This window comes from Ixodes scapularis, unplaced genomic scaffold, assembly GCF_016920785.2.
Source record: "Ixodes scapularis isolate PalLabHiFi unplaced genomic scaffold, ASM1692078v2 PGA_scaffold0__279_contigs__length_252992795, whole genome shotgun sequence".
NCBI lineage: Eukaryota > Metazoa > Arthropoda > Arachnida > Ixodida > Ixodidae > Ixodes > Ixodes scapularis.
In genome coordinates, this window is record NW_024609835.1 from 115,101,159 (window position 1) to 115,173,247 (window position 72,089).

At 44.4% G+C, this 72,089-nt stretch overlaps 1 protein-coding gene and 1 pseudogene across 1 annotated transcript; one reads left to right on the plus strand and one right to left on the minus strand.

Annotated features, from left to right (window-relative positions):
- Positions 1-3,094: 3,094 nt before the first annotated feature.
- Positions 3,095-5,401, plus strand: LOC120848091 (annotated as a pseudogene).
- A 10,009-nt stretch (positions 5,402-15,410) lies between these two features.
- On the minus strand, positions 15,411-54,333 carry LOC115310459 (neprilysin-2-like). The gene is made up of 6 exons (XM_040220017.1): positions 54,241-54,333; positions 54,032-54,083; positions 53,510-53,707; positions 51,362-51,591; positions 34,376-34,519; positions 15,411-15,740 (listed from the first exon to the last, which is right to left on the minus strand). The coding sequence occupies exons 1-6, from the start codon at positions 54,331-54,333 to the stop codon at positions 15,411-15,413; spliced, it is 1,047 nt and encodes a 348-aa protein (XP_040075951.1).
- Positions 54,334-72,089: the final 17,756 nt, after the last annotated feature.

Genomic DNA, 72,089 nt, shown 5'->3' on the forward strand with positions numbered 1-72,089 from the left:
CTTCACCTCTAACCACCAATCCTTCCAGTCAGAGCTCGGCTCTCTGGTGCCAACGCGCTTCCTGATTGACTCCTCTCCCTCCATTTCTATTCGCATTAGAACCTGGAGGTACCACCGTCAGCATTGCTAGCATGACGTGCCAATGTCTCCCGCGTCTGTCTGCTATTCTTCCTTCGATTACCACCGTCTGCAACAACCGCAAGGCGCGACAAGGAAAGCGGCGCTCTAGTGTTCCACCATGCATGAGCCACGGTCAATTGCGAGCGTTTGTCAGGTCCGTGAATGTGCACTAAAACGAGCGAAAGGAATAAAAGAAGTCAACACAATGAATATGCATTGCTTTCATCTTTTATGTTCGTGTCGTTTTTCTGCATAGCGTACAACGACCCGAGCTATGTGAGTATTGTGACGCGCAGTTAAAATTTGATCTACAAATTGTCACTTTGACAGTCCAGTTGGGTTTATCAAAACTTAAGCTGCAGGCCATTATCGAGCGAAATGACGGGAACGTACGTCGACAAACCTGGTGCGCGGCTAACACCCAATTGTTTTCAACCAAATCGCTCGCAAATTCGTACCTCTGAAAGCATCCTCTCAGTGCTGAAACCATGACCGCTGACACGACGGTTGCTTGACTCACGAAGTAGCAAGTAGATTTCACAGAAATCGACGACTTTAATTAGGACCAATAAGCGCACATAAAAAAATATCAAACCACATCAAGCAGAATAGTTTACATAGGACTTTAGGATTACACCAGTCGTGCTACAAAAAACAAACACTCACACAACACTTACGACGGCTTGTGCGCCGTAAGTGTTGTGTGAAGTAGGTAAAGATCGGATACGATCTTTAAAATGGGGCGAGCCCACCACTCATTCTTTGTGACTTGAGCGAGATAAAGCAAAGCGAAAGCCGGTTGCACTATTCATTGGCAATGAAATCGGCTAATACTGCAGCGACCATGACGGATTTGCACCGAAGCGAGTGGAAAGGGCGCCGCCATGTTTGCCGACACAACCCGGCCCCAAGCAACTGGGGGCCCCACGCTATTTCTCGAATTTTACGTTGGGGGCGCGCGCCAACCCAAAACCCCAAACGGAGTTTGGGTTCTACGCATACGCAGTGCTGAGCCCCTATTTTTTTTGGGCCTCGAAGCTTTGGGACCCCCTATTATAAAACTCTCTATAACTGTCGTGCTGCTTCAGCTACAGGATGGGCTAAAAGCAAGCTACACCTAACAGCGTCGTGCCTGTGACCGGGGAATGGCCCCGTTGAGTTCGCAGATAATTCTGTTGGCGCACATGATAGCCTGGTATTTGAGGGCGCGCACTCTCTTGTGACCAGGGAAGTAAATCTTTGATTCAGAGACGGTCGGCAGATGGGTCTTGCTATGCCGTTCCAACTGGTGTTACCCTCCCTATTACCTGAACCGCAAGCCACAATGAAGTGTCGTTTCAGCGCAAATGTTTTGCGTTTTAATAATTTTTCACTGTTACGAAGTTCGTTCGTTGTCCACAGTGGCGCTGCATGCAAAAAAGGCGAGCGTGCGGCAATGCGTCGTCAAAAACCCTATTCTATAAGCACGCTGCGTGAGGTGTCGTTACGTTGGGTACCCCAAAGCGTTGGGTTCCCCAAGCGTTGGGGCCCCCTATTCTAAAACTCTCCATTGTCTGCAAATTGCATACGTGGGTTGATGAGACTTTTAGGGGCGAAGCTCCTTAGGGGCTAGCTATGTCCGTACGTCCGTCCGCTGCTCGTGAGCGCAACAGCGAGAGAAAGAAAAAAAAATGAAAAAAAAAGTCCGGCGTGCACCTGCTCGTGAGTTCAGCAGCGAGAGCAAAAAAAAAAAAAAAAAAAAAAAAAAAAAACAAAAAAAGAAATAAAAAGAGAAGAGGAAAACAAATAGGGGGCTCTTAGATGCCATCCCATCTGTCTTAAAAAAAGAAAAAGATTAAAACCACACATTCTTCTACTGCCATGAATGAAAACGGCGCCATCAGCACTACCTATGACCAAAATCAGTACCAATAAAAAGAATAAATAAAAGATTAGGGGGTTCTAAGTTGCCTACTTATCTGTCTTCTTAAAAAAAGAAAAAGAAGAAAACCACAAATTCTTCTACTGACATGAATGAAAACGGCACCATCAGCACTATACTTTGTTTCACCTTGTGTTGTACCACAGGAAAGGCTACAAGCGCGAGCTCCTTGCTCTATGGCACACCTCGGCGGCAGAAGCTCTCGCGCACCAAGGGCAGCTGCCGACGCTACGAGCTCGCGCTTCTAGCCTTTGCTGCGGTACCACATAAGGTGAAACGGAGTATACCTATGACCAAAATCAGTATCAAGAAAAAGAAAAAAAAAAGAGTAGGGGGTTCTGAGTTGCCATCCCATCTGTCTTCTTAAAAAAAGAAAAAGAAGAAAACCACACATTCTCCTACTGACATGAATGAAAACGGCACCATCAGCACTACCTATGACCAAAATCAGTATCATTAGCACCACCCAAGCTTCGCCCCAATTAACATCATTCACCGCGTGGAGATGCGGTGAATGATGTGAGCTCGTGGTATTCTCTGTCACGTTTTCTTCTTTCTGCTGCCTTTGACGCTCCCCAAGTGAGCGTGCCTAGTGACAGTTGAGAAAGAAGTCACCCTCGTGCCCGGCCCGGACGGCACGTGCGTTCCAGTCTGGTGCCTGTCTCATGCCTGCAGTGTCAAGCCTTCAGCTAGTCAAGCCAGCCACCACTAACTCGCTCTTAGCCCTATTACCTAACGTTTGTCTTTAATGTAAATACACTTTCCTTATTCCTTTTTAAGACTCGGCCCTCATATCTTACATCTGGCGCAGTCGACCTTGAACAGTGAAAGCCTACCAGAGCCCGACCGCCAGCCTTGCCTCGATTCGCCTGGTTCCACCTACGCCCCGTCATGAACACCTGCAATCGTTCTTGACAAGAAACCCGAAAGCTCTGGAACGACGTACTCATGCCCCTCGCGTCTTCGCAAAGCGTTAAGAACGCTCTTCATTTCTGCAATTTCTGGTGAGCGGAACGTCTCGTAGACGTTTGGTAAGCTTTGCCCGATACAGCCATGCCCGGCATCGTCTGGAATGAACTGGACGCAAGAACTATGTCGTTTCTAAACGTCAAGCTTATTAAAGAAGAGCTCGCTGCACGTGAGCTAGACACTTCCGGCACAAAAGAAGACCTCATCCAGCGACTCGCCGCGGACATCGAGGCGCGCCGGGAATCTTCGCCTAGCCTGGACCAAGCGTCGGTCTCTGCCGCTGGCTCTTTGGCACTAGACCCCATCATGCTACAAAACTTTGGTGTTTTGTTGCAGCAGCTGCCTCGTCCTTCCACGACAGTTACAACACTACCAGACCTGTCCGCGACCCTCCCACATTTTGAGGGCTCGCCAAAGCAAAACGTCAAAGAATGGCTTGAGGACGTTCAACGCGTCCAGCAACTTGCCTTATGGGATGACGCCACCACCCGGCTCATCGCAGCAAGCAAGTTGAAAGGCACAGCACGAAACTGGCCCCTCGCGTTTGGAAGCCAATACGACACGTGGCCAGCTTGGAGAGACGCCCTCAAAGAGACCTTCATCATAGAATGGACCCTGATCCATTGGCAGGAACGGGTCATGGACGTGACTCAAGGGATTGGCGAATCCCTTCATCAGTACGCCTTCGCCAAATTAAGGATCATCCAACGCTGCCCGGTAACCCTGAGCGATCTGCAGAAGATCGACTACCTACTCCAAGGCATGCGGGACCAACATATCGTCGCAGCATTGGCAGCCAACAGGCCAACAACCGTCCAAGCCTTTCTTGCGACATGCACGAGCCTGGATAGGTCGGCCCAACACGCCAAGGCAAGCCCTTCGACTACTCCAGCCCAATCAAATCACCAACATCATTCGTCTAGGTCGGCTGGATCCGAACGTTTTACCCACCCTACGCAGCGCTCTGGCTTGACATCACCGTCACCCCCAGCCTCACGTCAACGCATCGTAGACCTGCCCACCGACTTGCAAGAGGCCAAATACCAAGCCATCTCGTCGCAATATGGAGCCCCAGCGTTCCGTAGTGGCCAAGACTTGTCCCAAGCGGTCTGCTACGAATGCAGACACCTCGGACACCTTGCTTTGAAGTGTACAACATACACCGATGAGTCAGCACAGGCATCGTCGTCGGCAGCTAGGGTCATGCCTGCAAAGCCATTTCCACCAGCTCTTCATAGCATGCCAGCGACCCTTGAAGACTCTCAGCTGCAGTGTTCATTCTTTTTAGCCACCATCACTGGAATTGGAAACTATGATGCTTTACCAGACTCAGGTTCCAAGTTGACTCTCATAGCAAAGTCGCTTGCCCCAAAACGCATCCTACATCTCTGGACTGGGCCTCCACTGGAAGGTGTAGGAGGTACCACGGTACTCCCGGCGGGTGCAGCTTTGCTTAAGATCACCATTGGCCCAATCACGGCAGTCGTCGAGGCCGCGGTTTTGGAACACAACATCCTCCCCTTCATTATTGGTGAAGATTGGTTTCGAGCCGCACAGGCGCGTCTGATCTTTGAGCCTCCGCAGCCCGTCCGGCTCCAGCATACGGTCACAGGTTTGTCTATCATAGCAGAACAAACACTAGGACCACTGATGTCCAATGCCGTAACTCTCACCCAATCGAGCCTCAATTACCAAGTGCAGACATTGTCACAAGACTGCTTGCAAAGAGAGTCCTTGCCGTCGCCGGAGCAGCCATCCTGGCAAGCCTTCGCCCATGAGACTCCACGTGCGCCTTTAAGTAGCCCCAGTGCCGAGCCGCCAGCCAAGATAGCCGGTACTATGGCTATAGTCATTCGCCCTGATCTTCCGCCAGCCCTCCCCGAAGATCAGTTACCTTTCAGCCAAAATATTGTCATTTCCGACATTGTGACACAACAGAATGAAGTTTTCGCCCGGCACAAAGATGACTTAGGCCATTTCACAGGCATGCAGCATCGCACTGACCTGCTACCAAACGCCTTGCCCTACAGCCATAGCCCGTACCATACTGTTTCCGAGGACAGACATTTCGTGGAAAAACAGATAAACAAACTCCTGAACCGAGGTGTTATTCTTTGAGTGTCTGGCCCATGGACGTTTCCAGTGGTCCTAGTGTCTCGCGGAGACAAGAAATGTTTGTTTGTTAACTATGCACCACTGGATGAACGCATGATCACAGTGGCGTGCCCCCTGCCCCTTCTGGGTGCAATCATCCATAACATCGCCGGATTTGCGTACTTCGCTACCACGGACTTGAAAAGTGCATGCTGGCTAGTCAGCCTCCGCCCCCAGGACTATGAAAAGACAGCTTTCATCGTTGTGCTGTTGGATCGTTGTGTTGCTGGAGTTTGATGAGTTGGGGGGGGGGGGGGGGAGGGGGGACAACGTTTGCCTTGGCCGTTCTTATTCTTGTTGTAGTAACTGTGAATTTGGCTTAGCAAAAACTAAGGGACTCGGTTTTATAGATACGGTGGGGAATGAGTGTGTTCGTCTCTTTCCTTTTTTTCATTTGCGTATTTTTGAAGCCCTTGCATTTCAGCGTCAAATCATATGCTTTTATTTGAGGTTAGCTGTGAGTGAGGGACTATGCGCATCTAAGGTTAGGCTTTGTTTTGCATTTCTATTTATTATTCTATTTATTATTATACTTTTTATGTTAGATATAGCCTTGTGCTTTTAGTGGTACACTTTTGCGTAATTTTTAATATTAGCTGATAGCCATTGCTTTGTTTTAAGCAGGTTGTTTGTTCCTTTTGCTCTAACAAAAGAGACTTGGTCTTTTAAGGTGCAACCCCACCCTTGGTTGGTGTGATTCTGAACCAATAGATGGCGGTGGGATCGCCTTCCAGACCTGTACATCAATGCGAGAAATCGTGCGTGGTGGCGCTTCGATAGAGTGGGTTATTTTTCTATGTCCTGAATTTGACATCCGTGGTCCCTGGCTTGTTCTTCACTGCACCAGCTTATTTTGGAACGCGCACAGCTGCGCCAGTTCTTGTGCAAGGGGGCCAGTTGCCTACGCTCCGAGCTCACGTCACCAGCAAATGTGGGCAGAACAAAACGCGAAAATCGTCCTGAGCCAAATGGCGAGACACACGCATAACAAAACCACCGACTTTTGGAAAAATATAAAATTGCCCGTGCGACGTTATCGGAGATTTCAGAGGCCAATTGCACATATTTTAATGTGATCACATTTATATTGTCACGAATGAAGGTGACGAGAGGACAAACAGTGAACTGAAAAATAAAGGTTTTATCGGCGATTTTGTGTTAAACAAAAAAAGTATAGAAAGAGCGTCGAGGCAGCAGAAACCAGGCGGCGATTCGGCAGCGTAATAGAGAGCGAGAGCCAGACTGACTCAGCAATGTCGCGGGCAGCTGCTTATCTACAGGGCGTTACTATCTCGAAAGTTCGGCAAAGAAGGTTCGAGTGTCACATGCTCGGGGCGAGGATGAACTGGCACTTTCGAGAACAAGAAAGCAGCGCAAAAGTTAAGTGTAATGCAGGAATGAACGCGAATCTTCTAGAAGTCCGTGACCGATCGTTGCTTTCCCGGCTCTGCGGGCGGCAATAAGACGGACCGGCCCTTTTGTGGTGCATATGTTTGGTTCTTTGTGGATTTCCAGGAAAACGTGTTGACGTGATAGACATGGGTTTCCAAAATTCTGGCTTGAGGAATTAACTACCTAAAATATCAAAACAAATGAACTATCGGTCAGGTGTCTCATTTAGGTAGCTGGGTGTTTAGTTTGACCAAAACCACGAGGCTCGAAAACACAAAAATGACACTCAGGTTTAGATGCTGAGTTTGGTAAACCTAAAGTGCGGAGTCATAATAAAAAAAATTCCGAGGTTAATAATTCATTCACAGCAATAAATTATGGGAATTAATTTTAATACGAATCCAGTGATAAATGCAGGACTGGCCAGGCAAAGATTCTGGGTCTGTGGATAGCTTTTGCATAGAGTTTAAGCAATGTACAGTGAGTCACAAAAAAGTTACAGGATTTTTTTTTTACCGCAAGAATAAATTAGGCATCGCCGGACGCTCATTTTCGCCCAAAGGTAGCGCTAGAGGTCACAACCAGATGTCAAAGTTTGAGCACGATCCGATACCTTATTCAAAAGTTATAGGTGATTTTCTGAAAAGTTCAATGGGAAAATGACGGCCGACGTAGTTTTCGAATGCATGATTCTCTATGGCACCGGAAGCCGAAAACGGGCAAAAACGGGCTCCATTTTCTCATTAAAAATTTTCAGAAAACCACTTATAACTTTTGAATAAGGTGTCCGTTCGGAATAAAACTTTGGCATCTGGTTGTGACGTAGCACTACCTTTGGGCGGAAATTGAGCGTTAGGCAATGCGTAGTTTATTTTGCGGTAAAAAAACTGTAAATGTTTTTTGTGACATCTTGCACCAGTCTTAATTTGGTGATTTATGCGCGCAAGTAGTGATGTGCATAAATGAAAAAGATGCAAACGGGTAGAGTTTGACGTTGCATAAAATGCAGTGTAAGCACGCACATGATACGCTGATTAAGACTGAAACAACGCCACATTTTACACTAGCGTTGAGCGTATCGAAAGTTAAGCGTGTTTTAAAAGCTAAAGCTTCCACGCATATACTGCTCAGGCAGTAATGTTTGAATGTTCATAGTACTTTATTACCCTAAGATTTGGTGTAAATTGTCTCCTGATTGCTTACTAAAGAAAGAAGGAAACATTCTAACTCTGGGTTGATAGAAAAACTCCACCCGCTAACAGTTACCAATCATCTCGGTGCCGATTATGAGTATTTACTGCATGCTAACGGTCGTGTGCTTAGGACGAGTTCATCCCACGTGATTTCATACAATCGCAATTGTTTTTGACAAACAGCAATGTTTACTGAGGCCAGCGGTCACATGTGAAGCTTATAGAATATTTTGTATTGATTGTGGCACATGTGTCTAGTTACATAGGATTTTCTTACAATCCGCGAAAGAGAATGCTCCTGGGTTACCTTGGTATCTAATGCATGTATCACACAAAAAAGCACGAAATGGATCTCAGTGGGAAACGAAAACAATAATGATAAACAAGCGTCCGTGTAATCACGCGGAAACTGAGGGCATTGCACATATGCAGAAGGTAGCTTTGTTTCACTAAATACATTACCAGTAGAGTATTTGATTTTATCGTGCGAGCGAAGCGTAACATACAAGTGCGAGCATACTACCCTGAACTACACTTCCAGTGAACAAGCGCGCCATCCAATGCATCGAGCTTGCTTTTATAGCCTTTGGTGCGCGCAAACCTTTGAAAACACAATTATAATCAATTCTATTATTTTAATTTTTTTTCATTAAGTACGTTTATGTGTATGTTTTTTGTTTTCTTTTTGCGTTCACGTGCCATTTTCTTAGTTATATAATATTTTCCAGAAGTCCGACAACTATAGTCTGTTTCATAAGTAAGCACCGCATAATCAAAGATGTAGAAAAAAAAAAAACGCGAACACGCGAACACACATTAAAGTGCAATGTAACAGAGCATTCAGAATTAGTTGTTAGTTTTTTAGAGAGCAGGAGTTTCGTAGGGCGACATTGTTACCCGATGAAGATTATAAAAAGTGCTGTAGAACTGCTAGCTCGGTGTCTTTAACGTACGTTACGCAGTATATGTGGTACACGATCGCACGACGGTGTACGATGCATATAGGCGACTGGACCCAGGGTCCCTGCTAAGGCCCCTTGATAAAGGTGTTTCTTTACAAGTACCGCCAACCATTGTTGCGGAAACGCGAAAGACACGTGCCACGAGTGGGTGCTCCACCGCCAATCTCTTTCAGGGGCCAGTAATTTTAGTGCTGCGCCGTCATTTGCCTCCAAGGGCTGCTCGAGAGACGGGCCTCGTGTACTGGCACATTTGAGGTTACATGAAAGGCCAGCACAAACGGCATCGAGGGGATTTAGTCTCTACAGGTTCTGTAGCGTGAGCTAATTGCCCTGAACGGAGCTCGCGCTCAAGCATTTCTCCACGTGCTCTGGTCTGCGGTGCCACAACACACTCGGTTAACGTAGGGTGCCTCAACGTCCTTCTGTTTAGGGTGATGCCACCCTTTGTAGTACTCAATGCCGACAGCACGCGCTCACGGGGAAAATACAAAGAAATCGACGAAAACAAAATGTCGCCATAGCACAGTCAGTGCTACCAACGCGTGCAGGGACACGCTCTTTCACTCGCTTCTGAACAAAAAAGAAAAATAAACGTGTGGAACAAAATGGCCAGATGTCTTCGCCCTAAGCAAAGCGCACCATGAAGGCACCCTAGGTTAACAATCCCCCACCGCACTTGGTTTAGCTAAAGCCCCTTTATGTTTCAAAAGTAGCGCAAGCTTCGTCGATGCATGAGGCACGTGCAACGTGCAGCCCTTGGGAAGATCATGGCGGCACAGCGCAGCACTGAGCTAGATTTCAGACGCCATGAATTTCCCAGAAGTGGCGCGCGGCACGTGCCTCGAGCATTTCCACAACAATGAATGGCGCGACTTTTCCCAGGATGGAGGGGCTTTAGGTTTAGCTTGTGAGGTACACCAAATGAGCTACGCTTAGAGTGTCGCACTTGTCCTCCCGATATTGCTGTGGGCGCTGCCATCTTGTTCGTTAGTAACAAATAAACGCAACTGCCGATCGTCATGATTCAAAAGTGCGACTTCCTCAGCATTCGGTGTCAGGTAGCTCACGTAATATTGCTTTGCTTTTTCTCGAACTGTTTAAACATTTGTGGAGGACGTAAAAGCGTTTCCTGTGATTTCAGATAAAGCTTCAGAAAACTGACAACCATCATTTTAAGCACCAAGATGTGTGTGAAGCGTAGCTTATTTAGTGGCTCTAATTTAGCCCGATCGCCTAGGCACAGAAAGAGAACGAACAGCTTAACCTCGCGCTCTTGGTGATGCTTCAGTGGCTTCATCATCCCGTAGCGTTGGCTGCGCTCCGAACTAAGGTAAAGCAAAGCAAATTTTCAGATCTTAGTTTCTCACAAGCCAAACCAACAAAAATCACTTAACACGCCCTAATAAAAAAATATGCTTGTTTATTTTGACTAACTGGAGATCTTTTGACGTGCGACCGAAATCTCAGATTGGCCTCCGTCGGATGGACTTCTTCCAAAACCGACGCGCCCCATCGCGGCGAAGTACCAAGCAGCGCTCTGGGAACTAGTTGGCCACTCAGTTTCGGTTTCGACTGAGCAGTTCCATCTCATGCTATCACGCCGCGACCGAACGCGCTGCTTGCGTTTTCGATTATCTGACTTTTTACGAACGTACAATACACTCATTCTCGAGCGATACAAAACGAAGACCGGGGCACTTTCCTTGGTTCCCGAAACACCGGATATTGTGCGTGCGTATGCGAACGTAGTAAGTCGTGGCTTAGTCACCTCACCCCACGAGTGCATCTTTGAGCTCAATGTCAGTAATCCCGTCTAGTACCAGTGAACTACAACTGAAATTTGTTCGTCTGGAGCCTTACACGCATTTTGTTTGCCAAACGTCCGCTTCTTGTTACTTCACTGGGCAAAAAGCAAGCCGCATCCTCACAGGGTATCAAATTTGAGGCCAGCGTTTACGCATGAACTTTTAAGGAAACGCAATAAATTCGACCTCACTACTGCACAAAAGTTACTATGATGTCTTCCTCGTGTCATCATATATCTCCCACTCAAATTTTATGCTGATAGAAGGTTAACTTTTCGCAAACGCTGAGATCGGCTAGCTACGACGGAGGCCCTAACAAGCGTCCCCTACTCCTCGCTTAGCCTTTTTGGACGAGCTTTTACTGACGCCCGAGATCTGTGCCGGGAACGGTGTCTGAAATTATCTCGGCATACTCAGTCAGAGAGAAAGCAAACACATAACAAATATCATGGCCATTACCAACCGTCAAATGCGCTTTGAATTCGTTCGAGCACTTGTTTGAAGAATGTCGCACCGTGCGCCGGACGGGCATGAACCCCAATGCGGTGCGCATAGCGGTTCATGCCCGTCTGACGTACTTCCGGCGAACGGTGCGACATTCTTCACACAAGTGCTCGACTTTTGCATTCTTAAAACGGTCTGTGTGCGCGAATGTGCCTATATGATTTCAGGATAACTTTATGCGCATACGTGATGTTGAATATTAGTGAAATGCAAGCGGGTGGGGACTTCACTTCGTGCAGTGCTGCGTGTCAGTACAGATAAGAGATAAGAAGTGTTTTAAAATTGAGCTTTTCGATGGCACCTCCGAGTTTTACCTCGCATAATCAGGCACATTAAGAAGAACAGTAATTGCAAAAAGAAATATTTCGTCTATGGACGCACGAAGCAAACAAACTTTCTGATCAACAACACTAATGTAAAGGCGCGAGCTCGATATATGCATACTTATTGTTTGCTACAGCTTTTTGATTCGTACACAAGCAAGATCCCCGAGCACCCGAGCTTCGCAGCGTCGAGACTCCCAGCACTGGCTCGTCCACATACCTCGATTGGAGCGCCAACAGGAAGGCTCAAGTGCAAAAATACAACAAGCATGTGTTAAGACAAGCTATACGTCTCGGGCTTGTGCTAAAGCTTCGAGGTCTGGCCATTTAGGCTAGTTTCGAGACCACAAATGACGCTCTCGGGACCAGAAAACATTCTCTTGTCGACGTGTCGATCGACACCGAAACCATGCCACCCTCCTCCCTGGCCAACTAGTTCCCAGAGTGCAACGCGCGCCGTGTTGCATGCGGGGCTTTATGGAAGTAGTCTATTGTGGGCACCTCAGCCGTTATTTAAATCCGACAAATATGAATTCATGGGCCAGCGCGTCGGCTCAGAGACACCGAGACGATTTAATGTTTTGTGTTTTGTTTTAATATCATTGCTACTTAAGAGCCATCAAGGTGGTTTTTGAACCAAAATATTGTCGAACCATTCCGACAAGCATAGTTTGATTGCGAAAATGATTTTTGCAAGTGATAAAAACATTAAAATGTTTTCGCATACGTGGTGGAATCTGAGATGACAGAATGCATTTCATGGCGCCCATTTCATTTGGATCGCGTCGAGCATGTGAACCGACGCACAGTAGAACGCGCGCAAAAGTAGCTGTGCTGCACCCGCAGCCTCGCGTTTGTTGTTCTGACATCTCTGGCTCGCTCACTGCTAGCATCCAGGCATCTGACACCCTGACATCTGACGCTTTTTCTGTCTTTCACGTGGCGTTCCAAGCGGCACACGACGGACAATGCACATCAAGCTCATCTTGAACACGTGTCGCCATCTGTATTTTATAATAAGAAACTACAATTTGCCGTAACCGAATGGGAAAAGTTTGAGGTCTTATAACATTATTAACGTGTAATATATCAATATCGAAGTTCTGGAAATTGTAATATCGAAGGATGCTTCATAATTTATTGTCTCGTTATTTTAATTAGTTGACGTGATTCCGTTTTTACAGCGCCACGAAATAATACCATTTTAAACTTTATTTTTTATTTTAAAATATACATTATCTGTACAGTTCTTTGCTTATTTTTTTACTTTTTTTACATCCAACCGAACGCTCACGTAAAATATCGTGGACGATGGGACGTTATAACTCGAGAAATAAAATTTTCAATATTAGAGACTGTGGTCTATTAAAAGCTAAATAAATAACTAACCACTAAAAATAATCGTAATATCGAGACATTAAAGTATTGCTAAAGAGCAGCTCTTAATTTGACAATAACTTTATAAATGTAAGACACATAGAAAGAAAGTTATAAGCCGTCAAAAAAGCATAAAAGCGTCATGCATGGTGCGGTTGCACCTTAAGGCTACGGTGGGATGTGAGCGCGTGGTATTCTCTGTCTCGTTTTCTTCTTTCTGCTGCCTTTGACGCGCCCCAAGTGAGCGTGCCTAGTGACAGTTGAGAAAGAAGCCACCCTCGTGCCCGGCCCGGACGGCACGTGTGTTCCAGTCTGGTGCCTGTCTCATGCCTGTAAAGCCTTCAGCCAGTCAAGCCAGCCACCACTAACTCACTCTTAGCCCTATTACCTAACGTTTGTCTTTAATGTAAACATTTCTTATTCCTTTTTAAGACTCGGCCCTCATATCTTACATTAGCACCACCCGAGCTTCGCCCCAATTAACATCATTCACTGCGTGGAGATGCGGTAATTTTTCTAAAAGCCCCCGTGAACGCGATACAACTCGCACTCATAAAAATAGACAAGCTGATTTAGCTATACTCTGTTTCACCTTATGATGTACCGCAAAAAAGGCTACGAGAGCGAGCTCCTTGCTCTAGGGTACATCTCGGCGGCACGAGCTTTCGTGCATTAAGAGCAACTGCCAGCGCTATGAGCTCGCGCCTCTAGCCCTCGCTGCTGTACAACATAAGGTGAAACAGAGTATACGCGATGGATAAAACTGGTCACTGCAGACGCCGACACTCATGTTTGTTATGGATTAGAAAAAAATCGGAAAAGACGATCACGTTGTACCTTTACAAATATATTGAATCTATATAAATTATTTTTATCTCAGGCATAGACAGATATGTAAAAAATGGAAGCCCACCATGCTACGAAGAAGAATTTAACAACGAATATTACAGACGTCATGTCTGCAACCAATAAAAGCCGGAAATGGGTGTCTAGCTAACTACGCTAATTTCGATAATTTCGGCAAGTCTAGTGGCGTAAATATAGTGATAAACCATTTTTGTTTTTGTGGGAATTGTTTTGTAGAATACGTCTCATTTTTAGGTTCCTTAAACAATATTTTTTTAGTATCTCTTCAATGCCTAAGTTATCCGGATAAAAATTAATATCTTCTGATCGGCACATCGTTCGCTGACAAGGTCAATTCATTCTCCGACCAAATAAGATTTCAGTAAGAACATCAACGATATAAAAACATGCATGTGACTATATCAACAGGTTTTATCACATCACGTTAATCTGCCTTTTTATGGTTGTCAAAGAAATCAAACAACTCGTGCCGTACGGTAAAATCTAACGCCATTTCCATTGACAGGAATTAGGGCGTTTTGGAATAGAGGGCCTTAACATTAGAGGCTCCTGAGGAAGAGGGGCTCACCGATACGCATGCGTGAACCCAAGTTATCACTGTGTTAGCGCTCGTCCCTAACGCAAAATTCACGAGACTACAAAGAACGAAAAAAAAAAACAAAAAAACAACAGCAACAACATGGCGGCGTCCTGCATCACTTGCTTTAGAATAAAACCGTAACGGTGGCTGCACTATAAAGTACGTTCCTTGGTAACAAATGGCGCAGCAGACTTTCGCCATGCCTTACCTCGCTTAAACCACAAGCAAGAGCAAAGTTCCTGCCTTGATTTCTAGATCGTCTTCCAATTGTGGCCCTTCTTAAGCCTGAATAAACACAATAATTTTTTGACATGCCAGCGCCTCGAGAAGGAAAAACAAGAAAGTGCATGCATAATTGAATTGAAATCAATTAGGAGCACTTCGAACTTCGATACATCTAATGATTTGCAAAAAATGGGACGATTGGCATTTACCTTACCGAATGTTTGTGACGCAAGCAACACCGAGTGCTTGTTAAGTTCAAATATATTACATTTTTTAAGTATTTTTAACTCTAACCAATTCGAGTGTTAGCCGTAACGGCGCTGCAAGCGAGAGACGCAATCGTGTCAGCCTCCTTATTAAAACACTAGTCTATAAGCCGGCAGTGCGAGTGACGCTGCGTTCTTGCCCTCTATTTCTTAGGGGTCTTCTATTATAAACCTCCTTCTTCTCTGGCAGGTCAATCAGCGCGCGCCACTCCTGGCGCATGGAGGTGCACGTGCGACTTTCAAAGTGAAGATCGGGAACTGAATCGCAGTTCTTATAGTCAGTCGATGGAAGTGGCATTATATTTTACCGTGCGACATGGGTATTACAGTTTCAACGCACTGCAAATGATCTGGTACGAAGGTAGTCCATTGAATGCTTGCATTCTTAAGGTCAGGACAAAAAATGGCACGCCGAAATTTGCCAATAAAACATGCTCCAAGCTGTTTGTGATGTCTTCATACATAGCTAGACGCCCTGTTCAACGTTTTAACGCTCGTAGAATGAGGTTTTAAAACTGCCGTTGAAATATGTCCTAAAAAACACTCCAATAAATTGCCCCATTTTCCAATCCAAAACTGATCACCACTGATTATGCTGCAATCTAACGTAGATTATAAATTTATTTCCGAGGACTACTTCCGGCACAAGTTAACTGATCCGAGTAATCTAGGTGTCAACTCGGAAGTCAGGAAACATATGCTTGATTTTTCTTCCGCTGTTTTGACGCAGTATCTATTGGGTGTCAAGCCGATCACCACATGGAACACCTCTGTTCTGGATTCATGTGGGAGGTGGCGGAGCAATTGAAGGCCTTGGCAAAGTTCGCTTCATGCATCAGGGGTATGATGCACTTGGTGCGTACCAGCCCTTGACCGTACACGCTGTCGCTCAGCTCGCACATTTTGGCGCAGTGGGCCACGAAGAAAGTCTGGTCGGGGCTGAAGCGCCGACCGGGCAGCACCACTTTCCGCCTGGCCTCAGGGAGCTTCTGGAACGCCTTGTACGCGACGCTCAGGGACGCGACGTGGGCGAAGATATCCTCGGATGATTCAGCGTGTAGCATCACTTGCTGGTACGCCGCCTGAAATAGGTAATGCCGTTCGTGATCTAGGGCGTCCTGCTGATGGCGTTCGACAGAACACGGAAAATGCAGCCAATAAATTATCATTCCGAAATTTAATTCGGCCGCTGGCTTGCCATATCAACTAAATTCAGTGATCCTTCAGGGCGCATCATGTACAGTTTTTCTGTTTTTAGGTTTACCTACTCTGGGGGACACCACTCAATATAAAAAAAAATGAGAGGTAAGTCAGGAAAACAGTACATTTTACAAAGCAACCATTAAGAAGTCCGGCACTGAGGCTGACCCCTCAAATTCAATTCGAACACATTAAATTTTGCTTTTTCCTTTTCAGCTCTGATCAAAAGAGCCCGCAATTAACCCTTTCAAGCGATAGCTTTGTAGATATGAAACCGTCCACGAACCTTTCATGTTCGCCTTGGTCTGACAGTATGCTGTCATACAGGGTAATTCTGTCAAATGACGTCCCAGTGCCACGTAACATCATGATTTGGTGCCACACTAGCACATGAGGTGGTGTCACCATTTCTGCGCTAAATTTAATGGGAAATTATCTTCGCTAAAATCTGATAGAAAGTTCGGTTCGTTAAAAAACAAAATAAAAAACAAACGAAGCAAACAAACAAAACAAAACATTCCGCACCTTAATTTTTAATAAATAAAGATATACACGAAGCGAATCCTTGTTTATAGGGAGAACCCAACGTTTTGAGACCTAATCGGTCTTTTTACGGTTGCTCCCGAACCAAAGAGACCTCCTCGAATGTTCACTTTCGAGTTTTCACGCACCTTAATTGTAATTATCGTAATTTCCGTCGGGCAATTTTTTGATTGTATTCTTCACAGACTTCTGATATGAAGCATTTTGATTCAATTACTAGAAGGAATATTTAAATAACATTGCTTTACTTCCGAATAGCGCGTCCCGCATATGCTTCCGCAGGTTGCTCAAGCAACGACAGATAATACTTTAAAGACACAGGGTGCTTCAAAAAAGAAATGAATGCTTCGAGATAACATTATCCATTGTGGCGTCCTACTGGTTGATAATGTGAAGCTGTTAGAAAGTTAGTTACCTAAATTCAACTAATTAGATTTTGAAACATTAGCCGTAAAATATGGCATACATGTTGCTAAAATTCATAAAGCTAGGTTGTGCTCCGTTCAACACTCTAGAAAACATAAACCGAGATAACTGAATCTATACTTCGTTTCACCACCTTCCACTGGAACCTTGGACACCGAAGCCAATCCAATGCCACAAGAGTGCTACGTGATTTCCAGTTTGTGCGCAGCGTTCAACGAGGTAGAGGGGCTTAGAGCGATAAACCGGGGTTCCGGTCTGCACTCGAAAGTGACCCCCATAAGGAGGCTGCCATTGTACGCAAATTTGACCACACGTCACATGACCAAACCAAATACGTGACGTCACAGGAAAGATGGCAGCGCCTATGCAGCGGCTGGCCCCAGCTGGGCCGGAGCTTGTCGGATGCTTTGTTGGTTGTCGTTCGTCTCGGCGAGTTGATTTCAGACGCGGAAGCCGTCATATGAGGCCGGTTGAAAGCGAGTTCAGAGTTCAGCGTGGTGTTTGACGTAGGTATAACGTGAAAATACGGAGAAACGGTGTGCATTTCGCTGGTGACCGACCGGGATATTGCCACGGAAGAGACAATCTGACCTACGTTGCGCGGACCTCGGATTGATTCGGATACCGCTAGGATAAAATTTAAGGCGACGTTTCTGTGCTCTCGTTGACCATCGGAATCTTCGAGGTTTGCAGTGAAGCGTGTGCAATATATTTGGACTCACAGTTTAGCGACGGAAATCGCGTGAGTCGTGCCTGGCGGTGTGCAATCGCGGTGCAGCTTCGATCAAATGACCGAGGGCTCACTTCGGTTGTGCGGCGCACCGGAAGGCTGCCTTGAAGCTGGTAGTTCCCGTGCCGTGCTGAATGATGCTGTGCTGCTTACAAATTGTTCCGGCGTAGAAGTGCACTTTCACGGAGCACAGGTGTGCGGCGCACCGAAGAGCTGCCTTCAAGCTGGTAGTTCCTGTGCCATGCTTTAGGTGATGCTGTGCTGCTTCCGAAATTGTTCCGGCGCAGACGTGCACTTTCACGGAGTACAGGTGTTGCAGTTGGTATTGATCCCGCTGGTCAGTCGCACGTTTCGTCAACACAAACGTTTCATCCACACTCGTTACGCGAATTGCAAGCTGTCCGGACATTTCACCGAGCGTACGTTACGTACCCAGCTCACGCCGCTTTGTAGCAACAGTCTGCAGTGGCTCATTACCAGAAAAGTGGTCCCAGATCCATTTCAGTTCAGTTCGTCCACGGCAGTCGCCAAACCCCGAAGGAGAGGATTTATTCGGACAGAATGCCACTAAAGCAATGCAGCTTCTTCAGTGGTCAGGATAGATTCTCTTCTGCTAGTTTTGTTATACTGTCACGGATCCTTGTTCCAGTCCTATCTTCTATCAATATTCACTATTCTGGGACACTGCAGGTCATGCTCAGCTGTAATCGTATGTTCAGGTGGAGGTGCTGGGCACTTTACCCGTAGCCCTTCACTCTGTGTGAACCCGGCGGCTCTTCAGCCGAGTTACCCGATAATGGGACACGGCTGGCGGACTATTCTGCGTCTTATACCCCTGTCGAGCCGTAGGCAAAGTCCTGACCCGAGCCTGGCAGAACAACCGCAAGACGACCGAGTACCACAAGGAGTAACCTCGGAAATACACCACGAAGCACCTGAAATCCGAGCCAGTTGCTGCTACCAGGAAAAACCACCGGAATTCGGTCTCCTGTCAGAAAATCCGAACCTGACTAAGCCAACAATGACAAACCTGTAGCAGCAAACCGTGTCCCCTCCCACCATTGTTTGCATGCCCGTCGCAAATCACACTCCGACGCTTTTTCACGCAAGCTGTATGAAGACGTCAAGGACTGGATTGAACAATATGACAGTGTCGCCCGCCACATTGGGTGGACAGACAACCAGCTCCTGCAGAACCTATACTTCTCATGGAAGCAACTGCCGGCGCTGGTCTGAGAACCATGGATCCTCCTTAACGTCATGGGAAGTTTGCAAGATCAAGCTGAAGCGCGCATCCGTCAGCCAACATCAACGAAAGAGAGCCGCATTCTTGATTCTGCCCAGGACACTGCCCCAATGAGAGCGCCACCGAACTCGTGGAGGATGTTTTGCGCTTGATCGAGCGCCCACGCCCACGCCGACCTTGATGCTACAGAAGACAAGAACCTAAGAATCCCATGCGCCTCACGTGAGGGACAACACCTTCGGCAGCCTTGTCCGCAACCCCCCAACAACAGTCGAAGTGTTCATATCACTGAGGCTTCCAACATGGAATGTGCACTGCATGCCCGAGCCTGCCACTATGAACAACTTCCCGGCGTCTCGACACTCGAGTTGTCCAGCTACTACTTCGACGCCAGCCTCCCAGGCATCCACGACATCACCCATGACGTTGTCTGGGAGGAGATCAGGAAGCTACTTCCTGCCATCAGTTGCCCGGCTTTTATTTTGATTGCCGAGATTGTTTCGGAACAAGTTTGACAGGTATTTCAACCGAGACTTCTGCGAGCGAAGCGGCATCTGACAAACCAAGGGCAACTTACGCCACAATGGCACGATGACCGCCACCGGCTGCCCCTTAGTATTCAATGCCAATTCAATAAGACACTCTAACGCCGAAGCATTCCCGACATCGTGTGTAGGACTGCGCTCAACAAAGTACACCGAGGAAAACGTAGGTAATGCGAATGTGCGACCGAAAACCACTTTGCTACCACTGCATGACGCCGACCATATCTACCAAAGCAGCCCATACCAATGAATTCGTCGGCGAGGGTTCCTGCCAAACAATCTTCGATTACGTCTCGAGGAGCGACCACGGGAGATTAAGGATTACCTTCGGCGACCTTTGTCCCTGATGCCGAAGGTGCTGAATCGAAGATTCTGAATCCCTGATTACCCCAAAGCTCCTCATGACCATCACATCAACAAGAGGTAAGCACGACAAAGCAGGTGAGCGGCGATGCAGTGACAGTGGATTTGGTGTCGGTTGTCGTCCAAGGACAATACCTAAAAATTTGCTGACACCAATTTTCTGTGTCCACTCTACACAGCACACAATTTCCAACTTTGAGGGAGAATGCCCCTGAGTGACTTGAAGGAATAGAACGGTTGGTTGCTCTCAAAAGTGAACTGCAAGCATCACCAGACTTGGATAGCAAACAAAAATTGTTGCCAGCTTTCAAGTCAACGGTGCAGCAAAAAGCACAGTCACGTAAGCAATACATGCCCGAGCTTGCTACATTGATGCCGAAAACTACCAGGAAAATTTTCGGATTAGAAGCAAGCCCTGCAGCTTCAGTGCACATGACGTATGATTACAAGACAGCATCAGTCGGTCAAAGTTGCCACTCGACCAAACTGAACACCGACGTGCCAGGAGCGTCATCCGACAACAGGGTCCACAGGTACCACGACTGAACGCCTGACACGAGACTGCCGCAGAAAGAACTCGTTATGGAACTATTTACTAAGAATCAATAATTATGTAATCAAGTGGAAATAAACATATTTGATACACTAACCAGATAAACATATTTCCGCTTGCCTTCATGCCTTGAGTCTACACACCGAGAATTGTGTCCATTGCACGCTCTGGACCCTTCAATATTAATTAAGGGGTCATACCAGACTGGCAGACTTTTTGCAAGGGGCTGCACTCGTTCAACTTTTCCTGAACATGTGGTGCATCCGAAAACCAACTCCAGTGATGTGAAAATGTTATTTATTAATTTATTCCTTCCAGGGGCCTTCGTAGGCATTGCAGAGAGGATACTTAAAGCTACACACATGATAATAGCATTAAAGCACACTGCTGTAACTTGTTAATTGGAAAAACAAACACACCTCTGAGCATATAGTTTAGTAGTATGTGTTGATGCATTGTTATATAGCATGACACTTCCTATATGTATGACACAATAGACCCTTTGCAGAACCTTATCAAGCAACACAACCGTCACCATTTTTTTCGGCGCTAAGCACACGAATGGGCCCCAGTTCACGTCGAACGCCAATGCAGCATTCGAGTCCAATAGGTGCTGAGCCGAATTCAGAGGGATGGCGGACATAACATTCTTGTCGAACAAATACCCAAAGTATGAAAGCCTGGGGTAATTACAGTAGTAGCTACTGTAATTTGTTTCATCAGAATTTGGCAGACGGCAAAGGCTACGGTCTCGGTGAGTCAATACACACATTGGAGAGAGGCACATGACAGCATATCACCAGAGTGCTCGTCTGCACAGATTTGTCACACACCTTCGCTCCGTCTCTCTGATTGGCTCGAGGGGGCTGTGGTGGTTGGCCTTTTCCAAGTTACGGTGATGCGAAGTATAGACAGCCCACACTTTTAAAAAGAGTCTTTTGAAGAGACCGAAAGGAATGGTAGTCAACATTTTTCAACAAGGCAAGGGATGAACACAAATATGAATCATCTTATTCAGGTAATTAGAACAATTAAATAATTGACCGACTAATACAACGCACTCTTGATGGAAAAGAGTATAGCTGCAATAAATCCTACAAAACAGAAAAAATGCGCAGTTAACCTATGCATGCACCAAAACAGTTGTTCTTATAGCAAGTCGAATAGCTTTGAAGCAGGTGCCTGCAACGATTTATTCTTCCCCATACTCAATAAAACGCCAACCACGTAGCTGAAAATAAGGGTGCACTTCGCACTCACACACACACACACACAAAAAAAAGGAAGAAAAGCGATCGAATGTAGAATCGTGGATTAGCGCAAAAGGTTAAAATCGCAGGAGCTTCCTCGCTAAAAGTTGCTATGGTTGTTAGGTGACGGAGGGCTGAAACAACTTCCCTTAGGCCCTAACGCGACGTATACATTTCGCGTAGATTCTCAGATATTTCAACGTTCAAACAAAGCTAAGAGAATGCGAAAAATTCATGTTAAAAGCACTCAAAGTTCTATCGATCCTCGGACACATCCCGGAATCCAAGCACCGGTACGGCGATGCAGAGCTGATGCTGTCTCACAGGCGTTAATATCCAGATGATCCAGAGCGATCTTGCGCAAAAACGGGATAAAGTCTCATTCCTTCATATTTTCACATTATACCTGCGTCAGCGAGCACGAAGAAGCCCGAAGTCGTCGGAAAGCAGCTGCACATCACGGCTACCGCGCACCGAACAAACTCGCATCCGCCAGCTCTGGGCGCTGCCATCTTACCCGTGACGTCACAGTTCTTGGGAGGTCACGTGACGAGTGGTCACATTTGCGTAAAATATGGCGGCAACCGGGGGGGTGCCACTTCCGAACTTCCGGTTTATCACTCTAAGCCCCTCTACCTCGTTGGCAGCGTTGCACGCTTCGCATAGTCACGTGATATATTCATAGCACTCGATTCGCTGGAATAGCTCGTGGCATCCGCTGCGGTCTTTTTTAAGATAAAGCAGAGTACAGACGCATAAGAGCGACGGAAGCCCCATCGTCAAGGGACGTCGACCTCCGGCAGCGGGTGCGGGTGGCTAGTTATGGAGAGCCGGTCTGAATTTAGTTTTACAACCTGTTACAACTGCTATAGCACGATGGAACGACCAACAACAAACCATTATTTAAAGAAACGACGAATAAATATTTAATATATATAAAAACAATCCCGTCAAGTTTAGTTTCGTAGAGTCCTAGTTACAACTTTTCCCTCGTACCCCTACGTCCGCCAGCGTCGACCAATTAACCTCGTAATCCGTATTGCGTTATTTCAAGCGCTTTAAAATATATAATTTTAGCGGTTGGTAAAAAGGCCAGCATAATTGTTTTAGTTTTGGGCGTCGAGGGAAGACTTCAGCGGAGGAAGGTCCCTTCTGTACAATATGCAGCTCTTAACCCATGGAATGCGTTCTTCTCCACAAGGATCATGGAGAATTGCGGGAACGCTGCAGAATGGGGGAGCACGGAGAGATTCGTCGCCTGGCTTCCGAGCTATCAAGACGTATCGCGATGAGCTCCGTCGGAGCGGTAACGGCCGCTGATAGCCGTGGCATTTCTGCTGAGTTAGGCTCCCAAGGATACAGGACCGTACTGCCTCTGTTGCCCAAGGGCGTTCACGCCCAGAATTCTGTCTTTCTGCACGCCGACATTACGGCGCGGCCTTATCGCATAGAAGATTTTAAAGCTGGACTCAAGAAAGCGGGAGTACTCGGCGAAATCGCCGCATGTGGTTCATTTCAGATGAACCACGTGTGCATGGTGACTGAAAACACCTCTGGCCAAGAAGAAGCTGGTGGACGCCGCGTCCTTCGAGGCTAAAGGGAGACGCTGCATCGTCGTCGACCCGGAGAAGGCCGAGGTGAGGCTGATACTTCATTGGATTTCTTTTCACCTTCCGGACGAAACCGTGAAGAAGGCCCTGGAGCCGTATGGCAAGGTTGAGGACGTCGCCCTAAACACCTGGCGTGTCGGAGGCTTCGAAGGTGTGCAGTCGACCACTCGAGTCGTGAGGCTGACCCTAAGGGAAGGCGCAACGTTCGAGAACCTGCCGCACCAACTACGGCTCCCAGGCTGCACGGCCTTGGTGCTGGCCCCGGGTAGAGCTCCGCACTGCCCTAGGTGCCGTCGAACCGGCCACATTCGTAGGGAGTGCCGAGTGTTGCGCTGCGAGAGCTGCTGGCGCTTCGGACACCTACACGACGACTGCAAGAAAACTTATGCAGACGTGGCTAACGGCGCCCCTGAGGACGACGCCTCGGAGCTCCTCATGGACCAGGATGAAGCTGAGGACGCGGCAGGCGGAAACTCGGAGGGCAGCCAACCTCGGGGGCGGGCCGAGACCACCGTGGTCGTCCCACCACCCGAGACGTCCACCACGGCCGAGCTCCCCGCAGATAACACGGACATCCCGAAACCGGTGGGCGACGACGTCGCACGCGTTTCGACCCTCCAGGGGGACGAGCGCGGGCACAACTACGCCCGCCGGGAGTCGACCCTGGCTGCCGTTGAAAGGGAGAACGACCAGAAGGACGGCGAGATGGACGCTGTCAGCGGCTCTGCCAAGCGTTCCCTGGAACCGACACCCTTCCAGGAGCCCCGTCAACCGCAGAACTTGCAGAAGAGGGTGCTCCAGAGGTGGCAGACGGTGGCTTCCAAGAGGGGCTGACGCCACGCCCTCCCTCAAAGACCACCGGAGGGCCACGTGCCGAAGGCTCCATAGTGAAGGAACTGTACTGCGGCTGAGTAATATTGCTTAGGCGGCCTAGTACAAGTAAGAGTGTTGTATTTTTCGTATGTGTTTATCTGTTTGACTTAAACGGCTTTTTGTATCGGAGCCTAGCCTTTCGATTTTAGCACTGTGATAGTAATATGTCTCTTAGTTTCGCCACTTTAAACGTCCGTGGGTTGTCCTCGTCGAGGAAACAGTACCAACTGCAGCGTCTGGTAGAGGACGAGCAGCCGGACTTTTTGCCGTGCAAGGAACTAAATTGCAGACAGAAGAGAACATTGAGAGAACGCTGAGGCCTCATCTCCGGCGATATGAAGTTGCCGCTAGTCATGCTGCGGGTCGGTCGGGGGGCTGTTTTCTTTTTTTAAGGAAGTCCGTGAACTATGAAAACTTGCAAGTTGTTATCGATGAGTGCGGGCGGTTCATTTCTTGTGATTTCACGCTGTCAGATGTCCAGTGGCGAGTGATATGTATTTACGCTCCCAATAACGCGAAGGATAGAAAAGTCTTTTTTCAGTTTCAGCGTAATTATCTGGAGTGTGACAAAGTGGTCGTGTGCATGGGTGATTTTAATTGTGTCTGTGACGAGCGGGATAGTAATGGAGCGACCATAAGTGGTGACAGTAGTTCGAGCCTTTTGAAAGAAATTGTAAACGTGTTTGGGCTCGAGGACGTCGGTGCCCTATGCTTCATAAGAAGTGGCGTAAGATACACGCATTTTCAAAACACGTCACGCGCTCGTTTAGATCGTATTTATGTTACCGTAGACGTACTGCGCACTGTGCACGGCTACCGTGTCTAGCCCATCTCTTTTTACTGACACTGCCTCGTAAGCGTAAAAATTGGCAGGAGAGAAAGCAGAGCGTCTCGTTTTAACTGGCAGCTTTGGAAATTAAACCGATCACTTTTGAATGATAAACTTTTCGCAACCACTGTCACTCAGCTGTTGCGGGGTGTGGCCGAAGAAGAGACGTGTATCAGGGAGGCCTGGGAAGGACTCGAAGAAGACGTTAAGTTGGCCGCGGTAGAAAGGACCAGTAACATCCCTTTCCAAGCTCGAGCTCGCGAAAGACAGTTGAAGCAAGACCTTAACGCATTGTGTCGAGTGGAGTGTGAGCGCCCTGGAGCTTGCGGCGACGACATTCGGCACATCAAGATGGGGAGGCTGGCGTCGTCGACTGGGGCGAACGCAGATTGAATGTTGACAGAAGAAAACAAAATCAACATCCCGTCTGCGTTTGCCGCGTTGTTGACGTCACTTCCTTCTTCCGGGTCTCCTGGGGGTCCGAGGGGCGCAGCATGGCACCCCTGGTGAGCTGGGAGATAGGGCGCACACGCCCTTTCTTGACAGCGTCTTTTTGTGAAGGGACAAGCTTCCTACCACAGGGTGGGGAGCCCTAATGTCGGACCTTGTGGTGCTGTGTGTGGGAGGGTGGGGGAGGGGGGGGGGGGGGGGGCGGGGCGGGGGGTTTTATCATCGTCTTTGGAGAGTGTTCTGCAAATCCGGCACTAAGATTGCTTAAATTTTCTTTTGAAATTTTGATTGTTTTTTTTTTGGTTGCTTGATTGTTGTTTCTCAAGTTGCTTGTTTTCTGTTTTTATTGTTTGTTTCCTGGGGGGTTGGCCCGCAGACGCTCTCGCGTACGGGCTTTCGCCTATCTGCTCTCGCCTCGCACGCCCCCCAGGACACAGTCTGCTCTTTGTGCTAATAAAGATTATTATTATTATTATTATTATTATTAAATATACAATGAAAAGTATAAAGGGGCAGTCGTGCGGGCACGCTCGGAGAAATTTTCGTTGGGAGAACAGCCAACTAAGCGAGCTCTGGCCGAGGAAAAGAAGTATGCCCTAACTCGAGAAATAAGAGAAATAGAATATAAAGAGAAAATTGGCAGCAAGAAAGATGTTATAGAAGAAGCCTTTGTTGAATACTTTGAGAAACTTTTGGGGAAAAAACCGACCCCCGTAGGATTTCGTAAATTCAAAATTTTTTTGTCACTCATGCCCAAGTCGGATGAGGAGGCTACAACGTGGCTGGAGGGAGAAATCACGCTAGGAGAGGTTGAACGAGCAATAGATTCGCTAGCGAGACAGAAAACCCCGTGGCCTGATGGGCTTTGTGCAGAATTTTACCAAACCTTTAAAGATGCCCTTAATCCCGAACTGTTGGCCGTATTTAATGAGTCATTCGAAAACTACTGTCTACCGCGTTCCTTTGTGGAGGCCCACACCATACTGATACCGAAGTCGGAGGACTTGTCTAAAAGGCTCAGCGTGACGGGATATAGGCCGATTACACTATGTAACATAGACTACAAGATTTTGACTAAGATCATTACGCATAGGCTCCAGTGTGTCATTCGGGACCTCATCGGGGATCATCAGACATGTGGCATTAAAGGGAGGTCCATTCAAACTAATATCCATATAGCGAGAAGCATTTTTGAGACTGTTGGGTGGGATAAAGTGGCAATGACACAATTAGACTTGGAGAAAGCGTTTGATAGAGTTAGGCATGATGTTCTAAAGAGTATTTTATTGCATGTTAATGTAGGCAAAGTTGTCCTAATGGTCGTGGATATGGCGTACAAAGGTTGTACCACCAGGCTGGTGTTAAATAATAATGTATCTAAGAAAATTGCAGTGCTTTCGTCAGTCAGGCAGGGATGCCCCCTTCCACCTTTACTATTTGCTCTGTACCTTGAACCTTTCTGTGTAAGCGTGATAGCTAGCAAGAATATCCGGGGGTTTCTTTTCAACAGTGTTGAACTTAAAGTGTCCGCATACGCTGACGATGTGACTATTTTTTGTAAAGACGAAGAAAGCGTCATGGAAACTGTCGTCCTCACGAAAGAATATTGTAACGCCACAGGAGCGGCAGTGAACTGGGGGAAATGTTGTGGGGTGTGGCACGGGAGGTGGGCTTTGAAACCGCATTACTTTGCAGGCTTTAATTGGGAAGCGACGCCATGTACGTATCTTGGGGTGCCCTTGGAACATTACAAAGTTAACACGCCGTACTGGACGGAGCTCGCAAAAGATTTGAAGACGAAGGCGGACACTTGGGTCAGTCGGAACTTGTCAATTTTTGCGCGCGCCACTGTGTGTAAGATTTTTTTGATTGCAAAGATATGGTACATTATGCAAGTTTTGGCATGTACACGAATGAGTATCCAAAAGTTCCATAGGGTGTTCGCCACTCTCATCTGGAAGTCCGGGTGGGAAAGGATGAGAAGAGATAACCTTTTCCGGAGCGTCAAGTCGGGAGGCCTTGGCCTCTCGCATCTTTTCGTCCGCAAGATTGTTTCGCGCTTCTTTTTTCTACGTGACCAGAATCATCCTTTCCTACGTGCAATTATCCAGGTGAGACTGGCGAACTCTTTGCCGGAAGTGTTGGTGACTAGTGAATGTACTGAACCCCGTTGTTTTTCTGGTTATTTAAAAGAAGTGAAAGAGGCTGTATTGTTTTTGCGAGCGCGTTTTTCGATGGACTACCTGGGTATTGTCACTAAAAAGAAACTCAGTCATGATCTGATTGAGATCCTTTTCCCCTCGCCACTGTATCGATCGTTGTACAGCCAATGTCCGGGTCAAGATGTGCCCCGGCGTGTGAAAAGGATGTGTGTTCCACCAGGGGTAAAGTCCTTTTTCTTTAAATTGCACAGCGAGACATTGCCAGTAAAGCCATGGCTAAGAGATAAGGGAATCTTTGTTCCTTGGTCGGTGGATTGTCTCCTGTGTAAGACACCAGAAACCATCGAACACGTTTTTATTTATTGTTGGGATGCTGTGTTTTTTTGGGACATTCTTCAAAGGACCCTGAAAAAAGATTTTATGTTGTCTCCGGAGACCATTAGGTATTTACCTGTTGAAAAAAGTGACACTGTGCCCCAGGGCCGTAACCAGGGGGGGGGGGGGGGGGGATAGGGGGTTCTGACCCCCCCGAAATTTTTTTCTGGGTACGGCCTTGGTCGGTGCACTGGCAACCAGCCGATTTTAATCTCCACCTCTGCGCACGCGCAGTGGCGCCGGTCGGCTACCGGGTACCAAACCGGGACCGGTTCTCCGGTTTGCTGTAACTCTCCATTATATGCCACCGATGCACATGATTCATAGGCGCAAATAAGACAATAGACACTTTCAAAATGGCCGCCGTTGTCCCCGAAACCCCCCCCCCCCCCCCCCCCGAAATTTTTTTCTGGGTACGGCCCTGCTGTGCCCTACGACCTTTTTATGATACTCGGCCTGTTTAGTATCTGGAAAACAAGGATGGAATTTCGGCATGCTGACCCAAAAATTAAGTCTGTACGGAATCATTTTATCGATATTGTAAACGAGGTTGAAACGGTGTATTGCAGAACACCAGAAATTACGCCTGAGTGGGCACACTAAATTAAGTACATGAGAGAACTTTAGTTAACTTACAAGTCGCTGGGCGTGAGCTCCTTGTAATGACACAGCATTTTGTGCTGCAATGTTGAGTTCAATAAAGAAAAGAAAAAGAATAGGGGAGCACGGAGGTTCTTGATTTCTGAATTGTGGTACACTGCCATAAACATTAAAAAAATTGTGCAGAAATCCGTTATTTTTTTTAAAGGTTGTTTGTCAAATTTGGCGTAGTAATTAAAGACTGAAGCCACTCAGGTGCGTTACAGCGACAGCGCAGTGCAGCATCACGGATCCGCGCTTCTTTGCTGTATAAGGAAAACTCTGAAGTTTATTAAGCTCCCCAATCTAAACACATTTTTGGGTTACCTATGCTTTACTCTTCCCCGCAAGCTACAAAGTTTTTTTTTCTTTTTTAAGCTTTACAGATTTGTTCAAAAAAAGGCTTGAAAATTACATTTACGCGGTTAGGGCAGCTGAGTTATACAGCCAGGGGGAAATAGTATAGGGGCTAATCGTAACGATCAGTCGAATAATTAAGTATATTTTGTTAATTAGACATAGCCTTGTGCGAATAGTGGATTTTGATTCCGAAGCGAATTCGAAGCGAATAGTGGTTTTGGCCGAATATTTTCGATACAAATATCGAATAGTTTTTCCGCGCCTTTCACTACCATTGCATAATGCCTAGACGAAAACCCAGCTAAACCTGTAAAGGTTATTCCACTTTTTCTTTCATAAGCTAACATAAAAGGAATCCTATATAGATGGCCATTTATACCAATTGAGAGAATTTACAAATCTTGATATATAAAATATTATTTCTTTAATCTCAAGTTAAAAAAGAATGAGTCGCGCATGATGAGCACAGGTTGTAAAACATCTCTGCCTAACATAGTTAATTCTTCCATAAAAGTTTAATTTTGAAACTTTTACTACAATATATATATACACATTCACAAAGTTTCCATTTATTTTCAAATACAGTCGGCACGGGTGCACCATCCCGCTTTGAATATAGGCGCTTTGCAGCAGCTGTGCATGGACGCCGCCATAACTGACCTTCAGTTTTTGTTTCCTCTTATTTCGTTTATTTCACGTCATCATTACCATAGCAGTCCAGGTTTTTGCCATATTAGATTCAACTATGTCCTTTTCTAAAACATCGGACTTTGTAGAGGATTGTTTACTGGCGTTTCAGTTTCTCGGCATCTCGGTAAGACAAGAGAAGGTCAGCGATGGCGGCTGTAATTTTTTTGCGCGTGTAAAACGTCTATATGTTTTTCTTCAGCACACAATTACGATATTGTTTATTGCGGCAGGTTACCCCTTAAGTGCTCTTCTTAGCGAGCACCGATGTGATGCGGAGAAGCAACACCCGCGGAGCTCACTGCCGCGGGTTTTGCTTCTCCTCAGCGCAGCGGTGCTTGGTAAGAAGCGCACTCAACGAGGCTAACCCGCCATAATTCACACTTCGAAAAACGCGAATGGTGCAGTTCTTTTCGAAGCGAATATGGAATAGTGTATTATTCAGAACTACTATTCGAAATTTTTAATATTCGCACAACCCTATTTATTAACCTTTAATTAATAAAAAAACATTCGAAACAAACTTGCTATGCATAATCGAAAATCCCTAAATCAACTTTTTTTCAGAATATATGGGGGAGCGGCAGCATTTTCCGTCGTTCTAAAAAAACTCTCCAGTTGGACGCGTTTCTAGGTTTCGGTGTCTTATTGAAGCGCATCTTTGCTCCCAAGGTCCTTCTTTCTGGTGGTCGTGGCGCGAAGCCACCCCCTTGCTTCGCTCGCAGGATGGATGGAAGTGGGGTGCACGTGTACAGTGCAACCCACTAATGACGATAATGAAAGAACCCAAAATTTCAAGTGTCATTACCAATTATCGTTGTATCTGGACTTGAAACTGATCATTTCCAGTCTAGAAACCCTATGAATTGATCGTTATAAGTGGTACATCATTATATGTGGTATCGTTGTAAGTGGGTATCGTGTTGCGCGTCTTAGCCCCTGGGAAGCAGGACCTCGGGAGCAAAGATGCGCTCCGAATAGAAATCAAAACCTAAAAACGCGTTTATGTGGACCGTTTTTACGGAACTCCGTAAGAAACAACCCCCTTGTTATATCCTTATGAAAAGAGTTGATTTAGTGTTTTTTCATCACGCTCAGAAAGTTACTACGACTATGTCTATTTCCACTAAATAAAAAGTTGATATAACAAAGTTTACTTAATTTGACGACTCATCGTTGTGATTAGCCCAATATAGGCTGTCCCCCTCGACGTATAACGTACCTGCACAAACCGGATAAGGGTACCTATCACGGCATTTTCTAAACAAACCTGCAAAGCTTAAAAGAAGACAACCTGTATACCGGGTTTATTTTTTCCGGGCTTTAAAATTTACTTTTAAAAAGCCGGGAAAGCTACACTATTGCGGTCAGTGCACGTGAGTTACACAACCCGAGAAACTATAGTGGAATAATCTTCAAGTGAGTTTTACGACCTGAGGGAGTATAGCTATAGTCTTTCCCACAAGTAAGCGACCCCACTTAAAAGGCAACGACGATACCTCGTGCGGCAGGAGCACTGTGTGTGCACGCGCACGTGTGGAACTCGAATGCCTGCGTGACAGCCGTGAATGGAACCTCAGCCTCTGTGGCTACCCCAACCGCACTTATTATCAAACGTTACTCCTATCTTCTTTTCTACCAAAGTGGGTAGACCTTTTCAATCTTCCGATATAAACCAAGACCAAGAAGATAACATCTCCGAAGTGGGATATGGATCGATGACTGCCCGAAAGGACTACCAGCTTCAAGTTGAATGACTAAGTCGAAGATGGACAAGGATAAGCTTCCACAGACGGCCGGCTCAGCCGAAGCCGCCGATCAAGGAAAAGGAGTCACCGTGCGTGAACTCCTTAACGTGATTGTGGATAAAGGCCGTCTGCTCAAGGACTTATTGGAACACCTGATTTTGACGGCAGCAACGACGTCATCAGCGGCAGTGGAATCCCAAGGCGTGGCGACATTCCAAGTAATGCCAGACCTGAGTAAGAACATTCTGAAATTTGACGGCAGTGAGGACGTGGCATGAGCTCATAAACGGGTGGAGAATTTGCAGCGAACGGCGACGCTCCATAAATGGCCGTCATCATTTCTCTTTATCTCTCTCTCTCTCTTTCTTTCTATATATATATATATAGATTGTCAAATAAATATTGCCACCGCTTCCGCAAATCATCTTTCTAAATTTTGTTTTTGCTGTCAGATTTTGATTCAATATTTTCAGCAGTCGTTAAAATAGACCATAAAAGTTTTAAAGAAGACTTAAAAAAAAAAAAAAAAAAAAAAAAAAAAAAAAACTAAATTCTGCTACGTACTTTTAGTGGCCAGTTGAAATGGTCCATATAACTATGTTAAAACTGAGAATTAAAACAAAAATTAAGGACGATCTATTGGTCGATTCTTGGAGAATGCGCTAGCATGGCCCTGGAGAAACGCTGCACACGTTCCCATTTGGTAAAGGATAACGCTGATCTCTTCACTTTTCTGTTTCGGTTTTTTTGCTCCCTCTATTTTTTGCTGCCTTTTTAGGATTTTTATTTTGTCAGAGTTAGCGTTTCCCAAAAGGAGCGGATTGTGCCGTTTACCAAGGGTCGTGCGAACGCATTACTAAGGATATACCAATGAATCTTCCTGTCATTTGTTCCACCCCTTTTCTGTACTCTGCCTGTCAGAGTACGTCGACGTCATTGAATACTGTCATTCCTATCTCTCGGGGAAAGAACCACATTCATACCACTCGTGGAAGGAATCACGTCCATATCACTCGTGAGGGAAACGCATCCATCGTTTAAACTGCAAACACTTATTACATACCCACGCTTTCGGGCACGCCATTGCCACCTATACGCTGCTCGTATTGCAAATGCGGCGCATATATCGCGTGACGCATATCGAGCAGTCAGAAACTCTACGAAATAGTATAGGCACGCTACATGACACATTTATGGCATCATCAGGCGGAAACCGAAAAGCCGTTTTAGAGGCCACTGGTAAACACAATAGTCGAGAAGCACTCCAGGCACCGCAGTTTTAACTAGAGCCACTTAGTGGGCAACGCTTAAAGTGTCGGCACTCCTTTCCCTGATCTGCTAGTGGGCGCTACCATCTTGGTGGTTAGAGCAGAGGAGACGCAACTGTCGATCATCAGTATTAAAAAAATAAGACTTCCTCAGCTTTAGACACTTCGGTATAAGAAGTTAAGGTGATATCGTTTTGCCCTGTCGTGAACTGTTCTAACATATCCGGAGGATAGGAAAAAGCTACCTGCGATTTCACACAAAACTTAAGGTAACTGGCAACAATGATTCTAAGCTACAAGATGGCTGGACTGTCGTTATTCTGAAGAGTAGCGACACTTCCCCATTCACAATTTTACCACTTGTCCTTTTGAACGCGAGAGGCTTATTGAATAAATCGGAAGCGTTCGAAAGTGTACTCCTTGATCACGGGCCTGACAACGTCACCGTCACAAAATATTGGCTTACACACTTTGTTTTAGATCATGAAAGGGTCCCGGCGAACTACGTTATACGAAAAGATTGAAAGACTCGTGGTGGTACTGTCGCTATTATAATAATAAAAAAAAGAATTCCGTTCACGCGTTTGTCGGACGTGCCTGATGTAGAAGCAATATTTTGCAAGATAAATTTTGAGAGTCATGCAATATTCGTTGGTGCCGTGTATAGGTATTAGGAAACATAACAATGACATAGATAACCTGCTAGCCTTGCAATATTCGATCCAAAATCATCTGAAAGATCGGAGGCTTGCTATGATGGCTGATTTTAATCTGGCGGATATCAATTGGATCACCTTACAATGTTACTGAGTATCCTCACAGATACCTTTTGACATTGTATTTATTTTAAAACTTGCCCATATTCTTCCCCTTGCGACACGGATTCATGATTCGATAATCAACATTATTGATTTGGTGCCCATCTTCCGGAGAGTAATGTCAAAGTTGATGTTCTTGATGGCATATCCGATCATAAAATGACTGTTTGTTCCATCCCTGTCCCTTTTCATGAGAAACTCCGCCATCTTTTGTTAAAATCTACTCTACTGAACTTTAAAGCGCCGTTCACACACTTGCAACCGAGTATGACCGTAAGATAGAAGACCGGCTTTTAAGGCTCTTGCGAGGGCGTCCCAAGAGGCTGAATAACCGGTCTTGTCTCTCTCGGTCCTCCTTGGATGCAAGCCAAGTGTGGGAACGCCGTTTAACAATGCTGAAGATGCAAGTATAATAACCTAGATTTCATGTACTTTCTGGTCCTTTAATGATTATGTCTTGAGTGATAAGATCAGTGCCGATAACCCGTGGGATAACCACAGAAAATTGTGCAGTATTGTAGTGCTGAATATACCGCCACAAGACAAAAGTCAACGAAAAAGCATAATCCGTGGAGCAACCGTGAAATGATTCAGGAAAAACAAAACATTAAATTAAAAAAAAACAGAAAACAGAACTAGATCATTTTATCACTAGCAGCACCACAATTCCTAGCACATCTAGTTACTTAGTCACAAAGGGATGAATCATGAGTGATGTAAGATTACCTTTTTTTTTATTGTATAACCAGGGTTGGCCTGCTGCGTTTTTTTGTTTGTTTTTTATGGATGAAAGTTTTTTTTTTCTAGGCACTGTTTAATAGCATTTATGTGTATGTTTTGACTTTGAAGTGCCAATTATGAAGCATTCAATTTTCTTGTATTTCGCGTCATTTCCTGCTAAAGGCTCTATTGGGACTGGCAGTATTTTGAAATAAACAAATAAAAGGTAGCTTACATAGTGGCTGTTGTTCTTTTAAGTAAAAGAAGGCTTGGACAAAAAATTTAGAGGTCGATCACAATCCAAGATACATACAAATCTTACCCAGCGGAGCGACTTTCGCAGGCAGTCCATTCTCGCGCTGTACTTCTCCCAGGTGAAGTTCGTCCACCAGACCCGTTCCTCTCCCTTTTCGTCGATCTGGCTGCCTGTGGCTCCGTAGCCACCAATCAAAGCTTTCACCAGCAGCTGTAATTTTTTGATGAGTGAGGTAGTGAATGCGAGTGCTGTCAAGATGCGACCGGTAAAGGATCTGACACTAACTCTACTTTGAAGGAACGTACATGCTAAAAACTAAAAAAAAGGTTATTAAATGTTGTTTGATAGTGAATAGTGGTTACAATAGTATTTTGTTTTGCCGACAATCTAGATTTTACCTTTCAAAAATTTGTTCGAGAAATGGTCAAAACTTTGTTGTCGTTCTCCCGAAAAGGAGCATCTTGTTTGATCGTATTAGCGATGTGCGCGACCAAAAGCATCGCTGCGGTCAGCTTTCCACTATTGGGCAGACCATGGGCATATAAGCATTGTCAGATTGTAAACTTTCACAGTGTTAGTTCCGGTTGCGATGATTCCTAGCTTTCATTCCGCTGTTTAAACACACCATCGCACTCGTCGTCGCAGCTGGTGGTAAGTAGCCTGGGTAACAACTGGTGGACGTCACGGTGAGGCAAATCCCAGTCGTGACGTCACGGATGGAAACCATTAGAGGGCGAGACTGAAATATCTCGGCGCTAATACTGTAAACGGCAGTCAGAAAAACGTTTTTTATTCATGAACCATGCATTCTGAGACATCAGAAAACCTTAGCAATCGTGTTTAAGATAGAAGTTAAACGCAAGCAGAACCTTAAGTCAGTTGTGAATGTTCTTGAGGGAGCTTAGATTCTTATTTTGTTTATAGCTTAGTCATGGAAATCGGGACCCGGTTGCTTGATATGCAAGAGGTAGATCAATGAGTGTCTCGATCGTTCTCGATAGTTCGCTTGTACATTCCGGAAGAGCCCACATTATTGTAGCTTCTGTGTGTGTAGTGCACGTTGCTGCAAATAAGTAACAAAATAGCGTTGCTCGTTGCTTAGTCAAATATCAACGAGTTACTTATTGAGATTACTTACCGTACTGCAAAGGTAACAAAATACCGTCACCGTTACTCCCAGAAACTAACGAATGTTTCTATTGCGTTCCGTTAGTTTTAGCAATATTTGGCAGCGAAATGCCGCAGATGCAAACTTCGACAACAAATGAACTTTTAGAGTGATTTAAGAGTAAATTTTATTGTTTATTTAATAATTTGAAATGCACACAACATAAGTTTGACTCTAATCGGAAAAACTTTGCTGCGGAAAAGAACATATAGTAGGGTATGCACTTGGGCTAGTCGGTGCTTCATAGTTCCGAAGATAAAAGCGCTAAAAAAACAACGGGCAAGTGAAAGAGACGAACAACACAGAACGCTACTTGCATCTGAAGTTTACTGGAGGGAAGAACCATACTGTGCCCCTCAAACTTAACGCCGCCACTCGGTTTCGAAAATATTGATATATTGCATGCTACCCAAAGATAAATTGGTCGCTGCTGGAATACCTTTTTCTGGTTGAGTTTTCATCGGGGACGCAAATTTTCACCAACTAGTTCGACCGCTAGGTTTAGGACTAGCTCAAAAAGTGAAGCAACCGGACCATCTCGTGGCTGCGCTAACTTTGGGCGCACTGTACATATATACACCTTAAATCAAGACGCGTGATTACAGAAACGGGACATTATCAAATCAATGCTTATATATCTGCTTTCTACTTCACGAAAGATGTTAAAAACGCCACTTCCGAGCAAAACAGTGCTATTGACGGAGCGCTGACTCATGTGTCTTGTACGCACTCCGGTATGGAGAACGCTTCGGATATCTTCCTTGCCATTTTGTTTTGGTTTCGGGCTAAGATAATGGTGTTGTCAAACTTCGGGACACACCCGCATCTGTTATAGTGCACATCTAGATTTCGTGAGGGTGACGATCTTACTGACAGTGCAAGTTCTCTGAACCTATCATTTATATAACGACCCGATTAGCCATGCATATTCTATCACACAATAAATGAATCTTGTATACTACGCATTGGGCCAGGTATGTGAAGTACAGCGAAGGCGTGGTATACAAGAATCATTGATCATGCGGTACAGTATTGCGGAGAACACTGGTACAGTGTTTTCCGTAATAACAAGGAAAAAGAACGTCTTACCATTTGTATACGAATTCGACGGACGTCGCTTAGCTAAGGTTGAGAATATAAAATACTTGGGTGTCACAATTTCTAATGACCTCAGTTGGAGAAAGCATATTGATAACTTATGTTCTACTCCGAAGAAGAAACTATGGTTTTTAAAACGTAATTTTAAATTTGCGTCCGTCACAACGAAACCACTTGCATATAAAACTTTAGTAAGACCGACATTAGATTTTGCCTCAATTGTATGGGACCCCTTTAGACAATACCAAATTAACAATCTAGGAAAAGTTCAGATATAGAAGCGAGGTTCATTTTAACTAAATATAAGAAAACTGACACAATTAAAGGCATGCTGAAAGATCTCGATCTGCCACTTCTTCCTAGTCGGTGGAAAACTGCAAGGTTAAAATTTCTATTTATGTTGAAAATAATTTGTTCAATATTAACACTTTCAGGTTCTTACAACCCCGCCAATCTAGAACACTCAGAAAAGGCCACACCACGGAAGTTATGGTGGAAATGGCGAAAAATGACACTTTCCAGTACTCCTTTTTCCCCAGAACAATCCTATAGATTGGAATAATCTTCCACAGAGCGTAGTTGAATGTGACAGCGTTGATAGTTTTATGAACAATCTGCTCACCTTGTCGACCGAGCCTTAACATAATTGTACGCCGAACTGTTACTTAGACCATAGCGTTGAGTTGGTGCTGAATTGCCTTATCCGTTATAATATTTTCGTACATGATTTGATGTATTGTACAGGGGCCTCTATAAAAGTCTAGAATTTCGAAAATTTACTCTATGCTCATGTTTTCTAAACAATCGATCTTGCTGCTTTTTTACTCTGCATATTACTGCTGCACTGTAACTGGCTTTGATCATTTTTACGCGTCTGACTGAAAAGCGTGCATTTCGTCATATCGGTGTTTTGTATGTTTTTGTAACTATTTCTCCTGTAAGAACCCGATTCCGGGTGAACAGTATTAGTAAATAATATTAAAATATTAATAAAATAGTAACTCGTTAATTAAAAATGCACCAATTGGCAACAGTGATGTTAAGTGGCACACTTATAGCAGGGTGGTTTCATTTGAAATCGAATACGCTTGTCGGGGTGGGTCTTTCGATTTTTAAAAAAAATATATACATGTAATTGCCCCAATTCTGGAAAGAACAAAACCGCTTTCCAAAATTTTTTAAAAAGATATTTCGCTTCACAAAAAATTATTTAGTGGAGCAGGGTGAAAATCTGTTTTTTACTCTGTGATTTTTCTACCCAGTTCTGTATGCTGGTATGAATACGGGAAGCATACAAAACTCACAGTAATTTTTTGTGCTCTTGTATGTTATTTGTAATATTTTTTAGTTCAAAGGAAAATGGTTTTGTAGTTTTGTTTATTCAGGTAAAAAATGCAGAACATCGTCTCTTTGACAATCCGGTGACATTTTCAGAGCCTTGTAACTCATGAGTTACTATATTTGGCACTTATTAAATACTATGCGGGTGTAGCCCTATACATGGGCTACCGACGGGCATAAGTTTTGTTCATTTTATTTTCACTGAAGCTTTTATATAAAATTTGAAATATCGTCGAAAATGAAATTAACCGATAATTTGAACTCACTTTATCAAAAAAAGGCCATTTTTTACTTCGTTCAATTTTTTTATTATTGCTGCCTATCATATAAACTTTGAATTGGCTTGATGCGATTTCCCCCTTTTTTTGTTGTATCTTCTCTAGAAGTGATCGAAATCGCTCCCACGTGACAATGCGGTGGCAACTTCAGAGCCTTGTAACTCATGAGTTATTATATTTGTCGCTTACCAAATACTATGAGGGTGTAGCCCTATACATAAAATATTGACGGGCAAAAGTTTAGTTTATTTTATTTTCACTGAATGTTTTATATAAAATTTGAAATATCGTCGAAAATGAAATTAATTGATATTTTCAACCCACTTTATCCAAAAAGGCCATTTATTATTTCGTTCAATTTTTTTTATTATTGCTGTCGATCATATGAACTTTCAATTGGCTTGAAGCGATTTCCCCCTTTTCTTGTTGTATCTTCTCAAGAAGTGATCGAAATCGCTGCCACGTTCTCTGAACGGCCAAACGCAGTTTCCGCAGGTCGGCTTCGCTGCAAAGACTATGCTACTTATTTGTGTGTTCAAATGCAGCGGTTAAATTCATTGATTGAGAATACTCGTGCTTGGCTACATTGTATTTTATTAATTTTTAATGATGGCAATTGACATTCCTTAGTCTGATATCTAGCGGTGCAGCGGATGTTCCATTATCCGATGTTTAAAGCCAGGGCACAAAGGGCGGAGAAAACGGAACGAGCTCTTCACGTAGCCAGACCGGGGTCATATACCTGTACAATCTTTGCATTAAGCTCGGTGCGACAAAGTGGAGAAACTAAAAGTCTACAGAGACATTTTTGTTGACTGCTTTCGCTGTCTTCTGTACATGTGGGAATCCTTGCTTCTTGGCATCAGAGATATCGATCAGTCTTGAACAAAACCGAACACTTATTTTTAACTGCACACACTCGTTCAAACAGAAGGGCCACCGTCTCAGGTTCTCGCTTTGGCTCCAGTTTTCGTTCTGTTCGTCTCGACTTACCACGCTGTTGAACTTCTCGGGTGCATCCGACCGCTGCGGTACAAAGTTCAGCTCGCCCCCGCGCTCGACCGTCTCCACAGGCAAGCCAATGCCGTTGTCAAGAAGTTCCAATATTGCGTTGCTCGTGAACTGGACTATTTAAAGCACAACAACATATTATTTTACAAGTGCATCCTAAATATATTAGCGTTAATTAATAAAAGTGACTATTTATCGCCAATTGGTGTTTGTGTTCTGTAAAAAAATGTCTTCGCTTCAAGTAAACTCAGTCCGTTTTCCTCACTTTGTTTTTGTAAACTGCTTTTTCTTCTTAAAGAAAGGCATGTGATATTACATATTTTTGATATACACGCTGACAATAAAGAACAGGCGATTACATGGTTATTTGATCGCACGCGAGAAGGCACATCATAGATTGGCGCCCGTGCCGGATGCTTCCTGGGTGTAACGAAGATGGGCCTATAGCGCGAAGGGCCGGGCGTGCTGTACGTGCCTTACAAGCTGTGTATGACACTACCAGATGTATGACCCCGGTCTGGCTACATGAAGAGCTCGTTCCGTTTTCTCCGCCCTCTGTGCCCTGGCTTTAAACATCGGATAATGGAACATCCGCTGCACCGCTAGATATCAGACTAAGGAATGTCAATTGCCATCATTAAAAATAATAAAATACAATGTAGCCAAGCACGAGTGTTCTCAATCAAAATGAATTTAACCGCTGCATTTCAACACACAAATAAGCAGTATAGTCTTTGCAGCGAAGGCGACCTGCGGAAACTGCGTTTGGCTGTTCTGAGAACGTAGGAGCGATTTCGATCACTTCTACAGAAGATACAACAAAAAAAGGGGAAAATCGCATCAAGCAAATTGAAATTTCATATGATCGGCCGCAATAATATAAAAATTGAACGAAATATTTAATGTCCTTTTTCGATAAAGTGGGTTCAGAATATCGATTAATTTCATTTTTGACGATATTTCAAATTTTATATAAACAATTCAGTGAAAATAAAATAAACTAAACTTATGCCCGTCGATATTCCATGTGTAGGGCTACACCCCCATGGTATTTGGTAAGCGACAAATATAATAACTCACGAGTTACAAGGCTCTGAAGTTTTCACCGCATTGTCTCGTGGGAGCATTTTGATCACTTTTAGAGAAGATACAACAAAAAAAGGGGGAAATCGCATCAAGCCAAATGAAAGTTCATATTATCGGCAGCAATAATAAAAAAATTGAAGGAAATAAAAAATGGCCTTTTTTTGATAAAGTGAGCTCAAAATATAGGTTAATTTCATTTTCGACGATATTTCAAATTTTATATAAAATATTATGTGAAAATAAAATAAACAAAACTTAGCCCCGTCGATAGCCCATGTACGGGGCTACACCCGCATAGTATTTAGTAAGTGACAAATATAATAACTCATGAGGTACAAGGCTCTGAAGATGTCACCGGATCGTCAAAGAGACGATGTTTGGCATTTTTTACCTCAATAAAAAAAAAAAAAAAACTACAAAAGTATTTTCCTTTAAACTAAAAAGTAGTACAAATAACATACAAGAACACAAAAAATTACTGTGAGTTTTGTATGCTTCCCGTATTCATACCAGCGTACAGAAGTGGGTAGAAAAATCACGGAGTAAAAAACAGATTTTCACCCTGCTCCACTCAATAACTTTTTGTGAAGCGAAATATTTTTTTAAAAAATTTTGGAAAGCAGTTTTGTTTTTTTCAGAAATGGGGCAATTACATATATTTAAAAAAAATCAAAAGACCCACCCCGACAAGCGTGTTCGATTTCAAATGAAACCACCCAGCAATACTTGTTCACGCGTTTCAAATTAGATCATAAGCAACAAATTATATTAGAGCTTGATAAACTACGCATTAAAATATCTTAAGTGCATTGTTAATATTAATACTCATTGCTGCAATGTAGGCCCCCAATAAACACTACGATTGCAAAAAAAAAAAAGTCATTTAACCATAACAGTCTTTCCAGAAAGTTCTGATTTTTGTTTTCTATTTAGCATATGAAAAAAACTGACATAGTTATCAAGATAAACAAAGAATCAAACACTGGTTGTGATATGAAATTCTATGCGCTACGCGTTGCTTAAAACACACACACGTGCACTCTCTCTCTCTCTTCTGCTCTCCGATTCGGTTTCCGCCTCTGGTGTTTTTTAGTAAGAACAGCGTTTAATTTATACGTTTTGTGAACATATTCTAGACTCATCACCCGTGGCGATATTTGGTAAAAATTAGGATTGATTCTGTTACTGTTGTGTTGGGGATAATGTCACAGCAATTAATGATCTAAATACCCCAAAATCAATTAAATGCCTGCAGCTCATTATTTCACATGACAATTATTTGAGGGAGAAAAGGCAGCAAGAACACACAAATATCACACCTGATTTTCAAGCAAACACAATATTCAATGTTATCCCTTGACAATACACTTGACTTGCTTTTATCAAACTTCCCTGTTGGCGCGATAGCGTCTTCGTCACACCCCTTGGTGAGGGTCGATGCTTATCATCCGCCCTTTGAAGCCGAATTTTACTTGCCATGTTTATCGCGAGAACTATCGAAATTCATTTACTGTTACGAAAAGGGAGATTACTTCAGCATTTACAGGCATGTAGAATCACACGCGTGGTCTGAGCTATATGATTCCAATGACTCAGATTTTGCAGCACAAAAATTGACTTCGGTAATGAAGGAAGCTATCGAAGAGTATGTGCCTAAAAGGCTCGTTAAACCGAGGAAATTTCCGAGCTGGTTTTCGAGGGAATTGAAGACTGCTCTGCGTAAAAACACTCGTTTTCATGGTCTATACAAGAGAACGTGTAAACAAGTATGGTACCAAAAGTTTTCCAACTTTCGTTCCTTAGCTAAAATATTGCTTGCACGTGACAAATACGTCCACGAAAGACATGTTGAAAATAGTCTATATTCTGATCCCAAATCTTTCTGGAAACACGTAATCACCAAACCGCATTCGTTTTCACAACATTCATCTCTGCGCTCTTCTAGTAACGGTGATACTCATTATGTTACATCGCCAAAAGACATCGCTGATGAGTCTGCCTCGTTTTTTAGCAGCTGCTACTTACCGCCCATACATTCGGTGAAGTCAGATCTAATCAATGATCCCAGTGATGGGGACTCGCTCTCCCTGTTCAGTGTTGCTACACGGGACGTTGAAAAGGCGATTAAAAAGCTCAAGCCGAAATCGTCAGTGGGCACTGATGACATTCCACCATTTATTATTAAAGGATGCTGTGGGCTTCTAGCGCCAATTTTAGCCCATATTTTTAATGTATCTTTGCGTACCAGTATGTTTCCAGCAATATGGAAGGAAGCCATAGTTGTGCCCATTCATAAAGCTGGTGATGCTGGTATTGTATCAAATTACCGTCCTGTGTCACTACTGTGTGGTTTTGCTAAAGTATTTGAAACCATTATGCAAGAATGTCCTTTCTCTCATTTATCTAAGTATCTGACGCTGCAACAACATGGTTTTATTAAAGGGCGCTCTGTCGAAACTAACCTTTGTACTTTTCTACACAACGCAGCCCCGGTCGTTTCGAACCGAGGGCAGGTTGACTCGGTATATTTCGATCTTACAAAGGCTTTCGACAAGGTTAACCATGCTTTGCTTGTACATAAATTGAAACAATATGGTTTCGCCCCTAAACTTTGTGAATGGGTTTATAGTTACTTGTCATCGAGGAAAAATTTTGTTCGAGTTGATACTGTTTTATCTAATCCGTTTTTCCCAACTTCAGGCGTACCCCAGGGGTCAGTGTTGGGGCCACTGTTGTTCCTGATATTTATAAATGATATTTTAAAGTGTGTAAAGTTTGCTAAAGTGCATTTATTTGCCGATGACATTAAGTTATTCTCAAGTATTTGTTCTGAAAAAGATTGTGATGCGTTACAGTCTGATGTTTCGAGTATTTTGCAATGGTGCTCATCCAACCGTTTGCCTTTGAATATAAACAAAACTAAAGTCATCTCGCTAACTAGACGTAAAAATCCCTTACATTTTAAGTACACGTTGGGAAACTGTATTATTACTTGAACTGATATGATCAGGGACCTCGGGGTGTTAGTCGATTGCAAACTGACGTTCAGTTCTCATGTAACTACTATTTGTGGTACCGGGTTCAAAATGCTTGGTATGATCTCCCGTTTGACTCGGCACTTCCAAGCACCTGAGGCCATATTACGTTTATTTTGTGCTCTGGTCAGGCCCAGGCTCGAATTCGCTTCTGTCGTGTGGAACCATTTAACGGAGACTGAATCTAGACGTATTGAAGCGGTGCAAAGGCGTTTGGTTCGCATAGTCTATGATCGATACTTCCACAGAAGACTTTACTTCGACCACCATTCTCTGCTTAAGATTTTGAATCTCAGCACTTTGGATGACCGAAGGCATTGCCGAGATGCGGCTTTTCTACAAAAGCTTATCCAGGGTGTAATTGACGTACCTGACCTTTTGGACAGCATAAACTTACGTGTGCAAACGAAATTCACGCGACAGTGCGACATGTTCTACCCCGACATGCGATTAAAGGAGTCACCAATCTGTCGTATTCAGACATCATGCAACCTCCTTGTCCAGCACGATTTTTTTTTCATGCCTTATTTTACCTTTAACACCTGATGTGTATTTTATGTACTTTGTTACGACTGTTTTATTATGCTGACTGTTCTAATATGACTATTGTGGTTTTCATATGTTTGCATGTTTCATAGGAATCTGACTTCTGTGCGCCAATGTCAAAACCATTATGGTGTTTTTGGGCACGCAATAAATAAATATCAATCAAAATATCAATCAATCAATCCCTGAGGGGTATGAAAGTCGCTCTCTTTAAAAGGTCACTGAACTCCCCAAAATAGTTTGGAGTGCCTTGATCGGACACGTATGAGAAAAATAAAGTTTCCACGAACAACTTCTTCACCTCAATAGCTACGTTGTGATATACTCCTTGAATTATGAAAGAATAAAAAAAATTAACACCTATACCGAGAAATTGAATCCAAAATCCAGGTTTGTTTCGGTTGTGTTCCAGAATTAAAACGTGCGTCTTGGCGTAAATACTAGGATAAAGAACGTTTTTGACTTTAGGATAAAAAATTGAACTTCGCTCATAACACCCTAGCTTCCTCGTATAAGCAAGTATAATTTGTGTCACTCAGTGGAAGCAGCACACTAGACAGGCTCAGCAATTGATATACCAGCACGCATCTCCGACCCTCACTAAAACGGCTATTTTGAAAAATGAGTAGCCCCACCAATAGTGAATTGGAGTCGCGAGTACATAGGTCAACCCTATTGAAAAATATTTTTATCGGAATTTTATTCCCAGTAAAAAGGATTTTACTAGATTATCGGATTTTTTTCACTTCCGGTAAAGATGAAATTTACCGGAATGGCACCAGATTTTATTTACTGGAGTTTCATTTCCAGTACAAAATCTATTTTACTGGATTATGCAACTTTTTTCACTTCCAGTAAAGCCGGAATTTACGGGAAATCACCAGATTTTCCGCAATTCACCGGAGCTTACCGTTTTGTTTTCGGACGCCAACGGAAGGCATTTAGAAAGAAGCCTGTGAACTGTGGGTGGTGTATGTTTACCAGATGCTGGACGATTCGGTAACAATTAAAACGCGGTTAGTTCATATAGGCCCGGGAGTTTCATGTCTTTATTTCACAGGGTCGATGCCAGTGAAACAATTTCTACAGCTGTCGACAGACCAAATAGGAACAACCTAGTTCTTTGTCACCAAAAATATATCTCAAGGTACTCACAATGCCGCTGGGTAAATTTCTAAATGTTCTGTAGTTCAACTAATAAAACCGAGCAGGTGCACCACACGGACACACACACACACACACTGTCAGTAGCACGTTTAGCGAAAACCACTAAAGCGCACCACCCTCCGCCGCCGTTGAGAATAAATCATGGGCACAGTCACGGTCTCATCACTGATGCCGTCGCCGCGGGTGCACCACGCGGACACATACACACCGTCAGTAGCACGTCTAGCAAAAACCACGAACGCGCGGAACGAGCATCCACGGTGTCTCCGACGTCTTTTTCCCTCACTGGATGCTTCTGAAGCCGTACGGACACGCAGGCGTAAGAAGCATTTCACTGAAATATATTTTCTTTTTACCCGCACACCCAGCTGCTCTAAAAGATACAGGTCGCACACATGTTACGGGAAGCCCACTGAGCATACGTTCGGGGCTGCTGCTCGTTGACGAAGAAAGAAACCGGTTTTTTTCAAAAGAGCAAAAAGTCCTCCGTATATTTTTTTAACGAAGCCAATGCGATGGAGAGAGGGTGCGTGGGGACTCGTCCTTGGTGCGTTCTAGGCGTGCTCACCGAATCCCCAACTCGTCTCGCCTTCCCCCTCCCCTCGCGTCGGCTTCCAGTGAAGTTCGGTAAACGGTAAATGAGTCACTCGTTTCCGGTAACATCTCCAGCAAAACCTGGTAGTTTGGTAAACGAAAGTGGCTGCCGGTGACATTCCAGCGAAATTTGGAAACCCGCTGTCGATGAAGTTCCAGCAAAATCTGTTCGCCGGCAAATATTCTAGCAATGACTGGTAAACTACGGTGGTTTCGGATAAAAACGGGCAAAAACCTATCCAGTTTTCACCGGATGTCGCTGGAAGTTCACCGTATGCCACTAAAAGCTCACCGGATGTCACTGGAAGTTCACCGGATCATTGGAAGTTCACCGGATGTCATTGAAAGTTTTTGCCGGATTTTTCAATAGGGAATCGGGTCGCTGTATAAATGATAGGCTAAGGGAACATGCACTGTCAGTAAGATCGTGACCCTTTGGGAAATCTGGCTGTAAACTGTAACAGATGTGGGTGTGTCCGGAAGTTTGACAACACCATTATCTTAGCCCGAAATCGAAACAAAATGACAAGGAAGATATCCAAAGCGTCCTTCATAACGGAGTGCGTTGAAGGCGCATGTGTCAGCGCTCCTCCGATAGCCCTGTTTGTTTCTGAGGTAGCGTTTTTAAAATCTTTCTTGAAGTAGATAGTGGATAGATAAGCATCGATTTGATGGTTTCGCATTTTGTCATCACGTGTGCTGATTTTATGGTGTATATATGTATATATTTCCGTCAGTAAACTTCAGTTGCAAGTAGCGCTTTTTGTTGCTAGTCACTTTCCTTTGTCCGTTGTTTTTTTAGCGCTTTTACCCTTGAAAAAGCAACATATCATATCCCCTTTTCGGAGCATGTCTACGAAATGCAAACTAATTTGTTTCGGAGCTAATAACAGTACTAGTAAAATGTAACGGGTGTTTTATGTAATTCCTCTTATTTACATCAGCATAACTGGTCCCTGCTTCGATCGAGTCCAGACCCTGTTCTCGTGCGAGTCCAGCTCTCAGTCTTGTGCCCCGTGCAAGCGGGAGCACATCATCTTCACACGCACCTGGTTCGCTCTGGCCACACCCATGGCCAGTCGCTACCACACATCCCCCTCCCCTTGGGAATGATCAGTCATCTAAGTATCGAGAAGGACGTCTAATGCAGCGTCCCGTCCTTGTGTGAGGATGTGATGCGTCCTCGCACCCCTCCTGTGGTACTTCTTGCCCATCACTATCGGCAGGAGCCGCGAAATTCGTGAAGGTCTGAGTGGTCCCATTGGTGTATGGTACGAGATGCGTACGATTTCTTCGCACGACGCTTTGGCCGGTGTCAACGAGATATGAGCGTGGCTCTGATGTTGGGCACTGCACCGTTCCCTTCCTTTGGAGATCGACAACCCATACGTCTGTTCCATCGACTATGTCGGGCAGATGGCGGACACCATGGTGTTTGTCGTAAGCCGACCGTTGCTTGAGCCGGTAGCTTGTTTCAAACTTCGCGAGCTGCTCTAGGTTTGGAGCTGTTGGCCTCAGCAGTCTGTTCGGGATGAGAAGCTTTGACCGCAGTCGGCGTCCCATAAGTAGCTCGGCTGGGCTGTACCCGTTTTTCAGGGGTGTTGTTCGATAAGACAGCAGGGTCTCATACGGGTCTCTTGTCTTATTCATGGAGCTCTTTATTATTTTCACTGCAGCTTCCGCAAGTCCATTGCTTTGTGGATAGTGAGGGCTCGAGGTTATATGTTGGAAGCCGTATTCTCTAGCAAAAGTGGCGAATTCTGAGGTTGGCACTCGTGAAAATTGTGGGCCATTGTCCGAGACGACAACTTCTGGAATACCGTGTCGTGCAAAGATACTCTTGCAATGGTTCACTACGACTTGTGCGGCCGTATTCTCCAGGCGGGCGATCTCTGGATATCTTGAGAAATAGTCGGTCACGATCAACCACCACTGCCCCTTCTGGTAGAATAAATCCATTGCGATCCGTTGCCAAGGTCTCTCGGGGAGTTCGGTGGGTTTAAGTGGCATCTTTCTATTTGTTGATCCTTCGATGCAAAGATGACAGCTCTTAACTTTTTCTTCAATTTGTTTCATCATTCCTGGCCACCACAACGTCTCTTTAGCTCGCGCCTGGGTCTTTTCGATGCCAAAGTGTCCCTCGTGAAGAAGACGCAAAATTTCCGATCTGCAAGATGTTGGCACAAGGATCCTTGCTGTGAACATAAGCAAGTCGTCTTCAAAGGTGAACTGATGGCGAAATGGGTAGAAAGGCTTAACTTCGTTGTTGAGGTCACGCCGGCAGGGCCATGTATTCTTGCAATAGTATCTTATTTGCTGACAAACCGGATCCTTTTCCTGGCTGTCGATGAGCCACTGGAGGCTGGAACTGACAGCCGGAACGGTTGACCTTACAAATTGGACGAATGCTTCAACCTCTTCTTCCAGTTAAGACGACTCTTTTAGGGGAAGAGGTGCTCTTGAGAGCGTGTCTGCGGCCATGAGCTGCTTTCCTGGAACGTATGTTATCTCGTACGTGTATCTCATCATACGCATGCGCATTCGCTGAAGTCGTGGAGTGAGATCGTTTAAAGACTTAGAAGAAAATAGACTCACGAGAGGCTTGTGGTCAGTCTCTAATTTGAATGTTTTCCCGACGAGGTAGTCGCTGAACTTTTCGCACGCCCACACTGACGCGAGGCCCTCTTTCTCTATTTGCGCGTAGCGTTTTTCTGTATCTGTCAGCAGTCTCGAGGCATAGGCGATGACTTGGAACCTCCCGTCGTCTCGTCGTTGACGGAGAATGGCGCCAAGTCCATACGATGAGGCATCTGCGGTCACTACCGTTTCTTTGTTGGTATCGTAGATGCCCAGTACTGGTTCAGATGATAAGACAGCTTTCCATCTGTCAAACGCGTTTTGCTGGACTGGTCCCCAGACGAACTCTTGCTTCTTTGAGAGCATCGCAGTTAGTGGCTGCAGGATTTCGGCGAAGTTGGCTACGAACCGAGCCAGATAGGTCGCCATTCCGAGGACCCTCTGTAGCTCTGTTCTTGATGTAGGCGGTGGCATATCCATAACAGCCTTGAGTTTTGAAATGTCGGGTCGAATTCCTAGGCTGTCTATTCGGTGACCAAGAAACGTGAGTTCCTGTACACCAAACAAGCATTTGTCCTTGTTGAGAGTAATTCCTGCACTGCAGATCTTTTCAAGGACGTTACGGAGTCTTTCGTCGTGTTCTTCTTTGCAGGATCCCCAAATCAGAACATCGTCCATGAGGCATACGACACCGCTGAGTCCTTCAAGGATGCTTGACAGTTGTTTTTGGAAATGTTCTGGAGCAGATGAGATCCCGAATGGGAGTCGGTTGAAACAAAATCTGCCGAAAGGTGTGATGAACGTGGTGAATTTTTTGCTTTCGTCGCTCAGGGGAATCTGCCAAAACCCGGAGTTAGCGTTGAGTTTCGAGAAGATTTTCGCACCCTGAAGAAGGCCAAGAGTATGTTCGACGGACGGAATGGGATGCCACTCTCTCAAGACATAGCGATTTAATTCTGTGAAGTCAACGCATATGCGCACTGCTCCAGTCCGCTTTGGTACTATCACCATGGGTGCGCACCATTCGGTTGGGTCACTGACAGGGGAGATGACGCCGATGTCCTCCATACGTTGAAGTTCTTGCTTCGTCTTTTCGTATAGTGGGATCGGGACACGACGTGGCGAGCTTAGAGCAAACGGTTTCGCGTTCTCCTGGAGCTGCAGGCGATATTCCCCAGGGAATGTTCCCAACCCTGTGAACAGTGATGGAAAGTCGACTTTCGGGTTTACTGTCGTTTCGATCCTGTTGATTGGTGAAAGTAGTTGGAGCCCTTCGATAGTCGGCTTTCCTAAAAGGGGTATGGTAACGTCTTGGAGAACATAAATGTTCTGCTCGGACACTCTGTCCTTGTAGGACATTGCGAGGCGTACCACACCTTGTATTGCTAGCGCCTTTCCGTCTGGTCCACGAAGTTGGCGAGGTGGATTCTGCAGTAGCGGCTGTGGTTCAAGCTTGTTGAACACCGCTGGTGGGATTACCGTTTCGTCGGCGCCTGTGTCGATCTTAAATCTCACTGGCTCGGAGTGGATTAACACGTCAACCTCCCAACTATTAACTTGCGGAGATGTCACTATTCCAAGGAAACCGACGTTGGGACCTGGAGCTTCTACGAAGTCCACTCTTTTTGACAGGCATACCTCGGAGAAGTGTCCTTTCTTGTGGCAATTTGTGCATACTTTGGACCGCGCTGGACAAGAAGTGCGTGGATGCGTGTCTCTCCCACACCACCTGCATCGTGTTCGGTTGTCTGATGGCATGGTCAGCGGACGTTGCTGGTATGGAGTGTTTTCACTCTGTCTTCTATCGTCAGGACCCTCGCGTTTGTTTGTACTGAGGGCCGTAGAAGCAGTTTTTTCTGTGTCCGATGACGAAATCTTGTGGACGTTTGAATTTCGATCCTGGTTTAGTTCCTCTTGTTGTTTGCGCACGCTTTCTACTTGTCGGGATGTTTCCAGCGCTGTTTGAAGCGTTAGTTCGGCGTTAAGCTGTAGCTTTGCAGAGAGTTTTGAGTCTTGAATGCCGACAACGAAGCGATCCCTCACCAGTTGCTCTCGCAGATTGCCGTAGTCGCAGTCCTTCGAAAGGGTATGAAGTGTCGTTGCGAACTCTTCAATGGACTCTCCGTCTTGTTGGGATCTCATGTTGAAGCGTGCCCGCTCGAAAATTATGTTCCGCTTTGGGATGAAGTAGCTGTCAAACCTTTGCAGTACGACGTCGAAATTCTTGGAATCCTCCGCGGACAACTGGAAAGTGCTGAGAACGTCCTCTGACTGATCTCCCATTATATAAAGGAAGGCGTCAATTTGGTGCTCCTCAGGCTTTGTGCAAAGTCCTGATGCGGTTCGGAACCGTTCGAAGCGTTTCTTCCACTTGGGCCACTCATTGGGTGACGTAAAGCAGAAAGGTTCAGGTTGCTGAATCATAAACGATGCCATCGAAGCAGAAGGTTTGAGGCTGGCTTCAGCCATTGCTCACCTTTCTGTGCAGCAGGTAAAGACTGTTCGTTGTTCCTCTATTCTGACACCATGTTTTATATAATTCCTCTTATTTACATCAGCATAACTGGTCCCTGCTTCGATCGAGTCCAGACCCTGTTCTCGTGTGAGTCCAGCTCTCAGTCTTGTGCCCCGTGCAAGCGGGAGCACATCATCTTCACACGCACCTGGTTCGCTGTGGCCACACCCATGGCCAGTCGCTACCACACAACGGGTAGCAAATAACGTTATTTTTTTGATGACACCCTAAAATAGCGACAGAAATAACTGAGACTGGGGAGGAATTTTGAAAGGAAAAAGTGTAAGACTCACAGAAATAAGGAAAGGGAGAAGCGTATCGGTATGCGTTGGTGGCGACCTTGGGAGGTGGTTATAAAAAATGTGGACGAAATAAAATTTGTTAGCCGAGTTTGAGACGTTTGTCTGTCCTCTTATTTCTGTGACTTCGTACACTTTTTCTTTTGAAGTTTCCTTCCCAGTCTCAGGATTTTAACATCATGTTCAAAAATAAACTACTCGTTATGTATTCAAAAAACAACACCAACTACCGGGTAGGTCAAAACGCTACTGAAGAAAGTGACGTGTGACGAGTAACAACGTTTGTTTTAACGCGTTACTTCTAAATGAAACGCAATGAGTGCGAGGACGGCATTACCTGGCCGAGGCTGCCATAGTTGAAGGCATCCGGCCCGTCCTTGACGAAGATCGGCGCCTGAAGAAGACCGGGCACGACAGCAGCCCAGCTGGCCTTTTCCGCGTACAACACGCTGGGCGCGCTCACGTCGAACATCACGTCCTTTTGCACGCGTATCAGTGTCTGCTGGCGCCAGAACGCGCCATGAAGCCATACGTTGAAGAACGTCTCCCTGACGTCCCAATAGGCCCCTGTAGAAGCATGGCGGGAAAATCAAGCAACAGCGACGCGACGGATACGTTAGTTTCTGTACTGTGCCTGCAACGCGTCCACGGCTGGTGTGTTTAGCCCGTCGTCTGACTTCGTCTTTAGATTTTCGCTCGATGACGTTATTGAAGCGTTATGCTGTTGCCTACCGTGAAGCTGGAGGTGTCCAAGCAGCGGAGGGGATTCGGCAGACGGCTGTTCTGCCGCGTGTTGCTCTTCAGCTTGACAGTTCACGGAAGCTTTAGCAGCAAAGAGGTAGAACGCCGAGTAGACAGCGGCGCTCACGTTCGCTCGTACTTTTTGCTGTGACGCCCTTTCCTGCCGTTTCGTAAGTAGTTTCGATGCGTGGACGGTATATGACACTAAACGCGCCAGCCGAGGACGCGTTCCCGACAGTCTATGCGAAGCGCAAGTTCGTCTGCTATTCTCACGGGGTTTGTAATGATGCCAAAACGCCAAACTCTTATTGGCTGATTGAAAAAAAAAATAGTGTGTACATCTCAAGGCATTTAGAATTAAAGACTACCCATATCTTTTGAATAAAAGCCAATAAAAGCTCGGCGTCCTTCTGACGTCACGGTAACTCCCGCGTAAGAAGCAAACGACTTGCTATGCGCATAGCTTCTGTCCTGTGTTCTGTAACACCCGATATAGTCAAAATGCCGAAGGTCCTTTTTAAAACCTTAGGCCCTCTACGCCTCGATAGAAAGTCCCTTCCAGAATTGTTACACTTATATCCGGAAGCATTTAGAGAGCCTCGTTTTCGTGACCAACGGCAAGTACTCGGTCTCGAACAATTAAGTTCGGTTAAAACCACAAGGTTTTTTTTAAAGAGGGTAGACGCTTAATTGAACCTGTTAAAAAAAATGTACCCCCTCCAGAAAAATTAAAAAAAATAAATAAAACTATTTGATACTTTTTACTTGACATAAGTCTCGCCGTGTTGAAAGTAAACAAAGTTGCCGTATTTTAGGTTTTACGCCGTATTTCGGCGGCATCTTTTTGGTACCATGGCATGAACTCAAAAAATGTACGTGAGTTTACTTTATTGCAAGAAACGAATCATGACAAACAAGAGAAAAATCTCGGCGAATGACCAAGTTCAAAATAAGACTAGACTACAACGCGCCTATACCTCCCCCCCCCCCCCCCCTTAAAAAAAAGTATATAGAGTTTTTTTTTTTTTTTTTCGCAAAAATAAATTACGCAAACCTGATCGCACATTCTTCACCCAGATGTAGTGCGATAGTTGCCCGAAATAGTTGCGAAAGTTTCAGAGCTGATCGTCACCTCATTAAATAGATTATAACAAATTTTATTAAAAAAATAAATAGAAAAATAGGGTCCGTTTTTGCCCATTTTCGGCCGTTGGCTCCATTCGACTCCATGTTTTAGAGAAATCTGTCGGCCGCCGTTTTCTGACTGAAAATGTAAAAAAATCACCTACTACTTTTGAAATATGAAAACGGAGAGTTCTGAAACTTTACCTTCTGGTTAGGACGGCTCACGCAACATTTTGGTAAATCATGACCGTTCGGCAGTGCCTATTTTATTTGTGCGAAAAAAAGAAAGAAAAGCAAAACACTATTTTTTTGAAAACCCTGGAGAACATGTCACTGCAAAGGGACAATCAGCATGACGTCTCATCTGCTTATTGTGGCAGCCGCGCTGCGCATTTTTACGGTCTGGTCGTGCTCGGAGGTCTGCTCGTATCTCGTTATTCGTCTAGACTGATTGTTTCTGTGCTCTGTGGGTCGGACGTTTCACAAAGTGTGAACCTTTGCATTACTGTCGACTATATATATATAAAAAAAAAAAAAACAGGGAGCCAACAACTTTCCCAATAACCTTTAGGCCACAAAATCATGGTTTACTTATGTAGGGTTTCCCATCATCACTCACCGTAGTATCCGTTCATATTTGCCTCGTTGGCTACGGCTTTGGGGTAGCCCGTGAAGATGACCGTATTGTGCAGCTTCCTAAGGGCTGTCTTCTGAGCCTCGTCGTCCAACCATGAGCCCCGTTCTAATAGACTCCTGAGCGTTTTCTTGATGTCTGTCACCATCAGTTCGGCTTTTAGGACCGCCTCGGGTGAAATCTCTGAAAAGGAAAGACAGCGGGAACAATGCCTGTGCGACCAGAGAGCAGCCGCCACCTTCAGTTTGTTCATTGTGTGTTAAAAAAGCGAAGTAAATACACGTAAAATCGGCGAGGATTTCTAAATGCCCAAATTTCTCAAAACCAAAATAAGATTGCAAAAAAAAAAAAAAACAAAAAAAAAACAGTTGTAGCTTTGATGGGATTTTTCATAATTCTGAGGCTGCCTACTATTATTGCCAATGGTATTTTTGCTGTCAAATGCGAGGCACCCTTAAAAAAACGCTGAAATAAAAAAAAATAAAAAAATGTCGCAGATAATATTACGCTGGTTGTCTAGGATATGCGAAGCGTTGTGTATGAAGGCTAACAATGTCACCTACAAGGAGATGCCAGATTTTGCTATAATGTCACGAACCACATCGGAACTCACGACGCAGTTCACTATGAATACAACGACGCAAAATGTGCACTTGATTGATCCATTCTCTCCTGGCGATGTTGTTTCATGATTAATTGCTAGTATCGAGACTGACGGTCTGTGCAAAGTGATGTTTATACTTCGACATCCCCAGTAAACGCGTGGTTGGGGCCACATCAATGTTGTCTTGTTGGCACTGCCTTCCCATCGTCCGCCTTTGTTGCCTATTGGCGACGCTCGGCGGGTGTATGACGCCATTACATATCGAGGTGCTCCTCTTCTGTGGCTGGTGGTCGCTTGCGAGGGCCCTTCTCATCTGACACGACGTGTGCCTCAAGATCGGGATTTATAAACGGTTTAAGACGCAGTCATTCACGTCACTGCGACTGCAGTGCACCACTTCGAAATCATTTTTGAGTGATTGCTTCATAGCCTGGGTGAGAATGCGAAGTAGCGCTTAATACAGCTCCGCATATGCGCGGCACGGTTGTAGCTCCTTCTTTTGTTACGAGGCCAGATGCATCGCGATACAGGTAGCTAAAGAATGCTTCTCGTTAAAATAAAGCGCCCAGATATCTTAATAAAGTTTGAGAAAAAGAGTTAGCCTAATATTAATGCCGCGAGACGCAATTTAAATGGAGGTCAAGGCCCTCTCTGAGCCTCACCCACAGCTCAGCGGCCCGCGCTCATTACTTGTGGATTGACTTGTCTCCTCAGCCAAAGACGTATGGCTGCCTAAGGTCCCTGTGGCGACCTACGGTGTGTGTAGCCTGTCACCTGACACGATCTAATAGTCGCGGAACAAAACGTGGGATAGCTTTCGAGATTGTCTGCTATTCCATCGCGGCTACCATCGCCTGACGCACCCGCAGGACGCAAACATTACAGCGGCGTACTAGCGTTCCATCTAGTGCGAGCCGCGGTCCAATACAAGCGTCTCTCTTCGTCTGTAAATATGCGCTAAAAATCAGCTTGGTCAATTACGTCTAAAAGGACTTGGAGCAATATAGAAAGTAAAGGAGAGGTTATGTTCTTCAAGTAAAAAGAGTAAGCACGAAGGGCGTAATGTGCTTAAATTGAAGTACTATAAATGCAATGCAATAAATGCAATTATACTTTCAAAGTATAAAGTACAAGTACCTTTTACTTAAATCTTTCATGATGACTTCTGATTTTTCTTTACACAGTTTTTTATAGTATATCATTGCCCGAGGGTAATCGGGGATGCATCAGTTGATTTTGGGAATGGCGGTGATTATTAGATATATTGATGCGTTCACAGAGTAGTTATTTTCGGAAATGTCCGGCAAACTGAGGAGTGTCTCAGTTTTTCTTTTCTTTTTTTAGATTTAGTTCCACTTGAACTGTCTTGCATCCAAGGGAGGTAAACATACAAGGAGAGAGCGTGACGTCTCCCTGTAGTTTCAGCAGTAATCCTCTCTGGGAGGAGTCCTCGCCTAATATTTGTAACCTCCTCGCTTGCCCTGACGGCGCGAGAAGTTGTGAGAGTTAGGAATGCTGGGGAAAAGTGAAACCGAACGATGCGTCGTTTCCTCAAGTTTCTGGTGAGAGTACAATTTTCGGTAGTGCCAGTGAGAATAGAAGTCCCAGTATTTCTCCAGAGTTAACAAAACATGATTTTGGGATGATAATGAAATTAGTGTAAATGTGCAAGCGAGCTGGACAAGAGTAACAACTGAGCTCTGTTTGGAGATTTGTGTTTGTCCTTTGTCCCCTATGTTCCTCCTCTTCAGGATTTATCATTGTTATTATTTTGTGAAGTTTGTAATTGTAGCTTGAAGTCAGGAGTCGTACTTTCCTCGGAAAGTATCAGAAAAAAAAAATGCTCCCTACTTAAAGAATGTAGTGGGTGTTCCCCGATAAATTCACGTGGTTTTTCACTGCAAAAATAAACTACGCATCGCCGAACGCCCATCTTCTATCCGAATGTAGCAATAGACGTCGGAACTAAATGCAGAAATTTCAGCACTAACCATTATCTTATTCAAATGTTACAAGCGATTTTCTGAAAATTTCATTAGGAAAATGGCGGTCAACAGAGCACTCGGATAGATGGAGCTTTATGGCGCCAGTTACTAAAAACAGACAAAAATGGGCTCCATTTTTCTATTGAAAATTTGGGAATTTTTTTTAGAACTTTTGAGCGAGATAACGGTTAGTTTTTGAACTTTGGCGTGTGGTTCGGACCTCCAGGGCTACATTTGGACAGAGAAGGAGCGTTCGGCGATGCATAGTTTATTTTTGGTGTTTTTGGTGAGTAAACGTGTGTAGATTTTGTGTTTGGGACATGATGTCCTTTAAGCAAAGTAGTATTTTTTCAAACCAGGTACTTAAATTACTTCCGAACACCACCAAGGAAACGATGCGTGAAACGTGTTTCCGACTGCCGTGTTTGAAATGAAAGCCGTTTACAACACCCTGTAACGCCACTGTGGACGTCACTGATGACGTCATCAGTGACGATGACGATGCGGATGTCGATGACGTCATCAATGACGTCACTGATGACGTCATCAGTGACGTCATGCGTCCCATAATGCACCGCGTGGTTACGCCGACGGCGACGGCGGCGCCGACGCCACTCAAGCCGGAAACGGGCGCCCAAGAGCTGCGTTCTAAAAAGAGGTTCCTCGATTTCGGCGTGATGACATCCTAAAAGTGTCATGCTCTCGCAAGCCGAGATCCTAGCTGTGTCCCAGCAGCGGTGGAAGGTGTGGTAGACACCTAGTTTGCTGCAGGTCGCTCTCCACCTCGAAAGTCCACGGAAGCGTCCGCTCACAGGAGATTAAAATCCGCGACGTCCACGACATTCCCGTTTTCTCGTGCTTTTTTTCAGGACTTCTACGCTTAACCACCGGATTCGCAACGTCCGACAGCGTAACACTCCGTGTTTTGTGATCTCATTTGTTGGCACTTTGGGACCAACTTTTGATGCATAAAAGAATGAGACGCTAAACACACCAGTTGGAGGCGCATTCCCGGCACTGTATTAAAAGCTGGCAAGAGTACTAAAACACCAAAAACAAAAAAAAATTGGTCGCAGAATCCACTACTGATGGTTTTCTACGAATTGCGATAGCATTTCTCGTCATACTTACGACGCCGCGGACTGTGAATACGACGACGCAAGTTTTGAGTCGACAGTTTATTTATTTTATGAATGGTTCACAACGCAAGATTTGACGTTAGCGTTACAGCGGCGAGCCACTGGGAAATTGAGTAGCTGCTTCGTTTGTATGTGATCTGTGATCGTTTGACCCTCTGTCTGTGTAATCGTTTAATGCTCAAGCAGTTTGCCCACCATAATTTCAGCTTGATGTGTGTGTTTTTTTCGAGTATCTTTGTAATCGCCTAATGTTCAAGCTGCTTCGCCTTCATCGTGTACCACACACTAACTAGCTGAGCTTAAGCCAATAATTGCTTCGTAGCTTGGACGCACATTTGAGTGTGTGCGTACTGCCGCTCCGTGTATTTGCGGCGCGACTTTATATGCTTTTTATGAAACTTGGGCGTGCTCAGCAAAGACGAGAAGGACAGGATTAAACAGATGAGCCACCTCGTTTGTGTCCTGTCCTCCCTCCGTCCTCGCCTTTGCTGCGTACGCACAAGTTTTATGAAATGACTAACCAACTAGCCGAAATAGACACTGTTCTTTTATCTGCGTGCTATGACGACGCCCAGGACGGCGTTCGAGAGGACTACGTCAAAGACGATATCTAGGATGATCACTAGGACTATCTGAGGGACGACCTCTAGTGCGACCTCAAAGACGCCATCTAGGACGTTGTCCCCATGCGCGTGGAGCCTGCGTTTACGGACGTCCTCTGTATACAAAGGCGCCGCGCCGTCGCGCGGCGCATACGTACTCCGCGCATACGCACGACGCATTGGAAGCCAGAGAGCGTATCGCGAAAACAGGATGAAGTAGCTACAGAATAAAAAAAATCGTAAGGGTGCAGGCGAGCTGGTAAATATTAACCATGTTGAATTAACCTGAGACTGGGGGTCTCAGGTTAATTCAAAATGGCATAGCTACAGAATGCTATCGCATCAATAAATATGTAGCTCTTTCAGCATTTATATAGTTTACATGCCGTCTCCATAGCAACCGCGTGCAAGGTGGTCAGGTTCATAACGCACAATTAAAGCACGACCTAGAATTATTCGCTTTGTTAAAAATCAAACGCGCCAGCACCGAGGCAAAGAAGAGGGGCAGCACAAAGCGCTTACTGAAAATGAGTGTTCAATGCATGCAAAGGGGAAGACAAAAATAAATAACACATGAGAAGGTAGAAAGAGGAGGAATATCATTGGTTATTAATTATAGATGCAGTAAAGAAATTGGTAATTGAATGTAACTTCACACCTTTACACTAGCAAAGAAAAAAGAGAAAGAGACAGAGAGAGCGGGATAGAAAAAATAAATAAATGCAGAATTAAAAATAAAAACAACCCAGGCCAAAGATGAAGTTAGAAAACATTAAAGCGACACGGGTTAAGAAAAAATGTCGAAGTAACCCATCCCTTTCTCAGACAAGGCTATTGATAGTGTGCTCATGCAAGCTTCCCCTTTTGAGACAACATGGTTTTTGCCTCAAGAGTTCGCTGGATCTCTTGTTATTTTAGCGCTTGAGGATTTTAGTCTGTTGGAATATAGGTGTGCAGCGGCGGTCTCGGACGTGTAGGGTGATAGCGATGATTTAAGAGATGGTGATGATTTAAGAGAAAGGTGTATGTTCTCGAAGTCTAATTTTTACTCTGCGGACAGATTGTCCAACGCACACTTTTCCACACAAGAACAGAATTACATACACTACGTTTACGTTGCAGACGACGTACTTATGTTTATGTTTGAAGGTGCATTTTCATTTAGCAAATTGATCTTGGGACACAATTGTTTAAATTTGTTCGGTGCTGATAATGCAACGGGTACGTCGTATTTTGAGGCTATTCGTCTAAACTTGTGAGATATGTTGTATATGTAAGGTATCACAGGGCTGGCCGGCTTTTCTTCTCATAATTTCGGTTTCCCCATCCTTTGGGAGTTATCAGGCATTCTGCTACACGAAAGAATAATGAATAAGTGTAGCCGCACTCCTGCAGTCTTTGCACTTGTGCTTTGAAACTAAACTTGACCATGTATTCACAAGACTTCTGCAGGGCGGCTTTGAAGAAACTTTGCAATACTTCTCTTTTAACTATCTTTGAATGGGCAGAAAGAAACGATAGGAATCGTTTTTTTGAAAATTGGTGAGTAGGCTCAACACGTCTGTGAGTCTTCAAAATACAGTCGGAGATTTAAAGATTGAAGCTTGCAATTAATTGGTAACTCATTAGTGAAATTAAGTCTTAGCTTGTGTCATGAAAGTGTTACTTATGATGTTGAGTGTAGCAGTTTAGTATTAATTATGACGGATACAAAGTAGAACGAGATAATCGTCAACGTATGAAAAGATACGTGTTACCAGGTTTGTGGGAAGTTTCTGGGCTATGCACCTGTAATATTACGATAGGAAAATATAGCATAAAATAGGTGCTACACAGGAGCCAATGCGAATCCCTTTATTTTGGATGTAGCCATTGCTGTTGAAAGTTACAAAAATTGACGCGTAGTAGAAGCTCAGGAGTTCTATGAAAGATCCTGTTGGTGTACCACATTGATTTTGAAACGATACAGATCCATTAGCTTCCATGCAATTGCTGACTTCTTCGAACGTTTTTGCTTGAGGGACTGAGTAGAATAAGTACTCCACGTCAGGGGAAAGTCCAAATTTTATATTCGAGACACTTTATTTTAGGTATTATTTCAATGACTAAATTCGGAATCAGGAAAGGGTAATTCAGTTGAACGTGGTTCAGGTGGCGTAAAGTAAATATAGGCATAGCTCCCTGCTGAGATCCTCGTTCAGTTAAAACAACACGAAAAGGGCAACCCTCTTCGTGGGTTTTGGCGGTGAAAAACACATTTAAATGGTCACTTTTAGCAGTGCTGATTTCTTTTCTCAATTGGGTTAGTTCTAGCATGTGGCACATCTGGAGTGCTTTTGCCTTCTATTTTTCTGGATGACACTTATTCAAGCAGGTAAAACTCTTATTTATGGTGAACTGGGCTTTATCGAGGTTAGTCTTTCTGGTCTTTACAACAAAACCTCCTTCCTTGTCAGAAAGTAGGAGATTTAAATTGATTTCTCAATGGTGATTAACTATACAAGTGATACGGTCGGTACGAGGGCCTGCTTTCAGTAGTGCTCTCATACAATCAGAAACGCAACTCTGTCGGTTTGCTTCTTGAACTTTACTAGCAATGTCGGGGATGCTTGACACCATATGCAGCCCATGCTGTTGAGGATCAGTACAAATTTCGGCCTTTTTTCAAGAACACCGCCTATATCGTCCGGAAGGGGCTCGCAGCCTAACCGCGTAACAAACACTCCTTACCGCCGCGTCCTAGATAAATGTAGATTTCTTTTTTTTTTTTTTTTTGATGGGAGATGTAACCACCCCATAGGAATTCAGTCCTTTGACTGGCGGTAGTCAAAAAGTATCCGTATCTGGTAATGTGTCCGTCGTTGAGAATGACGATGCAGGCCAGGACGCTGAGACAGGCCCAATGAAACCGGACCTGTCGCCAAATCTAAGAATGGAAAATCCTGCACATCATCTTAACCTGATGCATTGATGGTCTTGCATTGCCAAACAATGCACAGGCGTCCTCTTGTGGAATCACACTGCTTCTGATGTCGAAACAGTAGAATCTTGCTTGGGAAGTAGTGAAGGCGATGGAATTGTCTTAAAAGGACTCACAGTACTCTAAAACACACACACCGAAAAGAGCCCAGTGAAGAAGGAAGTTACTGAATTAAAACTAATTATTGAGCTAGTTGGCTACACATTGTTAAAAATCAAAAGCGCAAATACAAAGGAAAAGAGGAGGGGACAGGAGAGAGCGCTTACTCCAACTGGGTGCTTAATGCATTCAACGAGGAAGACAAAAACAAAAAAAAAGAAAAAAAAACACACAAAAAAACAACATGTGAAGGTTGAAAGAGGAGGAAAATTAATTTTATAAATTATAGATGCATTAAAGAAATTAAGTATTAAATGTAATTTCACCCCGTAAAACTGTAAAAAAAAAGGCATGGAGAGAGCGAGAGATAGAAAACTAAATTTAGGAGTGTTTAAAGAAACAATCAAGGACACAGATGAAGTTAGAAAACATTATAACGACCCGGTTTAAGAAGAAATGTTGAGGTAACCCCCTCTCTTTCTCAGACAACGCTATTGATGGTGTGTTTATGCAATCTTCCCCTTAATACAAGATGGTTTTTCCTCAAAGAGATCTCTGGATCCCTTGTTATTGAATAGCTTGAGGATTGTAGTCTGTTGGAATATAGGTGTGCAGTGGAAGTCCCGGGCGTGTATGGCGAGGAGCCTTGATGGTGCTGATTAAAGAGAATGGTGATGTTCTCGAAGTCTCACATTCACAAAGTGGCCAGATTGTCCAAGGTACGCTTTATTACACGAGAACGAGTTTCGAATTTCGTTTCTCAAAACTTGAAACGAATAGTTTAAAAATACGACGCATCGGGGTTGTTACGATCACTGAACAAACTCAAAAATTGTGTCCCAAGATCAATTCGCTAAATCAAAATGACAAGCAATGCACCGTCAATCATACACATAAGTATGTCATCTGTAACGTGAACATGTTGTACGAAATTCTGTTCTCGAGTGGGAAAGTGCACCTCGGACAATTTGGCCGCTGTGTGAATGCTAGACCTCGAGAACATCACCTTTCTCTTAAATCATCCCCAACTCTTAAATCATCGCTATCGCCCTACACGTCCGGGACCGCCACTGCTCATCTATATTTCAACAAACTAAAATCCTGAAGTGCTACCATAACAAGAAATCCAGAGAACTCTATGAGGGAAAAACCATGTTGTCTCAAGGGGAAGCTTGCATAAGCACACAGTCAATAACGTCGTCTGAGAAAGAGATTGGCTACGTCGACCTTTTTTTTTAACCCGTATTGCTTTAATGTTTTTCAACCAATCTTTTTCCTGTGTTACTTTTGTTTATACCTGTAAACTTCGTTTTCTCTCTGTATCTAGTTCTATCTCTGTCCCTCTCCATCTTTTTCTGTTTTCTTTGCTAGTGTAAAAGGATGACGTTACATGTAATTTTTAATTTTGTTTAGTGCATCTAAACAGTGCATATAACATTAATTTTTCTGTCCTTTCTACCTTCACATGTCTTATATATATATATATATATATATATATATATATCGTTTCTTTGCTCGTTGAATTCATTAAACACCCAGTACGCGCTCTGTCCTTTCGCCTCTTTTATCCTTGGTGTTCGCGCTTTTGATTTTTAACAACGTACAGCCAACTAGCCTAATATTCAAGTGTTATTTTACTCGCTTAGTCAAACCAGGTGCGCTACTCAAAACTTGAGAGGAACATGCGTTGCGGAGCGAAATGATGAGTATAAGTTTGGACAAACCAGATGCTAGGCGAATACCTGATTGCTTCAGGCCAAATGGCTCACAAAGTCTTGCCTGTGTAAGTTATTTCTTAGTACTACAACCATAATCGCAATAATAACGGTCGTCCGATTAACAGAGAGGCGGGGCCGGTTTTACGGGAACCAACATCATTATTCAACACTAACTCGCGCAAACGAACAAGTCAAGCCAGATCGAGGAATATAGTTGAGGTAGGGCGCTAGGATTACACCAGTCCCGCTACGAAAACAAGCACCCTCACAGTGTCAGGCGATGATAGGATCGGGAAAATTCACTATGAGCGATTGGAACGTCCGAGGACAGCGAACGGAGAGAAACGACGAGAACCGCGAGGATAAAATTTTGCCCTTGATTAGAACCATGGGAGTTTGGCGTCGGCTGCAGTCGGGGTTGAAGTGGCACGAAGTGAGGAGCACCCAAAGTCACGAGCACCCAAAGTCACGAGGCTATTCCCAACCCCGATGCCCCATAGATGCATCGGGGGTAGTTACAAGACGGCGGAAGAGACGGGGATAGATTTTCTGAACTCGCTGACGCTGGTCCGTGTGCTTAAATTGATTTTTTTTTTTTGGCAAGAAACGCGACGCGGTAAGAGCAGGAGCATGCCACAGATGACGGAGTGGTTTACGTCCGTTAGCAAAAACGGGCAGTTTTTTTTTTCTTTTTTAGGTTTGGGAAACGCGAAATAATTGGAGAGGTTTATTGGAGGGCGAGCGCGTTCAGGCGCCGGTCACATCATTGTATAGGGCAAACGGATTTGGTGGGTGGCGGAAATATCGTGGTGTTTGCACCGTGCCGGGCCACCAGTGCTCTAAAACGTGTGCCACGCGGAGTGTACGTCAAGCTGCAAGCTCCGGCAGAGAAGCGTTCACAGTATTGATGCCTCTCTGCGGCCACAGCTCACCACGTACCGTGCCAGGTTGTAGTGCATTGCAACACGTGATCAACCTGCGCCACGGTTACTGATAAAAGTTTTTAGCGTAGCATAACCGGAGGTGAGGCATTGCAACCAGAAGTACGCTCTGCACCATTGAAGCATGATTGCCACCGTGCGCCAGGAGCGTTGGCGTAGTACGTAGCCTGTGGTAACGCGATTTTAAATATTTTATATATTACTTTTTCAAAAAAATTATTTATATATACTATGTTTTACACCTGTATACCGTATATTTTGCATCGTCCGACACCCTTTTCACCAAAACCGACCATTTTTAGGATTCTAAACACTTCTCACGATCGGCACACGGGCGCGCATAAAATGCTGCGGACATTTTTTATTTACCTTAGTAGCTAACTGACAGCAAATACGAGTAATTTTTTTTATTCAAGTGCGATTTGAGATTTTCATGTTCCTTGTCACCATTTTTCAGCCCATAAAATGCGAACCTATTCCCGATATCTACCGCTCGACGCACCGTGGAGCGAGCACTTCTCTCAGATACAACCTGAATATAAATGGTGTTTCGTAGATCATAGGCAAGAACTTTGCACTACTAGAGGAAGCTTCAGCCGTCACGTTGAGCAAGGATTATGATTGCGACCACAGCACCCGAGATTCTCAGTGTATGCGATCTAGTAAAAGCCCCTATTATAATGAGACATCCCGGCCCATTGGTGCAACGCTGTTGCGGAGCGGACCGCAACAAATCCTATTTTAACGCACTCGCTTCTTTGTGAAGCGTGCATGATGTAAAAACACTCTGAAGAGAACAGCTGCAGAAAGGTCGACAGCCCCTAGCTGCCACCGACTCCGCCACCATCCGCGCTCCTTTGGGTCTCCTTTGTTCGTCCGCGAGAGGGCGCGCGGCCGGCTGGAGTTGCCAATAACTATATCCAAATTGCTTTGTGAAAAAAAAAGGAAAGAAAATCGTTTGAACTTATCTTTAAGTTGGTAAGGCTTAGAATTAACATATGTACAATTGATGCTGATTTTTTATTCTAATTAATCACAATATAATTAATTTGAAATGAGTAAAGCATTTTCATATGGGGTGTGTCACTAGTGTATTTTTTGCCATTGATTAACTTTACTTAGGGTTGTAGTAGACGCGGAATTCAAGAGCTATGCCCCAAATGTATCGACTGACTACGGCGAAACTTTTAAACATTAAACTATGCCCCAGGTGTTTCTAAGAATACATAAAACGAGTTCTGGAAATTCCTATTAACATTTCAATCGACGCGCCAGTATCATTATTATGTCAATTTGCAAAGGTCTGCCAAATAGTATTTTCGGAACATATTTCGAGCCTTCTTAAACATAAGATTCTCCCCTCACACCACGGTTTTGTTTTGGGGAACTTCCGTGCAATCAAACTTGGTGTCTTTCCTTAATTTCTTAACGCCTCTTCTGTGTGAGCGGGGTCAGGTCGACATTATATATTTTGATCTGTCTAAGGCATTTGATTGGGTTGACCATTCGCTACTTTTACAAAAGCTGAAATCGTACGGTACGAGTACTACACCACGCTCATTGCTTCACGATTATTTGTCCGAAAGTCAAAACTTTGTACGTATCCCTGGTCATCTCTCCCGGCCTTTTGTCACCTTCTCTGGTATTCCCTAGGGGTCCATTCTTGGACCGATTCTTTTTAATGCTTTTATAAACGACCTTAGCTCATGTTTTGCATTTTCGGAAATCCCGCGATACGCCGATGACATCAAGTTATTTAGGCAGATAGTGCCTGTGGAGGACTGTAAGAAACTAATGGATGATGTCAAATCAGTAAGTGTTTGGTGTAGTCTTAATAAGCTGACACTTAGCTCTACTAAGACTGTCGTTATGTCATTTGCTAAGAAGCTAAGGCTTTTCCTTTTTTGTTATAATCTCGGCAATGCCCCATTGCAAAGGGTGGATTGCACTCGTGATCTTGGTGTTTATATAGACCCTTGTCATTTAATATACACGCCAATATTATTCTCAACGCCTCTTTCCATACGTTGAGTGTCACATCTGTAAATACACGTGAGTTTTCGATGTCGGCCTGTATTATGCAGTTATACTTTTCCTTAATTAGGCCTAAGCAGGAATTTTCCCTTGTTGTGTAGAATTCTATTAGGCGTACGGATCAAGAGTCGATTGAAAATGTCTAGAAACGTTTCTTTTGAATTTATTACGACCGGTATGTCGGTCGCACTGTTTACTTTGAATTTAGAAGGCTTTTAGAACGATACAATTGTTTTACTTTGAGTGCCAGACGACGCGACAGAGTTCTCATATTTTTGTTCAAATGCCTTCATGGGGTCAGTGATTACCCTGACACACTTTCAGCGATAAATATTCATGTTCGGAGAATATTTTTTTTTGCGAATTTCTCTTCAATTCTATGCCAATCAACTCTTCCAAACCTGCCCAATGACACGTATTCAAACCTTTTATAACAATATCGATGCCTCCTGCATTGGCATTTTAGAGCGCGGCTCTTTCCTTTCCGGCTTGAGCGGCGTCGTCGTCGCCGCTCAAGCCGCTAAATTTAGCAGAACGGCGACGCCGCTGAAGCCGCTAAATTTAGCAGAAAACTTCCCCGCTCGATTTAGCGGGAAATATTCCCTGCTAAATTTAGGGGAAAAATTCCCCCGCCAAATTTAGGGGAACATTTTCCCCAGCAAATTTAGGGGAAAACATCCACCGCTAAAGTTAGCGAAACAAATTCTCCGCCAAATTTAGGGGAAAATTTCCCCCGCCAAATTTAGCGGAAATTTTTTTTTTCTAAATTTAGTGGAAGAATTTTCCGTGCTAAATTTCGCGAAAACAATCCCCACTAAATTTTTTGGAAAAAATTCCCCGCTAACTTTAGCGGAAAAATTTCCCCGCTAAATTTAGTGGAAAAATTTCCTCGCTAAATTTAGCAGAAAATTTTTCCCTTAATGGGAGGAAAGGAGAAGGGGCATAGCCTCCTCTCCGTACCGTCCCCTCCTCGTCCTCAAGAGCTGCGCTCTAATTCGGCGCTACCGGGGATTGTAAACGTCTTTCATTTTTTGACCCATCTTTTGTCGCGTTCACGTTTTCTCTTCTCGATCTGTAGAATTATTGTTCCTTTTTACTGTATGTTAATTGTGCATCATTACAAAAGCGAAAGCTGTTCATGAGCACGAAAAATAAACAAATGAATGAAGTAATAAAATAATGAATCTCAACAAGACTTCTCAAAAAGATTCTTGACTTCAACATCTCGCGGTCACATGATGCGATGACGTTTTCTGGAGTCACATGGTGCTGTGCGTATTAGGTAACGTCGCTGAATGAGCAATGCATGCCGAGAGCGGATACTGGGCCCCAGACTTTCTTAAAAAGTGGCGCTTCTTGTCCACGCATAGATTTCGCAAATCCACCGATGCACCAACGCATATGAACAAGCGAAACGAAGTCCAGCAATAACGCAGGAATTGTGTCCAGTCCGTGAAGCATTTATCAGTAATTTGATATAATAAATATTTGATGCAAGGCTCACGTGTTATTCAACAACTCCGGGAGGCTTTGAAGTATGTAATCTGAGGCTCAGGACGTCCGAATTAAGTCCGCAAACGCTTTGCAGGCAACAGAAAAAAAAAAAAAAAAAGTGATAACCCCGTATTTGCATTTCAGTTGTATAGCTTAAATGAAACTGATGCATTTCACCGTATACTCTTCAAACTAATGACTAGACAACTTACATTTTACGACCTTTTCTACACGTATATAACATGCAGAACGGCAAGAATGTCATCCAACCATATAGACGTCTACTGTTGGGCACAAACAACAAACAAGGAGAAACATCACCGATGATAGTGGTTTCAGGCATTAGAGTCGTTAAAAAGCACGAAAATTAAAAACTTTGCATCTGTACTCCGATCTACCAACTACGCGTCATCAGCAGAATTGCGTTTTATGAAAAACGCAACGGACGCTGACGTCCGCTCCTGACCTTCCTGCAGTGTTGCCAGGTCTACTGATTTATCAGTAGATCTACTGATTTCGTTCCGGGTCTACTGATTCACTGAAAAACAAGAAAATCTACTGACTTTTTTTTAGTAAATATATTAAAAATTTATTATATGGCCCCTTCAGTTCCCAGTGTCGCCCATCAAAGGAAACTCATAATGTCCCAGAATTAAAAACGAAGCACTGGCTAGATGGCCCAGAAGCCCGTCCTATTCGAGTGACGTAGCCGTATATTCATCTATCTATTCACCCAAAGCAGGTTCGGCAGGTTGGGCAGGTTCGACGGTGACATCTGATCTCGCCGTAACGTAACTCTCCCGAGTGAGCCAATCAGCCCGCGGCGCAGAGCGAGAGGTGTTTGCGCATGCGCTTGAACTCTCGGCTGCTCCTATACAATCTACTAGCGTAGCTTCGAGTTGAGCAAAGAAAGCCGCAATTTTCATGCATTCGTTCGGCGGAATGCATGGGATCGACATCCAAATTTCAGTTATTTTCTATTATTTGGCAGGCTGTGGCAACAAAATGATATAATCCTATTCCTCGGTGGCTTAAAAAGCTAACGAATGAAGTTTCTCCACGTTTGAACGCAAACTTTGGGTCAGGCGAAAAAGAAATAAGCCCGTAGCAGACGACGCGTAGCCTCAACAGTGCTCCGGACCAACAGCGTTGCTTCAAAAACCTTCCACAGCCCAGTAAGGAACGATGGCAGCATGCAGAGGACTTCCATTGGACATGTTTGCGCGCACTTGCCGGAGCGTCTTGTTTCGGTTTCGTTTCAATAATAGCGACAGGTGAACGTCGCACTGTCGCCTTCATCTGTGCTCCCAAAAGTGCCTTAGTCTCGATTTCAAAGAATAATCCTCGAAACAGTCAATAATGCCTAAAACAAAAACATTTATGGAGCCATTTTAATTTGCCCTTCATATAAAATACTCGAGAACTCGTCTTGTTTTTTTCTTTCATTTTTATTTGTGTTTATTACCATGTTATTTGTTACTCTATACTATTTCTTCGAAGTGTGTATTAATGGAGATAGCAAAACATGGCAAAATACATATTTCGTGGAATCTACTGATTTTTGTGGAAATCTACTGACTTTTTGGGGATCAATCTGCTGACTTTTTTTTTCTCCATCTGGCAACACTGCCTTCCTGGCACACTCCACCAAGGTGTCGTAAGGCGTCTTCTCATATGCTTACTGCGGATTCTTTATTACAGCCCCAAAACACAAGCACACAACTCCATGTATATTCACCGATCAAGGCGAAAGCAAAGGTGGCGTTATGTGGAATTATTCATAATTTATTGACACGCGACGCGTGAAAAGATGCGCAGTTGGATGAAAGCACAGGTGTTTGGCGACGCCTGCGGAGACGTGTTGTTTGTTCACGGACCAAGTGCCTATCAACGCGTGCAAAGACGCGAGGTGGGTTCGTGTAACAGGTATTTGGCAGGTGGTCAACTCATGTTCCTTGTACTGTACCACGCGACGCTCGGAACAAACACTGCCGTCTTTGAGTTAGCTTCCGAACGCATGAAATTCTGCACTAAAATAAAAACGCACCGTTTAAAAGGTAGGGGGCCCAAAGTGCTGGCTGCATGATAGCCGAAACCCTGGCCACGCACGTGAGAGCTGGGTCCAGTCTTTGGTACGCAAAGAGCTTTCCGTCGGCATACGTCATCAGGCGTCGAAGCAGGGACCACGCCAGTAACAGTTGTAGTTCGGGGGGATCCAGCTTCGTGAGCAGATACGAAATGAAGATCAGGGCCGTCTCGTTGGCTAGGACCCTGTCTTCGCCGCCATACATAGAAGCCGTGTGGTTGGTGATCGTCGAAACCCAGCGCTCTGCATGTAAGCCAATACAAAAAAAGAAAAGAGGAAAAACAACTCTTAATCCGGTTTTGTTTTGGTCGCTTATGGAAATATACTGTTATAAAAATGAATATGTGTACAATAGCTGTAGAATTAACTAGGATGTGATAAACAATATTCGCCGATGATTTGAAAAGATTTCTATATTTCTTGCAAACAATTCAAAAGAAGACATTGATTAACACAATCCGTCTTGGGCTATTAGTCTTACTCATAATATAATCGACCCCTGCACAGCTCTGCCGCAAGCTTAATTCTGTTCAGCATGCTCTAATCTTGACTGTCACCTGTCCCATCAGAAATTGTTTACAGGCTAAGCCGGCTTCGCAAAAAAAGCAAATTATATGATGGGTGCTTAGACACGTGACCTTGGTCTGCCAGAAGATGCTCACATTGGTACATGCCGTATGTGAGAGATTTAGCACATTCGCTACACGACTGCACGCTAGGGTCTTTGAAATGCATCACGTAGCAGACCTGTACGAAACAAGTTACAAGTAACTCATTACTTGTCATCAATTACACTTTAATGTAACTTTATAGCGCGTTAATTATTTTTTCATGCCTCAATGTTCCGCCGTACTTCAATTACTATTTTTGTAATCAATTACAAGTAATCCATTATATATTTTCGAAAGAGCTCAAATTATTGAGTGGAGTTTTATTGCAAAAAAGTCGTTGTCTGCCCGTGCTTTACTCGTTTACCGTGCACCAACGATGGACACGTTTTTGACCCTTAAAGGACTAAAAAGGGTTAACGCTCTCAGCGACGTTTTGACCATTGAATTGTCGAGTATGTCTTGTTTTCCGTAAACGGGAATCCAGACAATCCGTCAACGGACGGTTTTTCCACCCTTTCGCTGCACCCCCCCCCCCCCCCCCCCCTTAAACGCTTTCAACAGACAGTCGCAACAGTGAAGCGTTTCGGCTTCCCAGAGATCTGGGAAGTGTCCGTCAAACCGCTCCGCAACCACGAACTTTAACGCAAAGTGTTTGCGCGCTACAAAACCCCTCTTCCACCAAGCGCATCCGTCGAGAGGGTTTTCAGTGGCGAGGCAGATATCTTTACCAGTAAAGGTGGAAAGATGAGTGACAAGGACTTCCAACGAAACTGCTGTTGAAGCTTAACAACGTGTGAAGAACAAGAATCAACAAAATACAACTCCTTTAAGCATATGTATGCATTTTTGATTTCTTAATAGTAAGTTATAAAAGTAATGTAAAAAGCCATCAATTACTTTCTGGTAATTTTTCAATTACTTTTGTGAAGCAGTAATTGATTACTGTAATCAGACACATCTATTAATTAATTGCGATTGTGATCGTTCACTTCTTTTCGGTAACACGTACAAGACTGTTGCACTGTAGTTATGTTCTAAGGTACGACGGTATGATGCTCGTTCAGACCCGTACTCTAAGATTCCGTGCACTCAGATGCTCACTCACCGATCTCCAACACCCTCCCCTCACACACACACATTGAAAAACGGGTGTCGATTACAACTATAAAAATAGAAATTTGTGAGGACGATGATGCCAAACGCTTGTGCAGCGTTTTCCTTTCTTAAACCTTGGCATGTTTATTCTGGCAAAATTATTTCATTAATAGTATAAGATCCTCCATCGGAGCAAACTTGTCTCCTATATATCCTCAGAAACTGCCAGTAATCGTTTCAACATAAGTTAACGAGTATTTGCGTGTGAATTATAGTTTATAATTTGCTCTTCAGGCGTTTTCGCATCCAGCAACAAGAAATATATTTTTACAGCTTTGTGCGAAGTGGGTTTGCATGCGTATTTGCTAATATTACAAAAAGCACCCTAAAGGTACTGCATCTTCAAGATAATGCCACAAACCAGGACAAAGTCCAAAAAATACTTCCAAATAACCCAACGAATGCAATTTAGAAGTGCGAAACAAGAGCAACGGAACTATATTCCACCAAAATAAATACTTCATGATACAAAATTTAATAGATGGGTGTTTGGAAATGATCACAACCGTCATGGTCACACGCTTTCTTTAATTTCCGAGATGGCTCAATGGATTGTTACAAATAGTAATAAACATTAAGGCATAGACATATATACCTGGAGATATTACGACCGCAAACATGATCATATCGATCGAGGAAATCAAACACGTATCCAATAAAGAAAGGGCGCAAAAAAATTACTAGGAAAGCACAACTAGTTAATATGTTCAAAATAAACACACAAAGAGGAGCGAACCTACCTGCTGTCACACCACTAGTATAGTTTGCGAGAAGGTGAGCCTCGATGGTCAAAATGCGGTTCTGTTGCCCATTCAAAATATTTTCCGCCAGAGCAGTGCCAACTGGAGTCGAATGGAGTGGGTATGCAAAAAGCATTAAACGTTCGGTCAACAAGAAAGCCGAGGCAGAGGGTAGACGCTTAAATTAATGCCAGCGCAGCACATTGAGCCGAGAGATTACCAATCACGTGTACCGAATCTCATCACAGTCGTGGAATTGGACTCGATGCGCCGTGGTCGCATTTATTTAAACGAAGCAAAAGAGCGGACATAAACTTCGAAACTTACCTTTCTTTTCAAGCGAGAGAACATTCTCGAGTAAAGTTTGTTGTTTAGCA

Excerpts from the sequence above, each read along its gene's own strand:
- LOC115310459 (XM_040220017.1), bottom strand. The coding sequence starts at position 54,333 with ATGGGAAGGCAGTGCCAACAAGACAACATTGATGTGGCCCCAACCACG. Across the intron at positions 51,592-53,509 it reads AAATATGAACGGATACTACG|GGGCCTATTGGGACGTCAGG; the intron begins GTGAGTGATGAT and ends ATGCTTCTACAG. Across the intron at positions 34,520-51,361 it reads ACTATGGCAGCCTCGGCCAG|CTGCTGGTGAAAGCTTTGAT; the intron begins GTAATGCCGTCC and ends AAAAAATTACAG.